Source organism: Coenobita brevimanus, chromosome 69 (assembly GCF_032717465.1).
Source record: "Coenobita brevimanus isolate Jiangsu-jjx chromosome 69, ASM3271746v2, whole genome shotgun sequence".
Lineage (NCBI taxonomy): Eukaryota > Metazoa > Arthropoda > Malacostraca > Decapoda > Coenobitidae > Coenobita > Coenobita brevimanus.
The window spans coordinates 24,724,122-24,796,210 of record NC_137022.1 but is presented as its reverse complement, the minus strand read 5'-3'; the positions used below and the strand labels follow the sequence as shown (position 1 = coordinate 24,796,210).

The 72,089-nt window shown below is 41.2% G+C and overlaps 4 protein-coding genes across 5 annotated transcripts in view; 3 read left to right on the top strand and 1 right to left on the bottom strand.

The window, feature by feature from the left end:
- The window catches only part of l(3)73Ah (polycomb group ring finger 3-like lethal (3) 73Ah), an 11,235-nt gene extending 8,711 nt beyond the window's left edge, over window positions 1-2,524 (top strand). Inside the window, exons 5-6 of the mRNA XM_080277264.1 lie at window positions 464-607; window positions 2,319-2,524. Of these exons, the coding sequence (XP_080133390.1) occupies window positions 464-607; window positions 2,319-2,444 (270 nt within the window). The 3' untranslated portion in view covers window positions 2,445-2,524. The remainder of the gene's footprint in view (window positions 1-463; window positions 608-2,318) is intronic.
- Window positions 2,525-17,260: 14,736 nt separating this feature from the next.
- Window positions 17,261-35,246, top strand: LOC145406010 (uncharacterized). The gene is made up of 8 exons (XM_080277197.1): window positions 17,261-17,381; window positions 20,569-20,696; window positions 21,535-21,587; window positions 30,674-30,816; window positions 31,890-32,037; window positions 33,937-34,058; window positions 34,515-34,592; window positions 34,933-35,246. Exons 1-8 carry the CDS (start codon window positions 17,261-17,263, stop codon window positions 35,244-35,246), a joined length of 1,107 nt encoding a protein of 368 aa, XP_080133323.1.
- A 2,558-nt stretch (window positions 35,247-37,804) lies between these two features.
- Window positions 37,805-42,562, bottom strand: LOC145406077 (uncharacterized). The gene is made up of 5 exons (XM_080277263.1): window positions 41,923-42,562; window positions 40,970-41,104; window positions 40,146-40,230; window positions 39,472-39,551; window positions 37,805-38,395 (listed from the first exon to the last, which is right to left on the bottom strand). Exons 1-5 carry the CDS (start codon window positions 42,144-42,146, stop codon window positions 38,128-38,130), a joined length of 792 nt encoding a protein of 263 aa, XP_080133389.1. The 5' UTR covers window positions 42,147-42,562; the 3' UTR covers window positions 37,805-38,127.
- Window positions 42,563-48,400: 5,838 nt separating this feature from the next.
- RpS11 (ribosomal protein S11) lies at window positions 48,401-61,815 on the top strand. Of its 2 annotated transcripts, none has more exons than XM_080277220.1 (5): window positions 48,401-48,461; window positions 53,937-54,059; window positions 57,798-57,952; window positions 60,426-60,476; window positions 61,675-61,815. In XM_080277220.1, exons 1-5 carry the CDS (start codon window positions 48,453-48,455, stop codon window positions 61,796-61,798), a joined length of 462 nt encoding a protein of 153 aa, XP_080133346.1. In that variant the 5' UTR covers window positions 48,401-48,452; the 3' UTR covers window positions 61,799-61,815. The 2 variants fall into 2 exon arrangements, with proteins under 2 accessions (XP_080133346.1, XP_080133347.1); XM_080277221.1 differs by lacking the exon at window positions 53,937-54,059 and adding an exon at window positions 54,682-54,804 and having other exon boundaries at window positions 48,416-48,461.
- The last annotated feature ends 10,274 nt before the right edge of the window (window positions 61,816-72,089 follow it).

The following is a 72,089-nucleotide window of genomic DNA, read 5'->3' as shown; positions in this document are numbered from 1 at the left end:
GTCATCTTTTCCAGATTTTCGTGACATAGCTTCAGTTTACTAAAAATTGTCCTACTTTTGTGCTAGCAAAGGGAGGGGAGTAGGTTTGTTTGTCATTTGCTGTACATAAACTGAGTATGTAATGTATTTCTACAAAGTTTGTCTGGTTTTGTGTTGAACTTTTCTTATAACTGTACTGTACTAGTTTTTACTCAGTCATTAACCCTTTGACAGAGGGTTACCCGCTTTGCATTTTATTTTGGCTAACAGACAATTTTGCTATTCTCGAGGGAAACCTAGGACACCAAAGATATTGCAAACTATCACTAAATTTAGGTTAAAAAATGCAGAACTTAATGTTTTATTCCAGTATACAGTGGATTATTTTATTTTGCTTTTAGAAACTTACAACTGCAAAGGGATAAGGATCAGAAATAGTCTCTGGATGAAACTTACATAGTACTAATTTTCTTCATGCAATCAGGTCAACATATGCCTGGAGTGCAAGTACCCAACACTGGCACCACTCAAGAGGCGCTTCATACGCTGCTCCGCACAAGCCACCATCACACACCTCAAAAAGTTTCTGGCGCTCAAGGTGCTGGAGGGACCACAAAAATACCGTGAGGTTAGTGCTGTCATCTCGCTGGGCTGTATTTTTGTGGGGTTATAGGACTCCATAGCACCTCTTTCTCACCATTTAACCCTTTTATGATTGGGATAACTGTTCCATTTCATTTTTCCACCTTTCTCAGTGTTCCTGTTACTGACTGACTCACAGATTTAACTCTTGACGGCAACTACTGTATCTCTCCCTGCAGGGTGATATTATGTGCCATGTTGATAGTGTAGAAACAACAGCCTCTCTCTTTCACTTCATTATTGCTGGCATCTTCCCTCACTTCTTACTCAGTCGCCCATCACCGAAGCTTATATATAGATATAACACTGATCAGCCATCTCTCTCCCGATACAGTTTGTGTAGTGACATAGGTAAGGACCAGCCACCTACTGGCACTCAGTACTAATAATGTACTTTTTCCCTCTGTAACTCCATTCCATATTTTCACTTTTTATTATTTTTTCTAACCTTCTGTTAGTCAGCCTTCCAGTACCTTAGCTCCTATAGTTTTAACCTAAACATCACCATTTCTCTCTCCGCAGATTGATATCATGTGCAGTGATAATACTAATGATAAGGACCATCCAGTCTCTTTGCACTTATTACACTTATTACAGCTACCATCTTCCATTACGTACTTCTCCATTCCATCTTTCCACTTTTTTTCAGCCTTTTCTCACTCATTCTTTCATCAGCTTAGCTCGAGTGTACTGTAAATTGTACTCTGACGTCAACTTCTCTCCCTTCAGGTTGATATAATGTGCAACAATGTGATCCTGGGTAAGGACCATGTTCTCATTGCAGCTACTTCCTTCCATCTGGTACTCCTCCATTCTATATTTCTGCTTCCCTCACCCTTCACTTTACATACAGAGTACATATATATATATATATATATATATATATATATATATATATATATATATATATATATATATATATATATATATATATATCACATAATGCCACTCAGGGATGAGTGAGGCTGGTCACTCTCATCTTAAATGCCAGGACCAACTTGCCTAGCCCTGGGCTCCTACGTTCCTCATGGGGTAATGTAGGATTGGATGATGGATGGATGGATATATATATATATATATATATATATATATATATATATATATATATATATATATATATATATAATATACAGTATATATATATATATATATATATATATCTATATATATATATATATATAATATACAGTGTACTATATACTATATATATATATATATATATCCCTCCAAATTGATATAATGTGAAATAATGTGATGTTTGGGAGCGGCCAAACCTCTCTTCAGTCATTTCTAAAACCTTCGTCCCTCTGCTTCATTTCCCATCACAGCTTCAGTCTACAGTACTCTAAATTAAGAGCAATGTGGTGTGGTTGAGGATGTGATAGAAAGCGATAGGAGAATTACATTGAGGTGGTTTGGCCGTGTGCGGAGGGTGGAGAGTGAGCGACTAATGAGGAGAGTGTACATGAGTGAGGTGGACGGGGGGAGAGGGAGGGGGAGGCCAAGGATGAGATGGAGGGATGGAGTGGAGAGGTATATGAGTGAGAGGGGTGTGAACTGGGAGCAGGGCAGTGAAATAGTGGTGGACTGGGCGGCATGGAGGCGATTTATTGTGGCCACCCCATACTGGATTAAGGCATCTGGTATTAAATAGATAGATAAATTAAACTACAGCTTGGATATCTCTTTCCCTCCAGATTGATATAATGTGCAATGATGAGATGCTGGGTAAGGATCACACCCTGAAGTTCGTGCAGGTGACGCGCTGGAGGTTCCGTAGCCCACCACTCAAGCTCAGTTACCGGCCAAGGATCGACATTTGAGACAGCACATTGTCCTCGCTCTGTGAACCCGTCTTCTATGGTCTGTCTTTGTAGGCAAATGCAATATCATACCATTGACCCATCAAATGACAGGATGATTTGACTGTATGAGTAATATTGTCTGCTGTTGTGGTACTTGCATGTACACATACAAACATATATACATACATACTTACATTGATGCATGCATACTTACTGATACATAATACACATACAGTTTTTAAGCACCCCACTTGATTAATGTTTTATTTTCTTTCTCAAATAATACTGGATTCAGTAGCTCTTGGGGAGACTTTTCAGTATGCATTGGTCAGATAGCTTAGAGCTTTCCTTACCTCATCACTGCTTGAAATATGTCTGATATTAAAGTATGGTTGTAGTAAGAATTAAAATACATATATATATATTTATATACATATATATATATATATATATATATATATATATATATATATATATATATATATATGGAGCCTCTGTGGTACAGTGGTAAAGTGTGTGTTTTCATACACTGAAGAACGAGGGTTCGTTCCTCACCAGGGTAATAAACTTTGGGAGCATTCTTCTGGCCACGTACTGTTTGGCAGACATAAGGGGTGTTGTGGTTGAACCAGTGTCGCATACTATAAAGTATGCTTGCACCCAGTCGGCCTGCGTGGGCCGATTACACATGGTTCACAAACTACACACATATCCAAAGCCACTCCAACACTACAATTACGTTTACAAGCACTTCTCGCCCTACATACAATCTCTACCAGACAGCCTAAGCCACTTGGTAGAGATACATTGGCTGTATCGTCCCCACTTCAGTCAGGATAGGCTGGTCCTGCAGTGGACACTCAAACGGCTGATGAGATGAGATGATATATATATATATATATATATATATATATGTATACATTTATAAAACTGAGTCTGTCTGGGTTACAGACCATTGGACTTGTCTCTGAGTGTAGAACCACTCAAAGTGGAAAGTAGAGTACAGTACAGTAGACCCATGCTATATTGAACTAATTGGGGAGAAGCCTGGTTCGATAAATCCGAGGGTCAACCCCCCTCCAGGTGGGAATGCAAGCATATGATTGAAAATAAATGACAACAATATCATATTCTTGTACCGTAAATGAAAGTTATACCCATTTTACACCAGCTTGGCCCATAATTTGACCCTTTAGCAGCTTATTTCACATCCTTTTCATAGCACTTCTTCATAACTAGTACTCCATAGTACCTATATTACTGTGATCTGTTATTACAACTCAACAGTCATGATGGATTGAGGGCATTTTCAGGCCAGGTTGGTGTAAGAAAAAAAAAAACACATGTACACTGCCACCCCATTTATCGACCTCAGTTCAGTATAGCCGAGAAAAGCTCTATGGGTTCAGAGGCATTTGATAAATTCAAAATCCATTATGTCGAGGTTTGATATAGCAAAGGTCTGCTGTAATAAAAAGTTGCAGGGAGGAAAGGGAGAAGTAGGAAGAGAGGAGGGTAGACACTGAGTTAGAATGAGAAAAGGGAAGGTAGAAGTAGGTAGCACTATAGGAGTGAGTGGATGATGGTTGCTACCATCTACAATCAAGTGTACCAGATATAAAAAGTAGTATTTTGGAATGCACTATCAGTATATAACAAGGGCTACTGTTTATCATGGAACTGAAAGGGTCCATGCATAGAAGAGCCAAGTGGGAAAGGACAGGAAGAACATTTCACCTGATATGTTGAAAAATATGGCTGATGTTTGTTCTTATTTTAGGTGAAGTTTTATACAGAGTTGATGATCCAGATACTGTACTTGTTTAGTGTCTTTGTGTAATGACACAGTGAAACTTACCAAATATAACACTGTTTAAGTTGAAATTCTGTCTCAGGTCTGGTGGGGTGTGAGCACGCAGTGTTAGCCACCGAGACAAGAGAAGTACTCCACTTGTGTAACAGGCTGCACTGGCATTTATACACCCCATAACATGTACAGATCATCATTATTGATGTAATGTGGTTTCTTCATTTTATATCCATATGCATCAGTCAGTGTACCCCTTAACAATCTTGCACATCATCATCATCGTCATCATCATCATGTCATCATCATCGTCATCAGGCCCACTGTTTCAGTGGGTCATCTGTTAATAAATATTTGCTCCATCCAACTGACTGCTGCATCCAAATGTGGCTTCATTTGCAGTTTTTGTTATTTCCTGTGCAGAAGTTTATTAATTATTTAATGCCATTTAGTGCCATCAAGGGGTATAGGCTGGATAGGGCCTCTCAAACATAATGTATAATCAGTTCCTTGTTATAGGTTTGGGTGCTGGTGAGTGATGCATTCTCACTGGAGCATAAATATAATCAGTTGGCTCCTCTGAACAGTTATACAACCATCCCTCATCTCCCTTCTTATATCCTAAAAGGAGAAGGCAAACTAAAGGAGGAGAGCTTTAGTCAACAGTTCACTGGGTTCACATTAAGGTGAACCTGGGGTTGCATGTACAGGGTATTACTACTACTCTAACTTAGATTTAATTTTGCAGGAAGATCTGATTGTATGCAGAGTTTCTGCACTCTCCTTTCTTGGCTTTACCAGCAGGAAACAGATGGCATATTAACTTATGATAATTTACATTTTTTTACTTTTTTTTTTTATTATTTTTTTAGGAGGAGCATGAAATTTTGGAAGACTGCACTTTCCTTGCTTTGTCTCTTACAAAAATACATCACAGTTTCAACAGGGAATTAATCATAAATATGTTGGAGAGTCCTGTCTCTGGTCATCTAATGTAGCGGTTCTTAAACTTTCTAATGTGTGACCCTATCTGGAATATTTCAAGACTTCGCGACCCACAGGATAAAGAGAGAGAGAGAGAGAGAAACTGGTATATAGCCTATCATAGTTATTATGAACATGCTAATACTGTAATAAAGATAATTACAATTTCAGTTAAGTTTTGAATATACACTGAAAGCATTAGGCCTGTTCAATGACCCTGTGACCCATCAAAATTCCTCTCGCGACCCACCTTTGGGTCGCGACCCATGGTTTGAGAATCACTGATCTAATGGACCACGAAAAGTTAGCCTTGATCCCCTACACCTCGAGCAAGATTAGCTCTCAGTTATCTCTCGTCGCAATATCCGGCCCAACACAATGTCTGGCACTGATGGCTCGGCTCTATTAATGCAAAATCCGATGAAGTTATGCAATATCCAGTGCCGAAATGGGACGTAACCAGCATTTCTATGCAATATCCGGCATCGAGGTAATCAACTGGCTTGTAAATGGTAGCCAACCAGCACAGTATCACTGTATTACTGTATTTTATCATTATTATATTTTATGCTCAGTTTTCATCATTTACTCATGGGAAGTTTTTAGGATAGTAAGTTGAGACAGATAATAACGCAATATCTGGTTCAATGCTGAATATTGAACTGGTGGGGAGGTACTATGCAATATCCAGCATTTTGCAGCATGTGGCGTTGGGCTTGGCTGAATTACGCCGGATAATTGAGAATATTGTTCATGGAGGTACCGTTGCCTGTGTGTTGGAAAGTGGCTTCATTGGATAAATAGTGCAATAGTGAGACTCATGTACTGTACTTTACAGTATTTGTATTTTTAATCCAAATTTAGTTTAATTTGTTACGTGTTCTTTATACCTTGTATTTTGAGCGGGTTCATGTCTTTTAGCCAGACTTTCTATTTGTTTATAATGTAGTAGATTTTGTATTGGTTTTGTGTTTTCTTTCTTGTTATTTCTGTAGTACAGTACAGCCATACCCCAATATCCGGCAGTGTTGTGTAGTGGGAGTGTTTGGTCAGCGAGTATGTCAGATAATGAAGCAGTTTTCTCCACAAGATACTGAAGAAAAGCCAGAGATGCATTCTGGACCCAAACCCAAACTCTCATATACCTCAATCAATAGAGACTGACACAGAAACACCCTAGATAATGTTATTATCCTCATAAACAAAACTACTGATAAAAAATGGCACATCAAACATCACACGCAGGAGGGTAGGGTAGTGGGACGTGAGGTGTTCAGCATCTCTTCTGAGCAACTAAACAGCCAGGCAGGCTGCTGGCAGTGCGCTGAGTGGGGGTGGGGGAGGGCGTGGGGATGGGGATGGGGAGGGAGACAAGCATGGGTGGGGGAGGGGGAGACAAGTGGAGGTGGGGGAGCATGGGGGGACAGGAAAGGAAGCAAGAAAGCCAAACAGCCCTACTATACCCCCCCTTCCTGGTCTCAGTCAGTCACTCACTCACTCACTCACTCACTCACTCACTCACTCACTCACTCACTCACTCACTCACTCACTCACTCACACACACACACACACACACACACACACACACACACACACACACACACACACACACACACACACACACACACACACACACGGGAGACAAGCGGGAGTGGGGGAGGGTGGGGGGATGGAGAAGGAGACAACCAGGGATGGGGGAAGGCAGGGGGACAGGGAGGGAGACATGCTTGGCAGTGCTGAGTATGGTGGGGGATGGAGGAGGGATGGGGGGGACAAGAGAGGGCATGGAGGGAGGACGGGAGGATCGGGAGAGCCTCATTTCAAACCCAGGGAAAGGCTGGGTGTTGGACTAGCGAGGTGACGGACATTCAAATTGTTCAGATTGCGGGAATGTTCCCTTATTTCTGGTGTTCCATCTAGCGAGGCGCCAGTTACTGCTGCACCGGATAATGGGGTATGGGTGTACATACAGTTTATACAAAGTACTCCAATTTGTGTGTTTAAAATTTTTGTAGGATATGAGAAAGGCTTTAGTAGTGGCTATAGGCCATGATATTGTATTTTGTGTTTTAATCGATTGATCTGTAGAGCCTCAATAATCTTCACTTGTCAGTGTTTGAAATTATTTTAGATTGCCTGTTTGTGTAGGTTAGGCTTCATTTATCCTGACTATTACAGAAGCTTTTATCATTTATGGTAAGCAGAGTTATAGATTTATTTCATGAGGCATGGCATCAACTTCATTTATATGAATGTAGCCTGAAAAATGGAGAGTCATGTTTGTAGTGTTGGTTTGAAAAATCTAGTTGGTTCCTCAAGAAGACCGAGCAGATGCTGATGTATTTGTTTGTTGGAATGTTACCAATCCATAGAATAATGAGACTTAAGTTAATCTTAGTCTTGACCCACATTCAGTCAGACATCAGAATTTATTTATAACCAGACTGGGCTACATGCAACGGTATTTTTAGCTCCATGTCAAAACTTCGTTTGATTGAAGAATATGTTGTGTGTGTGTAAATGGTATTGTTATTTTTTATTCAAATATTCTATGAACATATCTTTAAAATGCAGTGGGTATATGTTACCTCCATCTGTTCAATTGCATTACTGGTTATGAATTTTTGGTTGTGTTATTATTCGCCGTTTCGAGTGCTAGTGAATTGTTAAAAAAAAAAAAATACTGTTGAGACACAAGGACAGCCATTATTATTATTATTATTATTATTATTATTATTATTATTATTATCCTACAACATGCTTAATCCCAGTGTTCAGTTATGATGGGAATAACAAAAATTCTTCTAATCCACTCTTATCATACTCTTGCAGACCCAACCACAGCTACAGGGGGCATATTCTAATGGCCTTAAGAGGCTTTCTTATGCCTCTTCCTTAGTGATTTACTTTGAATACTACACCAGATTATTCTCTTGCATGGCACAGTATCTAAGTCTTGGTAATATCAAGACAGATTGCATAAGGAACATGTAAGAGAATATTAACATGTAATGTGCCGGGGCAAATCACCAACATACAATCTGAATGAGTAAATCACCAAGGAAATGGTGCTAGAAAGCCCTCTAAGCTGACAAAAATATGGATGCAAGTCATCCCTCCTCATCAACTCCTTGTATCACTTTCTTATAATAGTTTCCTCATTTTTCCCAACAGCTCCATTTATACCAGCATGTTTGCATCACCTATACACGACATCTTACACTCATGTTGGCTAGATAGATACTGTGCACAGCTCTTTGATCTCAGTAGGGATATGAATCAAAGAAATAATATCCATGTTCCAATCTCCATGTTGTCCCTCCTGTAGTGATGGAAGTGTGAGACACTTTTCATCCTTTATAAGTTCAAGGTGGTTGAGTCAAATTAACCCTGTGGAAATGCGGAAACTAGGGGGTTCCTGACCCTCTCTCACTTCCAGCTAGTTTTTGGCACTGTATTATGAAAAGCTTAGAGTATATTGCATTGTTAATATGCCTTTTTTTTTTTCATTACTAGTGATAGAAACTGTCTGTGCTGACTTCAGTTTGCTGTCTGTAGTCTGTGAGAAATGGAGAGCAATAAATTGTTCCTTCTGTATGATATATATTTTGAAGGGACCCTGCACCCTGATGTCTGCTGTTTGTGAGAAGTGGAAAGCAATAAATTGTCCCATTTGTATGACATATTTTTGGAGAGATAATCTTGCCAGTTTCATACTGATATAGTAGCAGTTGAAATAGTCATAGAAGTCATTAGGCACTATTTATGAGTGTATGTTCACCTACAGTTCATACAACAGTATGTCCAAATGATTTCTGCATTGTTTTGGTTATTTTTGCACTTGTTTTTGTAATTGCACTGTATTTCTTGTTTCTTGTGTTGTATCCTGTTAACACAGTGTAACCATGCCACCTCATACATGGTGTTTACAAGCTCACACACCAGTTGATAGATACCTTGTCAGTGGTTCAGCCTGCAGTTGCTATTGCATAACCCCAGTCAGTCTGATCAAGCTGACCCATTAATCACAAGCAAGCACTTGCCCTTGCAGGGACGTTGTGCAGCGTACCAATGTTCCCTTGTGGCAGACAGTGCCTACCACAGTGAAGCATGGGGATTAATGGAGAGGTTTGGTTCTTAGATGGATATTGCATTTGCAGCTCTCCACCCATTTAACATGCACCATTGTAGGCTCCTTGTCACCCTGTTATTTGATTATATGGTCACCACCCAGCATTGTAAATTGTTACCTGAATAACAGGAAACCATTTGACTTGCCACTTGGTGCAGGGCTGCCAGAAGTGGAAAGAAGAGTAAACAAAGATTAATAATTTAACTGACAGAAGGAATGGGAAAATAGGAGAGATGAGGGCAGGCAGAAAACTAAATGATTAATGTGAAGGAAGTATGCAGCAGTACATGAAGTGAGTGGATGATGGGCACCCCCCCCCTCCCACTACCATCAGCCTGTAGTATCTGATATTGTGCTAAATACTGGGAGTGATATTCTCTCTCAGCAGAGTATTTCTGGGCATGGCATCTGGTGGTCTAGTGGTCAGAATGCTCCTGTACAAGTTCCAGCCATATGGATATAGTGTCAGTCCCCAAGAGGTGACTGGATTGTAGCATGTAATTACAAGTTCCAGCCATATGGATATAGTGTCAGTCCCCAAGAGATGGCTGGATTGTAGCATGTAATGTCACCAAGGGGTTATCTGCCTTTAAATGTACTGATACAATAGCCTACTGTAGAACTCGATGATCTTTTAGAGGATAATACGAGGCTGGCTACTACTGGTTCTGTGTTTTGTCAAATTGAACATCCATTAAATTATGCACTGCAGAGTCAAAGAATGACCACCATTATTGCAGCATTCATTTGCCAGCTTTGTGTGGTTTTTGGACACCCTGTACTTGACACTTTGGGCTGTATTCTTGTGGACTAAGGAGACTCCCCAACATCTGTACCTGTATATATATATATATATATATATATATATATATATATATATATATATATATATATATATATATATATATATATATATATTTAATGGTACTGTATATTGATAATGTCATCTGTGTTGTCCCTGCAAAGTATACTGATATTAGAAAATGTAAATAGATATGTAATTGAATATTAATCATTTTATTATAATGGTATATTTTCATTTTAATCAGACTTCCTCCATTTTAATAAGCTTAAGGAGGATTTTTATGCCATATCTAAGTCCATCACTTCATCGTGTTCATTAAGCTATATGAAAACATTTGGTGATTGCATGAATAAACTATAAAAGACAGCTATGTAGTTAGATGGTTAGGTTTAGCAGGTGAAATAAATTTTTATGGAGGAGATGCTAGGGAGCCCTCTGGTCTTGTGAGAATATTGCCCTAGGAATAACTCAACAGCTGGACTGGATGTTGAGTGAGTGTGAATGAGGTAATCAGTGAATAAGTGGGAGTGTGAGAGACAGCATCATCATCATTTTGTATATGTCACTCATTAGGTTGTACTGTATTATTTCTCCAAATGTAATATATATAAGAATGATGAGTACAAAATGAGGAGGTTTGTGTTATTCACCTTTTGTTTTTTTAAGGTGGGAAGTTGCATAGGTAATACAGTAAGGTCCTGCAATACTACCTTGATAACCAGAACTTCATATAGAACAACTACCTGGACCCTACCAAATGACGTTCACATAAATTGAACATGAGGTCGGTTGAAGATAATGTAGTGGCTGACTGAACAACCATGAGAGGTGGTAAATGAATACTAGTTTTGAAAATATTTAATATTTACTTATACTGTATCAGGGTAGAGTATGAACCCATTGATGTTGAAGTACAGTACATATGGACATAAAACTAGTGGAACACCTCAGTGATCTACATGCACTGCTCTCTTGGCACCTTAACATATTGCGCTTTAGCAAATGGCAGGTGACAGTATCCTAAGACCAAGGACCAGGAACGAGGGATTTGGCTTGACCACACTGTCAGCACTTACAGGGCCCAATTTCAGGAGGCTGTGATGCCTTATACGACCACTAATCCTCACAAAATATAAAGAAGAGATCGTCTGCTGCATACAGAACGGTGATCCACTCTGACTGAGGCTAGGACCATGGCCATGCGGTGAGGGTTTGTCCTTGCCATGTGATCATAAGCAACCCTATACTGTTAGTAGGCACAACCATACATAAAGGAAAATGCCGTGGAATTTCTGTGAGAGCCTTCAGTAACGCCGTGAGGCTATGCAAGGATCACTTAGGAGCAATCTCTGCCCAGGATATTCATAAATTAGGGGCTGCACACTCCATACAGTTGCTGCTTCAACTTTTTTACCACAACAATATACGAGGAGCATAGGCATGAAACAAGCCTCCTTCACTGGTATCCCATGTGCTAGACAATGTGATAGAACTACCACTAGTGGGAGAAATGAGTTAGATTCTTCACAATGAAATGGGAGAATGGAGCAGCAGTTGTTATGCCATAGGTGATGTGGGGTGGTACCTTTGTGATCGTCAACTTGGGGATGGACCTTGGTGCTCAGCTCATTGCTTCAGGAACCTGAACTGAACAACAGTAATAAGGGTCAGATTACATTCATGTTACCCCCTGGGGGTAGGGGGGTTTCAAGAATACTCCCCCAGTATCCCTGCTTGTCATACGAGGCGACTAAAAGGGTTGGTGGTGGGTTAGTGCCCCACCCCGTAAAAAGAACAAACTAAAAAAGCGAATAAAGCACCTCGGACCATATGTTGACGACTAAGGAACGGACAAAGGACATTCTGAGGGTGGGAACATGGAATGTGAGAGGAGTGAATGATGAAGTGAAAGAGAGAGAGATTGTTCAGGTGCTTGAGGATGCAAGAGTGGATATATGTGGCTTGGCTGAAACTAAATGGAAAGATGAAAGGGTGAGAGAATGGGAGTATGGTTTAGATATATGTGTGAGAGTTAATGAGAGGGCAAGAGAGAGAGTATGTCTAATGATAAGCAAGAAGTGGAAGGAGAATATAAGAGAGTATGGAACAGTGGGTGCAAGGATTGTATGGGTGAGGATGAAAGTAGGTATACAAGCGTGGGCGATTGTGTGTGTGTGTATGCTCCGACAAAGGACCGAGTGGCAAGAGTGAAAGATGAGTTTTGGGCGAGAGTAGAAGTATGTATGGAAAAATTTGAGAGGAGCGAGAGAGTGCTTTTGATTGGAGACATGAATGGCAAAGTTGGGATTGTACGAGTGGATGGAGTGTTTGGTCAGTGGGGTGTGTCAGCTGACGTAGATGGGAATGGTAGTGCTTTGGTGGACATCTGTGCTGGTAAGGGGTTGGCAATAGCCAACACCTACTTTCGACATAATATGATCCACCGGTATACATGGAGAGTAATGAGGAGGATGGATGGTGAACTTGTTGAACGAAAGGCAATGATAGACTACGTGTGTGTGGATGAGCGAATGAGAAGACAAGTGTTGGATGCAAGAGTGTGGAGAGGGTGGGGGAATGGAGTCTCGGACCATCACCTAGGGGACGAAGGGGAAGACAGGAGGAAACAGCTCCTATGAGGAGAGTGGAGAATTTGTAAGATAGTGAGAAAATGGCAGAGTATAAGAGCATAGTGGAAGAAAGATTGGGAAGGTATGAGCTAGAGCAGATGGAAGGGTGGAAGACGTATGTAAGATATTTACAGAAGAGATAGGCGCAGTGTGTGAGGTGGTCTGTAGAGTGAGGAGGAGATGCAAGGGACAGCATGGTGGAATGATGAGGTGAAATGAGCTGTGGAACAAAAGAAGAAGGCATATAGGGAATGGTTAGTGAGTAGAGATAGGGGAGAAGATGAGAGAGAGAATAGAGAGGTATATGTGAGTAGGAGAAGGGAGGTGAAGAGACTGGTGAAGGAGGGTAAGAAGAAAGTAAATGAAGAGTTTGGGAGGAATCTGAGTGTGAAATGGAGGGAGAGTAAGAAATTTTGGAAGGAGGTAAAGAAAGTAAGGCAGTGTGAAAGGGAAATAATAGGGGAGTGAAAGATAGGAATAATAGATTGTTGGTGAAGAGAGAGAAATTGAGGAGATGGAAGGAGCACTTTGAGGATTTGTTGAATGAAGAGAGTGACAGCAGTGCGAGTATAAGTGGTTGGGGAATGGCTGGGAGGAGGAGAGATGAGAGGAGGGAGGAAGAGATCAGTAGGACGGAAGTAGTGGACGCAATGAAGAAGATCAAGTTGGGGAAGGCCCTAGGAATTGATGGAGTGTGTAGTGAAATGCTGAGATATGGAGGTGAGATTGTTGTGGAATGGATATGGAAGTTGTGTAGATTGGCTTGGGAAGAGGGAAGGGTTCCAGAGGACTGGAAATCAGGTATAATTGTTCCTTTATATAAAGGAAAAGGGGAGAGAGAAGTATGTGGTAACCAAAGGGGTATTTGCCTTCTTAGTGTGACTGGTAAAATATATGGTAGAATACTCATTGATAGGGTTAGGCATATGACAGAGGAGGTAGTTGGAGAAGAACAAGGGGGACGGTCATACGCATGGTGACAGCTATATCTATCTATCTATCTAGTCATTTAGGAAGGGAAAAGGGTGTGTAGATCAGATATTTGTTCTAAGATGTTTAGTGGAGAAGGTTCTAGAGAAGGGAAAGAAAGTGTATGCTGCCTTCATGGACTTAGAGAAAGCTTATGACAATAGATAGGCAAGGTATGTGGAAGGTATTAAGAATATATGGAGTGGATGGGAAATTGTTGAATGCTGTGAAGAGTATGTACGAAGGAGCTAGGGCTACGGTCAGTGGCGTCCCCAGGGGGGGGCTAAGCCCCCCCAAATCAAGGACTCAGCCCCCCCAAAATTGCAGCCCCCCAAAATAATAATAATAAAAAATCACCAGCTTACATAGGATGCTTGCAGCTCGGCATTGACCCACCTAGCTTTCCCCCAACCCCCTAAAGCCAATCCACTTTTATTCGTGCATCCATATTAGTTTAATACAATATCATTTATAGCTATATAATGTGATTCGTTATTCACAATTTACGTAAACCTATGACTCAAATCATAATAGTTATATTAGTTTCCTATATACTTTTTCCAAGCTTGGTTTTCTTTGAAATGTATTTATTGCACAAAGAATGCAAGAATGTATTACATTTATCAGATTTATTATATATTTACAATATATAATATGGTATATATTAATCACGGAGCTTTAAAATTGGATTATGCAGTCTAAAATATCTGATCTGTGCAATTTTTCACAAATTCGAATGTTCAGAGTATCGGAACTCTGAATGTTAGTTTACATTGAGAAGTGTCTGTGAACTGTGATTAAATCCTGTGTTGTTTTCGGTTTTATTTGAATGTATTGGTTTCAATGGCTGTATAGACGTTACTACGTTCCGGTATATTGCTAGCCACAGATATGAGATCTAGCCTATACTCTATACAAAGAGTCAGCAGTACTTGGTTCAGTCGACACTCGACTGTCAGAACTGAGTGTCATTTCCCTTTTATAGGCTATTCTACAATAATACATTTGCGGATATCAGCCAGCAGCCACTTAAGTGATGATAAGGTCATCTAAAAATCCTCAGAGACAGGGTGACATAAGGAAATTCTTTCGCATCCGCACCCCCAAAGATGACTCAGATGAGTGCCAAGAAAAAGTGGCTGTTACTGGGAATGAGGTGCCAGAAGCAACCCCAGATAACCCCAAAGCTGAACCCATTCAGACATGTGTAAGTAGCCCTATATCAAACTATTTCAGTAGTCATTTTATGAAGCTTAGGCCAGGATTTTTTTATATTGATTTATTTTTAAATTGGCTAGGCCTAGGCTATTTCTCACTGTTGCAAATATATTGTCCTAAACGTACAGAGTGGGAAAGTAGGCTAAAACTCTCTCTCTGCAATGAACTGCAATTTTAGTTTACATTCACTGATAAGTAATACTGTGAAATAAATGAAAAACAAAACAAAACATCCGCATTGCATTATGTCACTGTATGGGAGGATATCAGTTTTTATAGAATACAATTTTTTTTTTTGTAATTTTGTTTTATCAAAATGGTTTTATAATGTAATTGCTTTATGAATTGGAGTTACTTGTTTTAGAATAATATTTTATAATTTTTGTTTTTTTGTGAATGGCTTTGTTTTCCCATCACAGTACCGGTAATGGAAGATAAATCTTGGCAATTATATCTGTATATATACATTGAATAAAGAGCTTCTTTGAATTATCAAATTTAATATGGTAAGACTAAGAAACCGTTATGATACCACATACTACTAGCAATTGAAGAAAAACTATTATCTACAAAAAAGTTTTATACAATTACCTTGTACACGTTATAATCATAAGGCTTACTGATGCCTGGTATTAGGCCCATCAATATTCATGTGTCCTATAAGTTTCTTATTAATAGCCTGTGAGACCTTATTTTACTTTTTCTTCATCTATAGACCTCAAAAATGCCCCTAAAGCTGCTCAATTTCCGAAAAATTTTCCGCCCCCCAGCTGCATAGGCTCGCTTCGCTCACCCCCCCCCCTTCTACATACACCAGGGCTACAGCCCCCCCAAAATCTAACCCCTGGTGACGCCACTGGCTACGGTGCGAGTGGATGGTGAGCTGAGTGAATTTTTTTTTATCTCATTGTGGGACTGAAACAGGGTTGTGTGATGTCACCATGGCTGTTTAATATACAGTATACATGGATGGGGTTGTAAAGGAGATGCAGAGTAGGGCAGTGGATGTGGGGGTGGCTCTAATGAATGACGGTGAGATTTGGAAGCTTCCGGTGTTGCTGTTTGCTGATGATACAGTATTGCTGAGTGAAGATGAATGGGAGGTGCAAGGTTTGGTGAATGAATTTGGGACAGCGTGTAGGAGGAGGAATCTGAAAGTTAATGTAAACAAAAGTAAAGTTATGGTGTTTGAGAGGAATGAAGTCACAGAATGTACAGTGAGGTTGGATGGTGAGGAAATGGAGTGTGTGAGTGCATTCAAGTACTTGGGTAGTGTGATGAGTAAGGATGGAACTTTGGGGAATGAAGTGCGTGAAAAGGTACAGCAGGGAAGGAAGGTTGTTGGTTCACTGAAAGCAGTGATGAGAAATAGGGAGGTGAGTATGGAAGTTAAGAAGTCACTGCATGATAGTATTGTGATCCCTACCCTGACGCGTGGAAGCGAGGCGTGGACCTTGCAAAAGGGGAACAAGTCAAGAGTGAGAGCAGTGGAAATGAGTTACTTGAGAGGAGCGTGTGGAGTAACATGGAGAGACAGGTTGACGAATGAAGAAGTGAAGGAACGTTGTGGGGTGGATGTGGATGTGGTTGAGAAGATTAGGAGAAATACACTGAGGTGGTTTGGACATGTGGAGAGAATGGAAAATGAAAGACTGACTAAGAGGGTGTATGTAGGTGAGGTGGAGGGAGGGAGAGGGAGGGGTAGACCGAGGATGAGGTGGAGGGATGGAGTTGAGAGGTACATGAGGGAGGGGGGGGTGAGTTGGGGGGAGGGTAGTCAAATGGTGGGTGACAGAGAGACTTGGAGGCTTTTTGTCTGCGGCCACCCTTTGCGGGATTAGGGCGTCGGGCTATAGATAACTAGTGTGTATGTGTTTGAGATTCAACCACACGGCTTCTACTGTCGTACCTCCGCCACACCCCCTCCACCTCAGTCAGGCCACACGTGTGAGTGACATCACAAATTGCGGAAAGATTGTTGACTTTTAGAATCATCCTACTTTCATGATAAATTCCTCACCGCATATTTAGCTAAAGGAAAAGGTCAGAAGGTTTATAATGCTGATAATACACCATGTTAAATCCTGCAGCCTCCTTGCCACCAACAACCCACTTTTCTCAATAGTGAAACACTCATAATACAAAAGCTGCAAAAGCAGATCTTGGTCTGGAGGAGGCAACCCTGGTCAAGGTGGCTCAGCCTTGAACTGTTTAGGGACACAAATTGTCTCTCCACCCTCCACCGAGCCAGTGTTCAGTCTCACTAAAATGCTGGCTATACAAGCGGTAATGTTTGATGTGTATGGAGTTGATGCCTTTGAAGCCCCCGTCCCCATCGAGGGAACACCAGATCCTCATATGATCACCCATGCACAATCACAGGCAGTTAGAGTACTTTTATTGTGCTCATGTAAGTCGATTAAACCTTAGTCAGTACTGACTGGGGAGAGAACAATAGGCCTACTTTCCTCCTCAAAGAGGAACCATGCATTCCTTTCATATCTTAAAATGTGACCAATATGGTCAAGAGTAGGGGTCTCGAAACTAGCAGTCATTACACTGGTACAGAGATGTATGGCGACTCCAATACTCGTGTTGCAAGGAGCTACGTATTTTCTGAGACATGCGAGTAGAAAATTGTACAAGAGGCTTTTCTTTTTCCTCTTTGATTCGTCCCCCTTAGGGAGGAGAGGGGGAAGAATACTTCCCCACAATCCCTGCTTGTCGTAAGACGACTGAAAGGGGTGTTTTTGTCTCCAATTTTTCTCTCCTTTCTGTGCTCTTCTCTTCTGTCCCAACTCTCTTCTTGTTATTTCCTTGTTTCTTACGGCCTTTATTTCCCCCTGCTCCTATCAGGTTGGACATTTGGATACATGAATTGTTTAAGGACCTTCCACCAACACTGGCCTTTTCTTCCTCCCTGTGTCTTATCAAACGTTTCATCACCAAGATATTTAATTGCCAAAACCACTCCAACGCCAGCTTTAGTGCCATCTAGCAAATGTATGGTTTGGTGCTAGTTCTCCATCACTATTCCTTCCTTCCATCGATTCTTACCCTCAGTGAGATCAAAGAACTGAGATTTTTGCTCGCTGTAAGAGTGTGAGAAATGTAGGCAAGAATGATGTTGGGAAGTGGCAAAGAACTCATCACCCAACACTTATTTCTGCATGTCTTTCATTACTCATACTTTTGCCTTTTCTCATCTTTTTCTGACGGTAGTGCTGCATTACATCATGTAACTGAAATAGGAGTTAGTCAGTTATTTCTGGGGATTCCCATCAAGGACATGGATCATTATCGTAAGGCTCCAAACATCTATCGATTATTCGAAGCAAGTCTGAACAAATATGGAGGTAATGTAATTGCTGGAGAAAGAAGTGAAAGATAACCCAGTCCCAAGGCTGGGAATTAATTATTAGGGAACTCGACTACCCTTCAGCAAGGTAATAAGTATGTAGGTCACTTTAGTAGTACCCGCATATAACGTGTGTTAGTGAAGGAGGGCAGGAGGGCGGGATGATGCGGGCTGGGTAGGGAGTGAGTGAAGGCAGGCAGGTGGCGCCGTCTTACTCCACCACCGCCACTAACATGTTGCTGTGCCGCGTTGCCCTCTTCCTTTTCATCGCCATTCAGGTTAGGTTCAGAAGCTCTTGATTATTTGAAATACCACATAACCTTTTTTTTTTCTTCTTCTTTTTTTTTTTTTTATTGACACGTCACCATATCACGAGGAGCCTTTTTGTTTTGTTTTATTTTCCACGCTGTGATTCACTGCAACTTATTGTTGTGAAGTGTGTTCATGGTACGGTTTAATACAAGTGTAAACAGTCATTTTGTATGTGAATATAAGCACGAGTACATGATAAGAACCCAGGACATATGTCCATATTCTTAAAGTTGAAAATATAAAAGTGTAAACGTTAACTATAGTCTACCAATGCTTTCGGGGGTGGGGGATGGCGAGAGAGGAGGAGCAAAAAGTACTTCATAGATATACAGATTACAAAGACGTTACATTCTGTTCAAGGTGGTGTGACCATAATTGACAATACTGGGGTGCATGACAACATTATTAATAACTTTGGGGTACGTAGCACCATTTTGATAATTTTAGGATATGTGCAAACACTAGATACTGTCGGAATATGGGGCACATTTTAGATAATATCGGCTTATGTGACAGCACTAAATAATGCTGGTGTGTGTGGCAGCATTATAGACAATGTTAGGGTATGTGACACAATAGATGTTGGATATGTGACAACACTAAATAATGCTGGGGTATGTGGCACACTGTAGATAATGTTGGGATATGTGGTACACGAGATAATGTTGGATATGTGGCAACATTGTAGATAATGTTGGGGTATGTGGCACACTAGTTAATGTTGAGGTCTGTGGCACACTGTAGATAATGTTGTGGTATGTGACACACTGTAAATATTGCTGGGATATGTGGCACACCGTATATGTTGTTGGGGAATGTGGTATATACACAGGATTATGCTGAGGCATGTGACATAATTATAGATAATGTTGGGATATGTGTTAAGAAGAATGTCTGTGTCAGTGCTTCGGAATAATAAATAAAGAGTACGTGGTCGAAACTTACAAGAGTGAAGCTGAAGGTAATTTGAATGAAATTAAATCTTCACGTATGAGTAAAATTAAAAGTATTCGTGTAATTTAAAAGACAGCCGAATGAAAGTTTAATGTCATTCATACGTGTTACTCCCAACCACCCAACCACGTGCTTTTGTTTTATTTGAGACACATGGGTATTTAACTTCTTCTTGCCTCAAACCCTAACATTATTTCCATTGTTGTCACGTACCCCAACATTATTTAAAGTAGTGCCACTTACCTAATCTTTAAGCTGTCTTCAGTGTCCCAGAGTCAGAGAGAGAGAGAGAGAGAGAGAGAGACTAATTTTTGTTATCTTGCAGATAGTTGTGGCGGTGGGCTGGTTTCGTCGTGTTAGGAAGAGTGAGTATTGTGTTCTTCCTCATAATCTTACCTTCTTAGGCTGCCACTGGGAAATAGATGCTAACATGTGCTATATAAGATTCTACTGTATACTGCAGCTGTTACTACTACTAAAGGAACGATTTTTATGTAGAAGGGGTAAGTAGATCTCGAGAACATGGTTAATGAATGACAAAAATAATGAAGATAGAAAATAACGTGAACATTCATTCTGGTTATTTTTATTTTACGAGGATTTTATCTAACGCCAGACTAATAAAGTTAACTAAAAAGCTTAATTTTGATCTCTAAACTTTTTGCTATCCTGCTATAGACTGTGTTGTAGGCGACGTAGGCTTCGTAACTCGTTTTCTTTAGCAGTTTATTTGCATAGTGCTAATTATATCGTTTTATCAACATAATCTAAATCAGCCTAAACCCGAAAGAAAACGTCCAATCTGTCTACAGCAACGGGTAAGTATGTGTTCCTTATTACTTTATTCATTAATTAGGCTAGTTGTTTCTTTATTTATCTTTTTTTTGTTAGTTTTTTCATTCATTTATTTGCATATATTTTCATTTGTCTTTATGTATTTAATTGCATTTTTTTATTTACCTTGGTTTCCTAGGGCTGCCTCGTGAATGCCGTGGGAAGGGTGACGTGGTTGAGGTGGGTGGCGGGTCCTCCTTCACGCTGTCCTCCCCCCACTACCCCGCTGCCTATGACTACCACACCTCATGTCGATGGGACTTCAGCGTGAGTACCAACACACACACACACACACACACACACACACACACACACACACACACACACACACACACACACACATCCGGATGAGCCTGGGATTACTACTACTACACACATCCGGATGAGCCTGGGATTACTACTACTACTACTACTACTACTACTAGAACGACAAATATCACTTTTATACCTGCTGCCGTCTGACGATTATGTTCAGCCTAGGTTAAAGTAATTTAGAAAGTTTTAGTAATGCCATGGTCTACCAGTACTGTCGAAGTGTAGTGCTGTTATCAAGAGGCTGGTATTATAATTCTAGTGGAGTAGTGTTATAAAGAGATCCAATAGAATTATGGAGAGATATAATAAGTCTAGTAATATCGCAGAGAGGACTGGTAATATTATTGCTGACTAGTATTATGCATAGATCTAGTAGAACTATAGAGATGTCGAGTGATAAAGAGGACTAGTTATATTATAGAGAGGCTTAATAATGTACAGAGATCTAGTAGCGTTATACAGAGGTCTAGTAATATTGTACAGACGATTAGCAATATTACAGAAAGGCTTAGTAATGTTCAGAGACCTAGTAGTATTATAGAGAAATCTAATTGTATTATATAAAGTCTAGTAATACCACAGAAATGAAAAGATCCTGAGTTTGGCTCTCTGTTATCTTGTTTTTGTTTTTTCTTGGAGGGAACAATTTTGCGGGCTCCTGGCCTTTAGGTCCTTCTTTCTTGCACAAAAAAAAAAAATAATAATAATAATAATAATACAGGGAGAAATATTACAGGTGAGCAGCAGAGAGGTGGTGCTGACATTGGTGTGTGACCGATTTGACCTGCAGCCGCCCAGACCAGACGGTACTTGTCCTGATTACCTCGCAGTTCAGAAACACAGGTATGTCCTCAGTTATAGTTCATGCACCTTAAGTTGGCCTTCATTTACGTTCATTTGCAGCTTATTTCACGTAGCTCGGTGGTAGTGTCACGGGGTTTTTAAAATAGATCTGTAATTTTGATATAAATGGTTAAATATTATTTAATTTGATAATAATATTGAAGAGCAGAGACAATGGTTGTCTTGCTACATCAAGCAACGATTACTTTACGCTGGCTTAGCACGATTCTCTGAGAACGAGAATTTATAAACTTCCTCAACAGTACACAGCAGAGACTAATTACTCACAATTGCTGAATTACTGTACTGTTAGCCTCTGGAGAAAGTTACATCACCCCTGACAATAAATAACTAATACTAATAATAATAACATCAGGTTCTTGCTGATGCATTAACTCCTGGCACAACGGATTTTAAGTTAATACAACAAGACTGGTCTAAGTACCAGTTATGAAAGCAAACGTTTATGCAAGCTAGGAGCTGTATGGAAAATAAGCTTAATTATGGAGAAATGAAACAAGATTTTTACTCTACATTAAGCTCAAGAAATAGAACTGTTAAATTTATTAATCACAAAAGAATAAATTTAACGTTACATTTCAAATCAATTAAATGAGACGCACTCGCTCACTCACACAAAAGCTAAATACTTACGCCTAGGAAAAACACCTTAACTAAACTCTTAAGACTACCAAATACACAAAGGAAATACTAGTCAATGAATGCGGTGTATCACCCAAAGCTGGAGAACTAAAGGTGGGAGCTTGGAGAAACTGTAAGTGGAGTTTGGGTACTAGCTGACCTCTCGCACTGCTGCACAGGTCCTGTCTCCGTCACAGCAAACACTAAACTGAATTCAAATAATGCATAAGCAGTACGCACAGGCCACGGAAGAAGGCGTGGCTAACGGTTGAATGAAGCAGAGGCAAACGATAAAGAAATAATTGTATCGCTCAGTAGCGCACTTAGTGACGTGCATTAAATCGGTCACTTTTTGAAAACGGTGACGAATTATTTGAAAAGTATACCCCGGAATGGAGAGAGAAACGGTTAACTGAGCGATACACAGTGAGTTTTCCACTAATAGTTCGTGGCTTCTCACAAAAAGGAAATGTCGCGAATTGATTCGTGACATTACGCCCCATGAAAATTAAATCTTTCTTCCTTCAGAAGAAAGATTTCAATATATATATATATAAATCCTAACTCAGTCACACAAGATTCACACTGTGGTGTGTGTGCTATCCTGCTACAGGAGAAAATCGCAGTCGCCAGTGAGCGAAAAAACCTCGTATTTACGTTAATAGAAGCAAGCTTGAGGGAAAAACTCCGTGACGACGGTGAAAATCCTGTACTCAGGTCAAACTGAGCGAAAATTCGCTACATTTACACTGACAACTAATTGTTGTGTAGCGTGGTGTATGTAATACGCGGTGTAGGTGTGACAGTTGTAGTGTAACTGTACCTACGTGTAAAATGACACAGTAAATAATATGGCGACGTCGAAGGCAGAGGAGAAGAGGCGGCAGCGTGCGGCAGACGATCAGCTGGCCCGCACAGCAAAACTGCTACACCCATTGCTGAACCTGCAAAACCAATTAAGGTGGAGCATCAAAAGTGTCAATGAGACAAAATTCTTATTATGTTACAATTACTCTCTCTGGCTAGCAGTCAGTACATGCTATGAAAAGTACACTCGAGGTCGCCATTAATTATAGCACACGATTATGGTCGGCAAGTTGAGAATCCCTGTGCAAACTCGGGTCTTCCATAGCCTCGAACCGCACACGGGTCCTCAACCTGTGCCTTAACCTACAGTACTTATATTAATATCGGGAAGCTGAGAATCCTTGTGCAAACTTGGGTCTTCCATAGCCTCAAGTCGCCTCTGCAGAGTTCTCACTTCCCCCTTAACCTACAATACAATACTTATATTAGTACCGGAAAGCTGAGAATCCTTGTGCAAACTTGGGTCTTCCATAGCCTCAAGTCGCCTCTGCGGAGTTCTCTCTCGAACTTCCCCCTTAACCTACGATACTTATATTAGTATTGGAAAGCTGAGAATCCTGTGCAAACTTGGGTCTTCCATAGCCTCAAGTCGCCTCTCAACTTCCCCTTTAACCTACGGTACATATATTAGTACTGGGAAGCTGAGAATCCTTGTGCAAACTCGGGTCTTCCATAGCCTCGAGTCGCCTCTCAACTTCCCCCTTAACCTACAATACTATATTGTACAGGCCCTGGACATACTGTGTCCTGTGGGGCCAACAAGTGAGACGTCAGGTCTACACTTTTGACTGGGAACCAGGCTAGTCCTTGGATTACTCAAATCTCTGAGGATGCCTATCACGGAACCCAGCATACAACAACTGCCCATGTTAGTCAGCAGTTAGTAGGCGAGACATCAGGTCTGCACCTACGTTATCACTTCCCTTGATGTATCTCACAACAAGGTTAAACTGCTGTAAATACAGTGTCCAGCGTGTCAATCTTGCATTAGCCGTCTTGGTCGTGCTAAGACTAGTGAGTGGCATATGGTCAGTTTCCAGAACAAATGATGCCCCAAATAAATAATAATAATATTTTTTAACACCATCAACCACAGCCAAGAGTTCCTTCTCAACAGTACTGTAATTCCTCTCGGCAGGTTTTAGCCTACGGCTGTGGTATGCCACTGGGAAGATTCCACCTTCCGATTCCTGCATCAATACAGCACCTACTCCATCTTGTGAAGCATCAGTGCGCAGTATGAAAGGTTTACTGGAATCAGGCAACTGCAAAATGGGCTCCTTGCACAACATATTCTTGAGGGTGGCAAAAGATCTCTCTTGTGCTTCTCCCCATTCAATGGTGTTTGGAGCATATTTCCGTAGCACTTCGTACAACGGTTGGGCAATGAGAGCAAAGTTGGGAATAAACTCTATAATATCCCACTAGGCCAAGAAATGCCCTAACCTGTTTCTTGGTCACGGGTCTCGGGGCTTCTTTAACCTTCCTGATCTTGTCACCCTGACACCTGCAGTGATTGTTGCCAACAATATGACCAAGGAACTCCACCTCACTGTGAGCAATCTTGCATTTGCTAGGCTTCACAGTCATGTTGAAACTCTGGAGTCTACTGAAGACAATTTCCATGAGTCTGAGGTGCTCCTCCAATGTGGCGGAATGAACGAGGACATCGTCAACGAACATCTCTACTCCTACAATACCATGGAGCACTTGTCTCATGGCACGATTGAATACTGCTGGGGAAATTGGTAAGTCCGAATGGGAGGACTTTATACTGGTACAACCCCTAGGAGTAGCAAAGGCAGTGAACTGACGACTCTCAGGATGAAGGGGAATCTGGAAGAATCCCTTCGCTAGGTCAAGCTTCGTGAAATATCGTGACCCTGCCAGCTTGGAGAAGATGGCAATATGGTCACCCATTGGCTCAGCATCCACTTTGGTGATTGCATTGAGCCTTCTATAGTCGCCACAAATCCTGACTCCACCATCTTTCTTGCGGACTACTACCATCGGACTACAGTAAGGAGATGAGGACTTTTCGATAATGCCTGCGGTCTCCATGTCAGCAATTTCCTTATCTACTGCACCCTGTAGTCGCATGGGAATCGGATATGGCTTAACCTTTATAGGAGCATTGCTGGTCAACTCAATTTTATGACACGCAACCTTTGCAAGTCTAGGTTGGTCTGAAAAGACATCAGCATACTGACAGAGCAGTGACCATAAGGCATTCTGGTCCCCTACTGCTAAGTTAGGGTTAAGTGAAACATCTCCGACAGTCTCTTCCTGATGGGACTGAGCGGTTAAGGGCTCGTCATCATGGTCATCAGCTGGTATCACCGCAGCTGCCCCGGTTTCTTCCAGTGGCTGGTCACTATCATCAGTTACTCGTAGGCCAGTCTCCTTGGGGTCTGACTCATGATAAGCCTTCAACATGTTAATGTGGAACCTTTTACGAAGATTCCCCATCTGTATTATGTAGTTGAGGTCTGAAATGCGCTCTACTACATTGAATGGACCCTTCCACTGCGCCAACAACTTGTTCTGGGCAGTGGGGAGTAATACCAAGCATTTATCGCCTGGACTAAACTTCCGAAGCTTTGCCTTCTTATCGTAATAAGCCTTTTGAACTTCACGCGCCTTGATCAGTTCTTCCTTAGCTAACTCGCACGTCGACTGGAGGCGGTCAGCCAAATCAAGGACGTAGGTGTAGGTGGTCTTGACTTCAGGGTCGGGTTCTTCATCGTCCCATAACTCACGAAGGACTTGAAGTGGGCCCCCGGACCGACCTCCCATACACCAGTTCAAAGGGTGAGAATTTCAATGAATGCTGTGGGGCTTCTCGATAAGCAAATAGAAGAGGAGCAATGAACCGCGGCCATTCCTTTGGCTGTTCGGCAGTCATGCGCCTCAACATCTTCTTGAGAGTTCCATTGAACCTCTCACACAACCCGTTACACATGGGATGATACGGCGTAGTTCGTAAGCCTCGGATGGACAGCAACCTGAACGTTTCGTTCATCATTGCCGAAGTGAACTGCGAACCCCGGTCGCTTAAGACCTCCTTAGGGATACCTACACGACAGAACACTTCAATTAATGCCTCAGCAACAGTGACGGCCTCTATATTCTTAAGGGCCACGGCTTCAGGCCACCGTGTGCTGAAATCAACTATAGTGAGGATATACTTTGATCCATCACTAGCCCTAGGACAGATTGGCCCAACTATGTCAACTGCTACTCTCTCGAACGGTTCAGAGATTATGGGCATTGGCTTCAATGGCGCAGGACGGACACGTCCCCGGTCAGTGGTACGCTGACACACATCACAGGAACGTACGAGCCTCGTTATTTCCCGTCCCATTCCTGGCCAGAAAAAGTCAGCATGGATGCGGTCAGAGGTCTTCTTTTGACCCATGTGACCTCCCATCGCTGAACAGTGACCTAATTCAAACACTGCTCGGCGATACTTTGCAGGAACGACAAACTGCAGTCGAACCTCACCCTGGGGTGTCTGTGACTCACGGTACAGCCGTCCTCGCTTACGAAGGAACCTGGCTTGTCCTCCCCGTGAATACTTGATCACTTTACCCTCCAGCTTCTTGCGCACTGAGGCAAGTGTCGAGTCAGTCTGTTGCTCTTGGACAACATCTTGACTACGAATCAGATCTTGTGGCGTTGCGACGGTCAACGGAGTGACGCGATTTGGAGCCTTGGCCATGGCTCGTGTTATCGCAGCAGCCGAAGTCTGAGTAGCAACATCTACGGCACAACTATTTTTGATGCCAGGTATGTTGCCTAAGATGAGGTCAAATAAAGGTTCTGGCATGACAACTGCAGCTGTCAAGCCAGTGAAAAATGGAGACGCCACCTGGATACGTGCCTCAGGGAACAATCTCACTGATCCATCAATAAGTCTAACTTGGATCTGTCGACCTGTATACTCATCAGGCCGAACTAAACTCTGCTTAACAGAGCAACCTGAGGAACCATTGTCCCTCAGGACATTTACAGAAACACCTCCCACAGACCCTGGCTGAACAAGAAAGGCAGTGTTGCTGGTGGAAGGGTCTGAGGAGGTAGCAGCCAGTCATTCATGAAACTGCGGAACAACTGATGCAGCAAACGTGGCACCCTGGGAACTAGGTGTCTGAGGAGAGTTCATGGTCGGAGGGGGACTTGTAAAGTGTTGGGCAGTACCTGTACTGGTAGAGATGGCACCTCCGGGTACTTGTGGAATAAAGGCTGCATTTGCCTCCTGCCTCCGATACACTAATTGACCTGACTGAGGGTTACGTGGCTTGTCCTTGTATTGCTGCTGATGCTTGGGAAACTGCTGCTGGTTGGGGTGCTTGTTGTACCGCTTCCACTCAGGTTTCTGAGTGTTTTGCCCCTGGTCCTTCCACTGCGGTTTTGGACCTTGGCCATTATTCTGAGAACGGCCTTGGTGCTGGGATTCAGTCTGAGACGGCTTCCCAGACTTGGCAGTATCTTTTCTGCTCCAGGTGTTTTGCTTACGAGCTTGATACCCGTATGCAGTAAAGAATGCGTCAGCCTTCTCTGCCATTTGGCTGGCATCTTTCACCTGGCAGATCTTAAGCTGTGCTATGAGCTCAGCAGGCCACGACCTCTCTAGCTGTGTACGCAGCATAAGGTCAATTATCCCCTCACGCGTGGAAGGAGTTTCATCTTTCTCCATCCACTCATTTAAGTAAGCTGTGAGACGATCAAGGAACTGAACAGCTGTCTCCTTGTCTTGGAGACGAGCTCGCATGAACTGAACTTTGGCGTCGTCTACTGTGAGACCATACGCCTTAATGAGTGCAGCTTTCATCATCTCATATGTGAGATTGTCTCCACGAATTCTGTGGAGAATATCGAGGGCAGGGCCCTCAAATAGGCTAAGAAACTGAAGCCGCTTAGCTGCCTCATCCAGTTGATATAAGTCTGCCATGTCCTCAAAACGAGCTATGTACGGCTCGATTCGCTCGCTTTCCTTGTATGAAGGAAGCTTGATGCGTGGGGTCGCCAGGACATGTGCAGGGAGAACGCTCGTGGAGCTTTGACCAACTGCACCAGACGTGTCTGAAGCCAAGGAATCTCGCTTGAGCTTCAGCACTTCAAGTTCATGTTCTCGTTCTTTGTCTCGTTGTTCACGCTCGTATTCGCGCTGTTCTCGCTCTTTTTCTAACTCGAGCTCGCGTTGTTTCTGCTCGTGTTCGCGCTGTTCTCGCTCTTTTTCTAACTCGAGCTCGCGTTGTTTCTGCTCGTGTTCGCGCTGTTCTCGCTCGCATTCGCGCTGAATCCTACGCTCTTCACGAGCATCTTTCTCACGTTCTTGCTCGTAATTGAACCGTGAGAGAACGTAACTCTGTATTTTCTCTGGGTCTGTGAGACCAATATCTTTGGCTTCCTGTACATATACAGCTGTAGCCATGATGCTAGCTCAGTTTACTAAGTAACCGAAATTGAGTACTGACTGCTTAGCGACGAATACTAATAAACACAAGTAAAGAGTACAGACACAAGCTAGTGGTGACCAGTCTTATCCAGTTAACTGGCAAAGAATAAATCAAAAATGTAAATGACTGGGAAGACTCAATAATAAACACAATGGGTACGCCGACTTCCCAGAAGCGAATAAAATTGTCTGGCGTTACCAAGAATAAACTAGAGTTAAGTACTCTATTGATTAATAAAGCAAAATTCACTTGCTAAATTAAGGGTAAACACCAGTAAGCTTGTGCCTATAAACTTTAATGATAAATACCTAAATATGAATGAGTGAGCACTATCTCGTGAATAGCTTTATAGCTAGGAGTTAATATCCTGGAATGAGGTCGCCAATTGTCACGGGGTTTTTAAAATAGATCTGTAATTTTGATATAAATGGTTAAATATTATTTAATTTGATAATAATATTGAAGAGCAGAGACAATGGTTGTCTTGCTACATCAAGCAACGATTACTTTACGCTGGCTTAGCACGATTCTCTGAGAACGAGAATTTATAAACTTCCTCAACAGTACACAGCAGAGACTAATTACTCACAATTGCTGAATTACTGTACTGTTAGCCTCTGGAGAAAGTTACATCACCCCTGACAATAAATAACTAATACTAATAATAATAACATCAGGTTCTTGCTGATGCATTAACTCCTGGCACAACGGATTTTAAGTTAATACAACAAGACTGGTCTAAGTACCAGTTATGAAAGCAAACGTTTATGCAAGCTAGAGCTGTATGGAAAATAAGCTTAATTATGGAGAAATGAAACAAGATTTTTACTCTACATTAAGCTCAAGAAATAGAACTGTTAAATTTATTAATCACAAAAGAATAAATTTAACGTTACATTTCAAATCAATTAAATGAGACGCACTCGCTCACTCACACAAAAGCTAAATACTTACGCCTAGGAAAAACACCTTAACTAAACTCTTAAGACTACCAAATACACAAAGGAAATACTAGTCAATGAATGCGGTGTATCACCCAAAGCTGGAGAACTAAAGGTGGGAGCTTGGAGAAACTGTAAGTGGAGTTTGGGTACTAGCTGACCTCTCGCACTGCTGCACAGGTCCTGTCTCCGTCACAGCAAACACTAAACTGAATTCAAATAATGCATAAGCAGTACGCACAGGCCACCGGAAGAAGGCGTGGCTAACGGTTGAATGAAGCAGAGGCAAACGATAAAGAAATAATTGTATCGCTCAGTAGCGCACTTAGTGACGTGCATTAAATCGGTCACTTTTTGAAAACGGTGACGAATTATTTGAAAAGTATACCCCGGAATGGAGAGAGAAACGGTTAACTGAGCGATACACAGTGAGTTTTCCACTAATAGTTCGTGGCTTCTCACAAAAAGGAAATGTCGCGAATTGATTCGTGACAGGTAGAACAAGACATTACTGCTGCTCCACATCCTTTTCATAGTTCCTCTTCGTGGCTACCATCATGTTCTAGGGTTACCTCTTTTTACAACCCAGCATCCAACATCGAGAGATGGCAATTTAAGGTCTAGTTAGAGTAAAATCATTATTGTTAGCTGACGGAAAGCAGTTTTAAGTTCCTCCATTTAAATCGGATGTTTTATAACCTTTTGTGATCTATATAAGGTTTGCCGTTGCTGATGTTCTATATTTCTTTCCTACCCCTTCCTCTTCCAAGGTTCCTTGATAGTCTTCCTTCAGTCACCGCCCTTAAAAGACATTCACAGTGCAAAGCATGACCTAGTCATCTTTTGCGGATGGTAGTGATAGGTGATCTTTCTGCCACTCTCCTCAGTGCTTCCCCATGTGGAACTCTATCCACTCAGTTAATCCTAAACACATGCCCCCAGAGCCACATTTCATAATCCTTTAGTCTCTATATCTGCCGCCTTCATCATTTAGCTGTCTGTTCTTTATAGGAGTACGCCCAACGCTAACGTTGTCACAAGTCTGTTCTTCAAACTGCAAATGGCATTGGAACACTTAAATGTTTAACTGTCTTAGTCACTCTTATATCACTGGCTCATGATGCTCCTTTACTGTTCTTCCGTCTCGGTATATTAATACACTTATAATTTTCAGATTCTGTGGCCACAGCATCCCCAGCGCTATCACTGTTTCCAACATCTCCTGGTTCCACGTCGCCTTCCACAGTAACGGCAAGGATAACTATTTCGGCTTCCACTGCACCCTTACGGCTACCAACGCCAACACACAAAACTGCGGTAAGTTATTATTATCATTATTATTATTATTATTATTATTATTATTATTATTATTATTATTATCATTATTATTATTATTATTAACATTACAGTAGTAGTATTCAGTTTAGCGATAGCAGCAGCAGCAGCAGCAGCAGCAGTAGTAGTAGTAGTAGTTGTATTAGTAGTAGTAATTTCAGCCCCTTTCTCATCTGGGCGTGAACCCAATAGACTGTAGTTCAGATCTGTCCTTCGTTTGGAGTTCATCATCCTCATGTCGGGGGATGAGGAGGGGACTGCGAGACTTTCTTAAAACCGAGCAGCACCATTCTCCGGTTTGTGGGTGTCACCATTGAAGGATTCCCCTTTCCTGCACAAACCGTAGAAAATATTGGCCGTATTGTGAACGCTAATAGCGCAATAATGTAGTGAAGCCCCCAGTTTTTTCTATGATTTCTGAAGCATGTGATGATTTTAGAATTTGTCTGCTCTTACTGTATCGTTGCTGATTACATTTAAAACTAGAAAGCACTCAGAGTGCACATACCTCCGCCAACGCCGATGTTATGTACTGTTTATAAACCTACCTCGTCGTTGGTGGAGGTAATTAATCCTACGGTCTTCGTCTGCCCTCGTTACACAATATTGGAGAGTGAATACCTCCCCCGACACCAGTAAAATGTACTATTTACTCCTGCATCTGGATGAGGATCCACTTCCAAATCTAATTAACTCTTCCTTGACCCACTGCCTTCCTATCCCGTAGATTATATTGCAATCCAATTACAACTTTTTTTTAGATATCTTATTTACAAACAGACAGAAAGAAAGACAGACAGACAGACAGATGCAGGTGAATACATAGTTTCTTCCAACTTCGTTGGCGGACGTAATAACAGGTGTTGGTAAAAGACTGTAAAATTTAGGAGCTTGCCAACACCTTCGCGTACTCAGTTTCAATAAAATGACCCTAAGCTTTCTCGCGGTATTCTTCACCAAATACCTGTTGCTGTTATTTTATCTTCGCTCAGGTTTGTGCTTCCACCATGCTTATCATTTATTCTTTACTTTTTACTTTCTTTCCCTCCAAGCAGCGTGTGGTAAGGGTGGGGGAGGGAGGGAGGGCCCACCGGCGTGGTTGGCAGCCCTGGTTCCCACCAACAAGACCGCCACATCCGCCTTCTGTAGCGCCTCCGTCGTCAGTGAGCGCTTCTTACTAACTTCAGCTTCTTGTGCTTCCAGGTACGATTATAGTCTTAAATGAAGTACGTAGCTTATATTCTTGGCGGGGAAACGCAGATGAAGATGAATGTGAATATCCAATCCATAAGTGTTAAGAAAATCATAAATCCTATGCTAAATTATGAAATATCAAGGACTTAGTGTAAATACTCGAACTGTTGATATTGTGCCCAGTATCTAGCAGCGCCTTGCCCCTCCAATGTTATGTTAAATTCTTCGGTCTTTGCACTCCGGATTTCATTTGTAGTGACCATTTGCATTTTACGGTCAAGCAGATCACATAAGGTGTCAATAACTGAAGGAACAGAGAGATACAGCGAATATATCAAATGTACTCTTGGTCTTAGATTGAGCTGTATTCTCTTCGTTATGGGAGACATCTTAGCATCCTTTCCTTAGCGAGTTATTTTGCATTTCACATCTCAATATCCTCGTGTATGTTCTCAATGCAAGCTATGTTGATGATAAAAAGGACTAAATAACGCAGAAAAAGTGCAGTAGGCTATGCAAAAAATATAGCAAACGAAAGGGTGTTACAGATTCTCAATTAAGAACACGGAGAACATAATACAGTCTACGGTGTCTGTTACCCACATTTCACTTACTCGTAAACAGTAAGTTCTCGTGCTATTAATCAAGACTGAAATGACTCAATAACTTAAGCTTCGTTTAGATATCACGACACCATCAGATATATTTTGGATATAGACCAAGCCCGTCTCGTTGCCTTTGGGCACTTCGTAACACAATTTTTTTCAGCGATTTGCATATTACGACTGCCTATCCTCTTGTATATATATAATTTGATACAAACTGTGTCGATGAGCAGATAAAGATTAGATATGATAAAACATTAAGGTATAATATGAAAAGAAATAAACAGTGAAACAAAGAAAAGAAAAGGAAGAAAAGGAAAAAAAGTTTGCCGATGATAAGGTGCTTAGAATTCTTCTAAACCCAGTTTTTAAAAATCTACGGTCATTACTACCCACATTCTACTTACTCGTGGCTATACTTTTTTTTGTTTTCCCTTAACTTCACCAAGGCTTTGTTATTTTGTAGCCTATTTCACGTAGCTCAGTGGCAGGAAAAGACAATACAACTGCTCTACATCCTTTCCTCAGCACTCATTTCGCAACTGGTATCATATTTTACTGTTAATCCATTTTTACAACTCAGCACTGAAGGCGAAGAGATGGCAGTTTTAGGCCAAGTTAAAGTAAAATGAGTATAGTTACATAACCAGTATTGAAGTCTGAAGTGTCCAGCAGAAACTTAACCCCTTCAGTGCGACGACGCCATATTAAATTTCAGTCTTGATACGGACAGAAGATTTTGTTTCATTTTAGGGTCAGTCTTTAGATGGACTTTGAGCTAGACCTTTTGAGACATACTGGAGACTTTCTGAGACTTACTGGAGGCTGTTGGAGAGGCAATGAGACTTCCTGGGGACTCTAGAGACTTTTTGAATGAGACCATTTGAGACTTACCGATGACCGTGATCGAGATTTTTAAAGATTTACTTGAGACTTTTTGAGTGAGACTTTTTGACGAAGACTTTTTGAGCAAGACTTTATGAGACTTACTGGAAACTTTTTGAACAAGACTTTGAGCGAGACTTTGAGATACTTTTGAGACTGGAAACTTTTTGGCGAGACTTTTTACGCCGGACTGAGCAAGACATTTTGAGCAATACTTTTTTTTCTTTTTTAAACTTACTGGAAACTTTTGGGGTGAGACAGGAGAGACATTTCAGTTTCAGACTTTTACAGTTCACTCTCAGCTGAATAAAATCGTCTGGCTTTAATTAGAAGACTAGAGTTTCTCCTACCGTAAAAGAGTTAATGTATCTCCACTGTTTTCTTTATCTTTCCTTTTTTTTTTTTTTTTTTTTTTCAGGATAAAATACAATAAATACAACTACGAGGTCCTGGTGAGGAGGCGTGGTGTGGCCAACGAAAAATCCCTGAGTACGAGACTGGCCATTAGGAAGGTCTTCATACACCCTGCCTACGTCTCAGGTTACGTACTGTTCTATGTCACTGAGAGTTTTAGGGTTCTTTCTCTCTCTCTCTCTCTCTCTCTCTCTCTCTCTCTCTCTCTCTCTCTTACTGTAGCTTAGTCTAAAATTCCATCTCTCCATCTCGAGTGCTGACTTGTTACAATGGATTAGTGCTAGATTATGATGCTAGTCACGAAGAAGTGCTATAGAAAAGGACGTGGAGTATCGTCTGTTTCTGCCACTGAGTTATGTGAAGCAATCTGCAAAAGATCGTAAAATGTGAACCCAGTTAAGGTGACGAGAGTATAGATATAAGTCTTAGGCTAGGTACCGATAATAATAATAATAATAATAATAATAATAATAATGGTAGTAGTAGTAGTAGTAGCAGTAGTAATAATGGTAAGGTGAAGAGAGTACAGAAATGGGGTAGTATGCTTGGTGTTAATATAGCCTTGTCTTATTCACTCACCAGATATTTCCCATTCCGAGGCGAACTTGGCTCTCGTCCACCTCAAAGACGCTATAATATTCAGAAGGAAGAGGAGTGCTGGTGGTGGTGATGATGATGATGATGTACTCCCTGCCTGCCTACCACATACACAAGACTCCTTTCTTTCCCCCGACCTACAGACTTCCTTCAGTGGTGTCGGGCGAACAGGTATTGCTCTCTCTCTCTCTCTCTCTCTCTCTCTCTCTGCATAGGGAACCTCACACCACCTCTTCCTTATATTATTCCTGACTTCGATATATGTTCAGTATTGAAGTTATTAGGTGGTCAACTGTGTCCCGAAAGAGATCAGAGAGCCTTGCCTTGAAGCTCTTTATCTCATGTGAACGTGGGTAACAGGTAAGAATAATAATGCTACCGTAACAAATAATCTACTCGACAGACAAGGTGGAGCTGCAGACTGTATCCCAGACGGCCTGCGCAGGAGAGTACACGGGTCGAGGAGTGCACATCTCCGGTGCCTGGTTGTGTGCACGTCCTAAACCCTCCCCGTCTCACCCCAGCCCCGCCCTGCCTCACCCCGCCCAGCCTCGCACCTCCAGTTTCTGTGTGGGGGAGCTAGGGGGGCCTCTGGTGGTGCGGGAGGGGGGTAGGTGGGTGCTGGTGGGAGTGGCAGCATTTAGTGATGGCCATTGTGCGAGAGAGACCCAAGATGGCACCACTCTCCCTCTCGTCTTCACACGCATCACCAGTTAGTACCTGATTCTGTTTATTGCAATCTGTACCAGGGTCTCCAAATCTTTTTCTGTCCACGTCTCTCTTATCCATACCTGTCCTGATCCATTGTCTCACATGGCAAGTTCTTCCACAAGTCAAAGCAGGAGCATTCAGAGGCCATCAATCTGCTCTCTCTCTCTCTCTCTCTCTCTCTCTCTCTCTCTCTCTCTCTCTCCTGTACACCATGTAAAGCTTCATGCACCCTGCGGTCAAAACACCTCCTCAGAGAACATCACTCTTCACGAAACTCGGAATTTCAGCTACAGATCGCAATGGTTGCTTGTTCTAAGTTTATTTTGTGATGTATTTCACACACACACGCACACACACACACACACACACACACACACACACACACACACACACACACACACACACGTACAGTACATACATATATTAATACATACAAATACAATGTCAAATAACACCTAACAAGTGAAAATTAGCTTCCTGAGTAGAATTATTATTTTTTTTTTCATTTTATCTTGTGAAAAAACAAAACAGGTAATCTCATTAAGTTCTTTGGGTTAAAAAAGATTATATAAGTGGTAATAACGAATACAATAATGAGGATGATAATGAGTATAATAATCAGGAAAAATATAATACTACACTATATTGTAGGTTATAATCATACTACGTGTACAGTACAGGTAGTAGTAGTAGTAGTAGTAGTAGTAATAATAATAATAATAATAATAATAATAATAATAATACTTCCCTACAGGATACCTAGGCTGGGTAAGACGGACCATAGGGCAGGACAACACGTGCTCCCTCTAACCACCATTTCCTAAGTTCGCGTCCACACCAGAAGCTTTCTGGCACTGGTGAGAAATCTGCATCAGTGCAACCTTAGTAGTTTGGTATCACTGTAACCCATAGAAATCCTGTGTCTTTGTAGCCCATAGTAGTTCTGTATTGCAGTAACCCATAGTAGTTCTGTATCACTGTAATCCATAGTAGTTTTGTATCACTGTAACCCATAGAATGTCTCGTCTCCACCCTCCGGCGTCCAGTGGGTCACCAGAATGGATTATGGTGATACGAAACTTCCGCCCACACTCGCCCGCACCAGCAACCATTTTGTTTGGACCTTAGATTTCCTTTTAGGGGGAGAAACAAGAGATGTAATTTCTGAGTGCATCGGGTTTAGCATAAGGTCTTCGGTCTCTTTAGTAGGAAAAGAAATATATAATAACAAATAATACCAGTTCATCATCATTTTCAACTGGACCTCCTTTTTCATCTTTGGGGCTTTGTAGGGTTCAGAGAGCCAGAAAGAACCTGCTAGTATAAGACAGTAACTTAATATGAAAGAAAATGTGCCTGTTGAAAGATCGTGTATTAAATCAAGGACAGTGAATATAGTAGTGTCACATTATAGCTTTATTCTTTTTAAATAAGTAATAATAATAAAATAATAATAATAATAATAATAATAATAATAATAATAAAAATAATAATAATAATAACAATAATAATAATAACTGAAACAGGTATTTTGCAGATTATACTAACCTTAGGTAAGTGGGAAGCCTAAATAAGACTGATATATGTAGAAAACTGCCAAAAAATAAAGGAGATTTATAATAATTTAATTTCTGCAACCACCTCACTTAATATTTACCTCATTCTTTCCATACTTCGACGGTTTTATTCAGCTTGGGATGGATTTTTCGAACTGGAAGGGTTTAGGGACAACCTTCCTAACGCTTTCAAAACAGTGAGGCCTCCTAAGCTGAGAGAGAGAGGGAGAGAGAGAGAGAGAGAGAGAGAGAGAGAGAGAGAGAGAGAGAGAGAGAGAGAGAGAGAGAGAGAGAGAGGGAGCGAGAGAGAGAGAGAGAGAGGGAGCGAGAGAGAGAGAGAGAGAGAGAGAGTCGTCTAGAAGAAACTACGAAAAGACCCATCTGATTCAAGTTAAATAAATATTGGTAAGTCAGGGTTGATCATTGGTAGCGCATTTGTCTTACGATCTCTTGCACCATGAGTCTGGGTTTGGCATCAGGCCGCAGCATGTATTCAAAATAGGTGTGGCAGTGTGTCCTTTCATATGCAATTTATTATATATCTGCACCTGTCTATTCATACCGATTATAATTACAGACATTGACTCACCTGGGCATATAGTTTTTGGTAGGTCCTTATTTATTTACATATTTATTTATTTTCTGCACTCTCACTGTTCAGAGCAATTATATACACAGAATGACAGACGCAAGCAATCAGTAAAATTTCTTCATTGTAACATGCACTGCGCCCATTCCCGACCCTTTACTTTCCCGATTCGTACCTCGCCAGCATCAGGAAGGGATAATTCTGGCTATCACTCCCTCCAGGAGAATGTTTCATAGTGCAGCGAACTTCAAATGGACGAATACAGAATCTTTTTTCTTCACTCCCCTCCCTTCCTTTTTTAAATCATGGGCTGGTTCACGAATCACGTTACTCATGAAGCCGTGTCCTCGTTGGGTATTTCGTAGTACCTCTTCCTTAGCGGTTTATTTTGCATTTCACACTTTCATATTTTAGGTCATTTGTATCTTTTTAAAATCGATGTAGTGTTGGAAAGGGATGCCTTCATGCGGTGGCATTGATATAAGTGGGCGGTGGTGATGCCTGGTTATGTAGGCGTCCCTCTACTCCTTATCTCCCGAAAGGAGGGTAATGGTCAGCAGGAAGGAAGAATTTCAGCCTGCAGTCCACTGGGTTCACATTTAAGTGAGCCTTAGATTGCAGCTGCTACCACTAAAATCGATGTATTTTGCATTAGTGATATAGAGTTACATTAAGGTGTAATGTACAGAATGAATCGCCAAGGAAAAGGTGTTACGGTAGAATGCGACCCTTATTACTTAGTTTACATATCTGTGGTGGGTCTAGTCTGCAGTTCCCACCACACAATGGGCACATCTCGAAACCAAGCCTTTCGTGTGTATATGTTCCTGCGCACCCTCTTCTCCAGTTCCGTCACCTCCCTCCAGGGCGTGATGCTCCTGCGGTACTGCCCGTCCTCCTCCAGATCGCTGTCGAAGTAGGTGTCTGGGTCGTGCTCGCTTTCATAAGCCACAATTTCGTATCGTGCAGGGTGCCGTCCGCCTCGAGGGTCTGGCTGGGTTGGCGCGTACCTATAAACAAAACATTACTCTAGATGTAAATTAACCCCTTCAGTACGGTGATATCTTTTATTTATTTCGTTAGTTATTGCTTTTTCTGGGTAACTCCAAACGATTTTATTTAACTTAAGAAAGAACCTTGGTTTAGCAAGGGGTTAATGAAGCTTGTATGTGAGATCCAATTAACAAAATAGTTTAGTAATGACAAGAATACAGATGAAAAGGGCGTCATCATACTAAAGGGGTTAACAAACTTACAAATCAGTTCCCTGTCATAACTAAGAGTTTGCTTTGAAGAACTTTTTCAGTTGTGAAACTTCAGTCATCCACCGAATCATTATAGATTCTTAACTTTTATAAAAGAAGTGGGTGTTCTAAAAATGCTTAACATCGAAGGTCGTGCAGAGAACTAATTTAGGGCATGTACTAAAATAAATGAAGGGAGGGGGCAAGTTAATGCTGCATCAATTAAATCAACATTCATTTTAAAGGGTTGCAAATTGTTTCTGACCATGCTTTACCGACATCAAATAAACATACACAGATTGAGATCAAAGAGGGCACTTGGAACATATGGTGCAAAGGGGTCAGATGGTCTGGTACCCCCAGCATCCCTCCCTTCCCCTCTCTCTGCATGTGCCTGTTAAGATCAACCATGTCTGTCAGTCTAGGGTTGTATGAAGCTGAATAACACAGTGGTCTCCCCCACTCCGAAATTTTCAGAGACATGTAGTTAAGTAATAATTCCTAATGAAGAACTAAATCCTTTGCGTAATGATTCCGGATGAAGAACTCGCGCCTTTAAAGAAGTGCATGTGGAAGAAGTGTACGTTTCTAGATTTACGGACACGTCGTAAGCAGAGGGGACAGGGAGGGTTAACTGACATCTCGTATCCTTCCCCCCCCCCATGTCTGATAGTATGAATAACACACAAACACACAGACAAATAGATACATAAATAGATAGGTAAATAGAGAGAGAGAGAGAGAGAGAGAGAGAGAGAGAGAGAGAGAGAGAGAGAGAGAGAGAGAGAGAGAGAATCTTACAAAGCTAGTCACAATGGCAAACTAAAACAAATGGTACTAACACCGCCCCTCGCACCGTATACACCAAGCCGTACATCTGGGCCTGGCGAATCACCTGACGACGGTCCAAAATCTGGTCACCCTGGGTACGAAAATACAAAAATACACTTGTTAGTTGTTATAAAAGGTGGTCCATAAATAACGCTGCACTAGAAACTCTATTATCTTCTGTGTTGTGGGAATGCCGCAGTTTGGGCAGGTGTGGACTGAGAAGGGGTTGTGGGAAGTAGGAAGTGATTGAATGGTGCAGGATAGACACTTAACACTGACCGAGCCGTCCCCGCAACACACGACTAATCAGTGGAAGTGGAATGTTATATACGAATCACCCTGTAAAATGATGGAGGTTTATATACAAATAGAATGTAAAGGTCGCTGTCAAGTGGATAGCAGTATGCCTTTGCAATGATCTTGATTTTGATCAAGATTTCATGATTTCGTCTTGACTTCCAACGCATGCCCGAACGTTTTTTAACAGATAAAATGAAAGCAAGATCGTGAAGAAATAATGAATTATTTTCACACAGAAAACACGCTTTTGATCATCATCATCATCATCATCATCATCATCATCATCATCAACATCATCATTACCACCACCACCACCACCACCATCATCATCATCATCATCATCATCATCATCATCATCATCATCACCACCCCCACCACTACTCACCTTGCCATATCCGTGTTTAAGAAGCCACCACCACAGCCCCTGCCACACCGCCACCACCACCACCATGACCGCCAACATGGGCCCCCTGGGGATTGGTAGCAACTTTAATAACTATTTCTTATACAGGACATAGGAACTTCGCTGCCATTTTCCTTGTGTCCCTTACTTCTTCGCGACAGGAATATAAGTTTGTAGACATTTTCAAGAGCTGATCTTTCTCTGTCTCTTTCTGTGTCTGTCTGTCTGTCTGTCTGTTGACAGTTGCTCGTGTACCCATTTCAGCCATTAGTGAGTTAAATTCCTTACAAGTTTATTCATTTACATTTTCTTCTTTCCTATAAAGAGTACACAGTTTTGTTTTAGTTTTAATCTGTCAGAGATCTCTAACTTTTTTTCAGCCAAGTGTAGTTAGACTGGAGGATTCCTTATGACTAGTAACCAAAGAGACTCATTTCTACCTCATAACTAAAGCTCATCGCATTTCACACAACCACGACTTAGTACTCAAGTTGGGCGAGTGACCCAGTTCCCTCGAGTGAAATAAAAGCGACTATAATATCAATGTGGTATATTTCCCTGCCCACCTAAACGCTTTTCCCCAGTCAATTCGCATCTTCTGCCAACATGTCTTCCTTACCAACTCGCTTTCCTATGCCAACTCGTTTTCCTGGTCAATTCTTACTAATTCTTATTCTATGCCAACTCGTTTTCCTATGCCAATTCATCTCCGTATGCTAACTCGCGGCATAGATCAACCCTGGCTAATTCGTCTCCTCTGCCAACTCATTCCCTTACCAATCCGCTCTACGGTTTTGTCAACTCACGCCCAGTACAGTATCCTCGTAGCCGACTCCTCACCCTCGCTACCCACATCCCCCCTGGTACGGTAGTACACCCACAGGCCGAGCAGGGTGAACACGCCGAACACTCCCACCAGCCCGTACACCAGTAAACCCAACCTGAAATCAACATCTTTGGTCAGACGAATGGTGGTGGTTAACTGTAATGGACGCAAGTGTTATTTATTTATTTATTTATTTAGTTAGTTATTAGATTGGGTAGGCTTTCTTTTTATTGTCTCTATTCATTTATTTTTGTTTGAGGGTTTTATTTATTTTTTTATTTATATATTTATTTATTGTCGTGAGAGTGTGCTGATCATCGTTTTCAGAACTGGAGTGACTGAAATGATATTAACAACAGAAACACAACAGCAACATGAGTAATAATAAAAACAGTAGTGGTCGTAATAATAATAATAATAATAATAATAATAATAACAATAATAATAATAATAATAACAACAACAACAATAGGGGTCAGTAGTCAGATCATGAGAACTCCTTGCCTATTAGCCCTTAAACCTTGTGATGCACTTATTTAAATTACTCTAACTAACGCCAGTCTATTTTACTCTCCACTGTGAAGCCTTCCGAGGTTTCAGGGTCAAAGGAAACCTGTTACTATTACTTTGGCCCAACAGGAGTCCAGTCCTAGAACCATTCGCAAAGGAGGTACCATCACGATCACTGGATCACCTAAATAGCCGCTACAAATTGAACAATACCTTAGCTGAGTGCATGTCATCCCCTTTTGGTATCTTACAAGTATATCCCTTCGTCCTTTTGTAGTCACGGGCGTAGCATCACAAACGTTATTATAGGGTACAGTAGTAATAGCTGAAAATGATACTTATATTAGAAATGGGGAAGACAGTGTTCAAATGTAGCAAAAAAAAAAAAAAAAGGGGGGGGGGGGAGTATAGTGGCCTCCTTACATGTACTTGACGCTCTCCAGCCAGATAGCAGCACGGCGGTAAGGGGTCGCTTCTCCTCCTGGCGGCCCCTCCTCGCTGCTGAAGAAAGACATGTCGCTCTCGGAAGCACACGACGGACAGGAGCAGCCCGAATCGCACGTGGACGACATTTTGCGGCCGGGGCGGTAATGGCGGAGGGTGCGGATCAGGTCAAAGTCGCCATCTTCGTCTGAGTCGGTGGTCATGTAACCTCCATTTTCCCCTTTCCCGCCAAAGTGTCTGCGTTCTCTCAGTCCCCGTTGACGCCCGTTTCTGCTACTATTTCTGCGTTTACTATCGTTTCTGGCACTGTTTCTGCGTTTGCTATCATTTCCACTACTGTTTCTGCATTTTTCACTGTCATATCCACTACTGTTCTTGCGTTCACTGTTACTATTATTATTCCTACTCTTACTATCACTCCTACCGGCACTACTTCGTCTTCCACTACTCCTACGTCTGCCACCATCCCTGTCACTACTATTTCCACCACTGTTTACTGGTTCTGTTTGATTTCTGCTACTGTGACACCCCAAACTGCTCCATCTGTCACTATCTCTATCACGGTCACTACTGTTACTACTGTCATAACTCTCTGAAGTCGCATCGTAGTTGTCATCCGTTGTGCTGGAGCCATCTGTAAATAGTAGTAGTAGTAATAGTAGTAGTAGTAGTAGTAATAATAATAATAATAATAATAATAATAATGATGATAATAATAATAGTAATACAAATCAGTCAATAAATCAGTCATCATTATCACCACCACCACCACAACCACCATTATCATCATCATCATCATCCTACATAACTGAGGCTCAATGAATGTCCTGCAACCACAACTTAATTATCAGGTTGCAGGAGTGACCCAGTTCCGTCAGGTGAAAACAGACCGACTATAGTGAGCCAGTGAGAACGCTAATTTACCCCCTTCATTACGGTAGCCTCTCTCTCTCTCTCTCTCTCTGTTGTTGTTATTCATGTTGTAGGTCCAGGTTTGTCTGAAATGTGAACCCAGTGGACTGCAGGCTGAAACTGCCCCTTCTTGCAGCCCACCATCCTCCTTTCGGGGAATAGGGCGGGAGTTGAGGGATGTTTCTGTAACCAGGCAGTTCAGACCCCTGGTTAATTTAGTGCCACCACATGAAGGCGTTAGATGGATTAATAAAGGCTGTGTCTAACCCCTGAAAGTAGCAAGAGCTGAGAGAGAGAGAGAGAGAGAGAGAGAGAGAGAGAGAGAGAGAGAGAGAGAGAGAGAGAGATCGCCGGGCTGGAGAGATTTAATGTTGGTCAAGACATTTAGTGGATGGTGCTGGAGGGGGACGCCTTCACGTGGTGGCACTGATATAACCAGGCGGATCCACTGCCTGGTTATACAAATGCCCATCAACTACGTAACTACTTCCTTTACCCTCACGGACCACCACCACCACCACCACCACCACAACAACAACAACAACAACAACAACAACAACAACAACCTTACCTCCGTCGTCTGAGTCATCGTAATCTTCATCTTGTTTTTGTTTTTCTGCTTCTCTTTGTGTCTCTTCTTTGGCCTCTTTGCATTCCTTTTCCCGTTCTTTATGTTTCAGAATCCAGTTATTTTCACTATGTCCTTCTTTCCTCCAGTCATTTTTTCCCTCCTGTATTTCTCTCCATCTCTCCCCTTCCTCCCTTCCGCTTTCTCCATCCTCATATTTCTCCCTTTCACTGTTTACCCTCTCCTGTATTTCTCTCCATCTCTCTCCGTCTTCCCTCGCGCCTCCTTCTTCCTCATATCTCTTCTTTTCAGTGTTTTCTCTCCCCTTTATTTTCCTCCATCTCTCTCCTTCCTCCCTCCCGCTTCCTCTTTCCTCATATCTCTCACTCTTTTCCCCTTCCTGTCCTTCCCTCCCATTTATTCCTCCCTCCTGTTTTTCCCTCCAGCTCCCTTCTCCTCCTGTTTTTTCCCTCCAGCTTCCTCCCTCATTGACTTCATTCTCTGTAAACGCGACCGAGTGGAGGGACACAAGGGACCCTAAATGTAAACGAGGGATTTCCACCTCTTCCCCTAGGAGTGTCATCTCTACGTCCTCCATTTTCCTTTATTTATATCTGCAACATATTTTCATTGAGTCTGTCAGTGTTCTCTTTATCTTACTTTATTACTGTGCACCATTTCCTAAACAAATTTTAAAAGATTACTTGTGTTGCTTTTTTTCTATGTGTGTGTTACATATGACGCTGAATTCTGAGCGTTCATGTTACTTTTCCACGCCGGTTTTCTGTTTTCATACACCTTACGATAAAGAACAGCTGAAGATCTATATTCTTCGCACTACACAAATCACCGGAATAATTCTGTATAGTCAGTTAGTGTTCTGTTCCGAGTTACTGTTGACAAACTTTGAGAACGAATTTGTTGCTCACGTTCTGCATTATCACAGAATCACTGCCTTGAAACCATCAAGGGAAATAAAAGTTTCAGCAACATCTTGGGATGTTTCTTTTCATTTACGTTTATTATTTGCTCGATATCCAAGTCTATTCGTTACCTGAATGACTATGTCCTGTCGTACTGAGGGAAATATTTCAATGCTTTCCTTTTCATTGACACGCACTATTTTACGAGAGATCACGGGTTCGATTCCCAGACTGACCACGACATTTGGACAGTCTTAACCCTTGTTCGTTCCTTTCTTAGAACTAAAAAGAGGGAGCAGGATGTAAGGCGGCAACGTTTGTGTATCTTGTTCTGGGAAAATGTTTGGTTGTTTTTCATTTTTAATTACACGACACATGAAAAATAGTGAATGGGTTGTACATCTGGTGTTTCTTCTCTGTTTGTTACACATGCACGTATCTTGGGCACATGAAAAATATTGAATCTATAATGCATTTGGTGTTTTTGTTTTTTTACTTGTACGTTACGCATACACTTATTTTCGGCACATGAAAAATACTGAGTCTTTTATGCATTTGGTGTTCGTTAGGTGTTTTGCATGTACAATACACTGATCACGAACACTTGAAAAACACTGAATCTGTTTTGGAATAATTTGGGTGTTTCTTGCTTGTTCGTTTCATATGGTGGTTCTTCCACTTTCTGCTGGTTCCACTACAGTCCTTGCTTCCACCCTACTCCACCTTTCACTAACCACTTTTTCATAGTATCCTGTCGCTTTGAGTCCTTTATTCCACTGCAGTCCACTTTTTATAATGTACTCCCCCACTTAATACTGTCTCCACCGCTGTCCTTCAGTTCACCTTACTCCACTTCCCACTTAATCTTTCTGTCTGTCTCCACCCTCCTGTATACACTCTACTTAATTCTGGATCCACTTCACTTCCTCACTCCACACTACTCCACCACCCAACTTTTAAACTGGTGGAGGGCCTGGTGTGGTGTATGGAGGAGTGTGGTGTGCTGTGGTAAGGGCAGTGGGCACACGAGCTCATCCGGTGACAGACTGAGTTCTTGCTTAGATGACATTTCATACGCGTACATGATTTCCGCTTTACTGACGTACGCACATACGGGTACATACATACAATTATACATACATAAACATAAATTCCTAATACATACATACATAAATACATACATAATACATATATACATACACACAAATATATAAATACATGATACGTTCATACATGCATGCATACATACATTTATAGGGTACGATTTTTCAGTCTTCGATACACATGCACACATACATACATTTATAATGTCTTAAGTATACATACATGCATGTATACATAGATGCACTCATCTATTTTCCTATGTGCACACATACATTGTTCTCATACATGCATACATACATACATACATACATACACATACGTAAAGACACTTCCTTTCCCACCACACACACAAACACACACACACACACACACACACACACACACACACACACACACACACACACACACACACACACACACACACACATCCTGTTACATGTACACTACGTTAGTATACCTGTATATTAGTCTCATATACTATCTATCTGTCTATCTTTTCTGTAAATATGCGTACCTTACTTTGCCCTCTGTTTATCTATCGGTTCATTTGTCTATCTAGTGACTAGTCAGTGGCTACACCTCCACCTTGTAGTTCACGTTGGCGCCTCGACAAAAGATCCTTTAGTCACATCTGTCCCTACTCATTGTCAACCCCCCTATCCCACGTCGCACCACTCTCTTATTCCAGCATAACACCCTCCCTTATAATACTTTCCCACCTCGTTCTTGATCTCCCTCTCCATCCTCATACACGTACTGAAGTAGTAAGTAACCTCTCTCTCTCTCTCTCTCTCTCTCTCTCTCTCTCTCTCTCTCTCTCACTATGGAGGTGTTAATGCATGTGTATGGATTTAACCCGTTAGCGCCAGGGTTCGACTCTTAGTGCAGGCAGTTGGCACCACTTTACTCAGGTGTCCATCCATCCTCTGTGGGTTGATAGGTGCAATGAGTACCTAGGGTAACACTTAGGGGAGGTAACTGTGCTAACCTAGATGATGCAGAGGCTTTGTATCCCAGGATATTGGGTTATCCCACACAGGCTCAAAAGAGACTTATGTGACGGAAATGAGCACCGCTGCTAAGCCCTTCGTGGTGTCTGGCCCCATCTTTACCTTACGTATGTACAGTACCAATGTGAGTATGCATGTATGTATGCAGTAACTGCAACCCCAGGCTCATCTGAATGCGAACCAGCGGACTGCTGGCTTAGGTTTCCCATCACTTGAAGACTACCAAGGCAGCGGAATCACCCTGCCCCAGATTTCCGTTCTGTGCACTTTTTTTTTTTATTTTTTATTTTTTTACTACGCGCGGTTTGATTTTTTCAGAATGATCATCCTTCCACCTTTTTTTTTTTTTTTTTTTTCCGTGTCTCTCTCTAACCTAACATATCGTAACCTAACCACACCTAAGAGATTAAGCTAGCTTACTAACCAGCATATGACAGGCTGGATAGACAAGGACTGTGGAAAGTATTAAGAATATATGGAGCTGATGGGAAGTTGTTGAAGGCCGTGAAGAGTATGTATGAGGGTGCTAAGAGTATGTATGAGGCTGCGTGTGGATAGTGAACTGGGTGAAATTTTCTATTTGAAGGTTGGATTGAAACAAGGGTTTGTCATGTCTCCATGGTTGGTCAGTCTTTATTCGGATGAGGTTATAAAAGAGATACAAGGTAGGGCAGTGGATGTTGGAGCGGCCATAGTGAGAGAGGACAATGTTTGAAAACTCCCTGTACTGTTGTTTGCAGATGATACTGTGTTGTTAAGTGAAGACGAAAGGGAGCTACGAGGCTTGATGAATGAGTTTGGGAGAGTGTGTAAGAAATGGAATCTAATGGTGAATGTAGGGGAGAGTAAAGTTATGGTCTTCGAGAGATGTGAAGTCAGTGAATGTACAGTGAGGTTGGATAAGGGGGAAATGGAAAATGTGAGTGCGTTTAAGTACTTGGGTAGTGTGATGAGTAAGGATGGAAATTTAGAGGGTGAAGTGCTTGAAAGGGTGCAGCAGGGAAGAAAGGTTGCTAGTTCCTTGAGAGCAGTGATAAGAAACAGGGCAGTGAGCATGGAAATGAAAAAGTTACTACATGACAGTATTGTGATACCAACTCTAACGTATGGAAGTGAAGCATGGACCTTGTTGGAGGGACAGAAGTCAAGAGTGAGAGCAGTGGAAATGAGTTATTTGAAAGGAGCACGTGGAGTCACATGGAGAGACAGACTGACAGATGAGGACGTGAAGGAGCGTTGTGATGTGGATGTGGATGTTGATAGGAAGCGTTAGGAGAAACACACTGAAGTGCTTTGGCCATGTGGAGAGGATGGAGAGTGAGAGACTGACGTGGAGAGTGTATGTGAGTGAGGTGGAGTGGGGGAGAGGGAGGGGGAGGCCAAGGATGAGATGGAGGGATGAAGTGGAGAGATATATGAGAGAGGGGGGGGGTGAATTGGGAGCAGGACAATGAAATGGGGGGGGGACAGGGCGACATGGAGGCGATTTATTTGTGGCCACCCCTTACAGGATTAAAGCGTCTGGCAATAGATAGGTAGATAGATAGATAGATAAATAGACTAACAAAGTAACCTACCCTGATTCCAAGAAAATAAGCTAACCTAACCAAGACTTTCCTGGGCGAAAGTCAAAAGTGGTATACACAGAACGCAAATCAGCCACCCGCTCATACTGTGCCACCACATGAAGGTGTCCTTGTGTGTGTGTGTGTGTGTGTGTGTGTGTGTGTGTGTGTGTGTGTGTGGCTATGGCTTTTAGGGTTTGAGTAATTTCTCTTGCATTGTTGTACTGGAATAAATACAATGCTGAAACAAATTCCAGATTATTACTGCTCATGATACAAAGAGTTTAGAATAAATCAATCACTGTGCCCTTCACAGCAGTTTGGCCTGGCGCGTTGGTCATGACGGCGGCCATGTTTGTCTTTGCTCTAGTTTGCGCTGCGTTTCATCATCCTTTTCTGTTGATGGTGGAGCCTTCACGGAGCCAGCATGGATCAGGTTAGCACAATACCTGGTCTTTATGGTGTTTTCTAATTCATATATGCATCTGAAACTCCAACTATACGTGTAGGTGATGATTAGTGACAATCTGAGGGTAAAAGATAGTGTTATATTTATGTAATATCCTGAAATGGATTAGTGTAGCGTGCAGGCTTCGTTAGGCCGCACGTGTGATCGGTAATGATGTACTTAAATAACGCATAGCCATTTAAGGTAGGTAAGAATTTAAGGACGCATGTATGTAGAACAGTTACGTATCTCTTGCACCCCAGGATGAATTGTGGGTAAATGTTTTACAAGACATTGATCGAATTCCCAAGGTACGAAGTAACGGGAATCAACACTAGATTTCGCAAATCAAAAATAAGCCAGATGTGGGTTTTTAAATGTGGTGTTTTGGCCTTAGGTAAATGTACCCTTTCCCCGAGGCAGAAGGACCTTACCAAGTAATTTCACATTCAGTTTGTTTTCTTATTTTTCTGACCATTTTCAGGATGGTTACTTTTCCAGCTGAAAATTTTCCCATCATCACGTTCCTGAAGCTGTACCCGCAGTTGTATATTTGTGGCATAATGGAAGATCCGTACTTAAAGATGGATTTCGTTTCCCAACTGGATGCTGGGTTTCGTTGGGTTAGGTTAGATTAAACTATTAGGTACAGTTAAGCTAAGTTAGATATAAACACTTAGGACAGGCTGATGACAAACCAGTTGACAGCAAAACATAGCTAATAACAATGGGGAAACAGATTTTCAATGAAACACATACCACCCCAGAAATAATTAAAAAATATATCGGCTATACCCCAGAAATAACTTAAAAATATATCGGCTATCAGGAAGAAGAACTTAAGGTGCTTCTACTGCTTCACGTAAAGCTTAGCTATTGTTACTTGGCTTTATAAGCATTAATCCCAACTTTTTTTTTTTTTTAATGGTGTAAATGAATGTTTTTTAGCCATTTTAGACAGTCCCCAGATGCCACTTGACCTTAGATCTGTGTCTTTTGAGGCTAACTGAGACCAATTTCCAGTCTTGATCATTGTCAGTGGTGAAGTCCACCTTGACTTTGATTTTGAATTTGAAAAAAGAAACACCCATTTTCGGCCCTGTGGTTGGCTGAACTCAAGCATTATGCACCACTGCAAGAGGGGGGAATGCATTTTCATTGGACAAAATATAAACAAACCACCAGCAGAGGCACATTTTACAATCCTCACAGTGACTTTTTTATTTATGGAAAAAGACATAGAAGTTGACTGCATTGGATTGATTCCTGTTATTAGCTACTTATGAGGCTGGTGTTAGGGTATTGTAATCATTATTTGAATTGTGAACTGAAAGTATGGCAGATATGTGTAGTGTTTGATTATTGTAATAAATGGATAATGCAGATTGCAGTAAAGAACTTTGTGTGTACCAGGGGAGTATGTATCAGTAGGATGCCATAGGGGCCATATTCTACCTCATGTTTGACATTTTTCAGGAGTAAGATATACCAGTATTTAGAAAGATTAGATGAGGCATGTATATCGTCTGTTGTACGTTACACTGCTGACAGCTGTTAGTTGATTGTGGAGAAGGAAATTCACGGTATTTGTTAGATAACCAGTACAGTTATTTTTTCCCAGCATTTCCTTATTTCACTGATTATGCATTCAGTGGAATCTAGTATAGGCTAATTTTAAAAGGGAGTTTGGCTTGGGTTCTTTTAGCCAAATAGAAATGCAATTTTATTTTATGTTTTATAATTTTATGAGTACTGATATACAGCTGTTCTCCATCATAATGGGCATTAGTCTAAGGTTCAGTATTCCTCCCAGAAACCAACAAGGGTGGAACAGTAGGAGGGCACCCATCATATAATTTTTAGTTGTATTTTTTTCTTAATTAGTAGTCTATTTCAGTGATGGCTTTTTATAATTGTGGAAATATATAATTTTGAAACTTAATTATATAAATCGTCATCACTTTTACACTGTCCATGGCAAAATGCCGTGCACTGAAGGTCTGTCAATTCGATTTGGCCAAAGATCAGTCCAACACCCACTTAACTGAGGTTAATCTAACCTGTTCAAGCCTCATCAGTACAACCTTGTGACACATGAGGTTTGGGTCATAAAAGTTTTTTCTAGGGAACTTGGATGTCAAATAAATTTCGCCATTGTGAAATTTATTCCCGGTCATACAATTTTCATTGTTCACTGACAAGAGCTCCTACCTTTATTTTCAACAGATAGTGCGACATATCTCAGTAACTATTTAGCAAATGCCACAACTGGAATTCAAGTAATTTGAAGTGTTGGAATTCAAGTAATTTGAAGTGTTGTATGTTTATATCTCACCATTTGCTGACACTTCTGTGAAACTTCCATTGCAGAACAATGCTCCCCCCCCCCTCCCTTTGAAGTCATTAATAACCCTAGGGGTTATTTGCAATGAAAGTTATAGAAGAAAAGTGTTAGAAAATGATGAGATATAAGCAGAAAACACTTTAACTCTAGACGCTGGGTGTTTTATGGTGGGGTTGTCACCTCATTACAGACAATTTTCTCAAAATAGCCTGTTCTCAAGGCTTCATATCAGAGAAAGTAAAGCAGTTAGGAAAATAAGTGAAAGGCCTTATTGCTCACAAACTGTTCTTCCTGCGAATGAAACCATCCCCAGGTCTGCAGGTGGTCACGTTGATGAGTAACGACGTGAAGATGAGCAGCTATCGGCAATTGAAGTGGGATGTCTTCGTGCTTGTACACTTGACCCTGACTTCGGCTTTGCTCTCAACAAGATAACTTCTCCACTACTAGATACACTAGACACAGTGGCATCCAAGACTCGCCCTATGACACTATTTCTGAGCCCTTTCCTAGTATGTTTGGGCAAAGGCATGGCAGGGGTGAATGAGGCAAGGGATCTGCATGGTGTGGGAATGGAATCGGATAAGGTGGCTTCAGAAAACATCATTCTGCACCTGGCAAAGTCATGGGATAGACTGATGCACGCTTGTGTACACTGGCGAGAGTCTTTCCCTACCCTTTGGTGGTGAGATCAAACATAAGCCAGTTCAAACAATGGCGGGAATGCACTTGCAGCACTGTCACCTGGTGGTCTCGGTCCACCTAAATTGCAACTGCATATCACGTTCCCCCGCGGGGGAGGGGGGTAAACTACTTAAATTCCAGTTGTAGTTTGTACTAAGTATTATTCCTTGTCTCCACACTTAGCTTCGGGGTACTGATACTTAATAGACTACAGTACTGTATTTTTAAGTACCGTACAACCTCACCATAGACTAATTGGGGCCCAAGCCATTCCGAAAAAGCGACATCCGGACTTCCCTCTGCTAATCTGGACTTTTCCAATATACAGTATCAGACATTAGTCTGGCTTGCACTAACGTTTTTTAAACTGTTTTTACTATCATTGCAGTACTGTACTGTATTATACCATCACTACAATAGTCAAATGGTATAAATATACTGTATATAATAATACTGTACTGTACCGGTACACTGATAAACATGTCTTTTATTTACCTTTTTGTGGTGAACTTAGCTGAAGTGGCTTGGCAGTCCTGACTGCTGCTGTCTTTATCGAACTTTTTCTGATATATACAAGAATTTAGTCTGGTAGTTCCTCGATTCCTATAAAAATGAATTCTGGTCTATGGAAGTCTGTTATATTGACGTTTTAGTGTATGGATAAAAGTATCGTTTTCAGTACAGTACTTGGACTTTCTGTATTTTACTTTTTTTTTTTTTTTTTTTTTTTTTTAAATAATAAATCAATAAGGGCTAAGACATAGCCTCTGGGAAAGGACCTTTGGTTTTGGAACATGTATCACTTTATGACTGGATGCCCTCCGACCCTTCGGTCAGAGCTCTCTAACCCACTGAGCCACGGCTGCTACCATCAGCTAGGTGACAGGAGAGCGCTACCTCTCCTGGCAGGGCAGCTTACCCGGGCGTGGCGTGAACTCACGACTCTGCAGTCACAAGTCAGGCGCTCTGCCACTGATCCCCCATACCCCCATGAATTCTCAATATCCTTTTTTTAGCAGGAATTGGTTGAGTTACCATACAAATAGCAGTCAGATTTTGCTTCTGGGTCACCACCAGTTGAAATACATTACTTCTTGCCAGTGCAGAGGTTGCCTTGCCTTTTTTATGAGCTGTGTTTTTCTGTGTCACCTTGATCTCTAAAGATGTGCCAATATTGATACAGGAACGAAGGCACCAACGATCCTTAGCAAATTACCTCTTAGATTCTTAAAAATTGTTTAATGATTACTTTAGAATAAGGTACGGTAATGTATCAAAATTGAGAGTTACAGAAATGTATAGTGACTATATGTCCTTCCTAATGCCTGAGTAGTGTTGATATTACTTGGGTTTCGCTGAGGACTAGAGCATTCTGCCCAAAACATACAGTCTGGATGACCCTCTGGCCATGCTGGCACGTATGGGTAAAACATTACAAAGGAGTACAGAAGAAAGCATACAGCAACAGACCTCATGTTGTTCTTGGGGCTGTTTGTTGCAGAGAAGACTATGATGTATATCTGATGCTATGAGCTGAAGATAGGAATAACAAATCAAGAAGGCTCCCCACTGCCCACCAAACCCTTCACCTGAAGTGTTTTAGTATCAGTTAGTTAGGCTCTACATAACTTTAAGCTTGTGATGACAGTTGGTGAACATTACTGTTATGTATCACAGCAGTAGTAAAGAAGTACCTCCCAAAGAAACATCTAGCACATTAGAGGTAAAATCTGTTTAATCTGTAAACCATGGCTTCAATTGAAAGTGAGGAAAACAACTGCCAGGCAGGGTTTTAAATAAAGAGGGAAGGAGATTTCTGTTTAATTTTATTTAGTCGAATTAATCATTATTAGCTGAGCTGTTCATTTCCTCTTAAATTAGTTTTCTAGAACATCAGAGTTTGTATTCATATTCACTATTATTTACATTAATTTTGATAAAGTTTTAAGTTTGAGTTGTAGAGATTTGGTGAAATATGGTACTGTGTAGTTAAATTGAGTTAGAGGGAGATAATAGGACAGAGCTTGACCCCCTCATTGTCATGATGTCTTCCCATAGTCAGTTCTGGCTGCCTCTGTGAATTTACACGTATTAAAGGAAATTGAGTGCTTCTAGCTCTTTTGTTACCAGATGTCTCTGATTAAAATTGATTGTTTCTTGGTAGAGAGAGAGAGAAAAAAAAGGATGAAGGAAATCATACTGAAGGGATCAAGGTTCTTTATTTCTGTAATGTTAGGATTACATGCAGCATGTCCTCAGGGACTGCAAAAAAAAAAAAAGGGTCTTGCAGAGAATGAACATTATGTGAATTGAACCATTAGAAAAATGGAATTTTGTGTTCTCTCATTAATTTTTTCCAGTTGTCACTGAATCTTTGGCAAATGGTGTATAGTGTTAAGAGTAGTGAAAAATAATGACACAGAAGCTGCTTACAGAGTGAGCGAGCCTTCCAGAAGCAGCCTCTTGTCTTCTTGAACCGCAAGAAGGTTCTGGGTAAGAGGCCGCGTGGGCTGAGGCACACGCGGCAGGTGGGGCTGGGCTTCAAGGCACCCCGTGAGGTAAGGCACTGCGGCATCACACCTGGCCCGCATGCCCCCCAGCCCGCCTCACCACCACACACATGCTTCTCACAACCAGCCATCACTTAGAGTATGCATGCACCAGTCTGTACAGCATTTGATCCCTTTAAGATTATATTCCATAAAGTGGATCCATGCAGTACATTGCAAATTTTTTTTTTTTTGTTACCAATGCTAATGGCTAGTATGCAGAGATAAAATAGTTTTTCACTATTCAGTTCTGTATTTGTGAACTACCTGATGAGAAGAGAAAAAGTTTATATTTTTTTCAGTAATGGTGAAAATTAGCCCATGCTATTGTTGCTTGACAGTTTGTCATTGACTGGTAGCAAAATGAGTCAGGTTGTGAGAAGCTTGGTTTCACCAGTAGTACCCTGAGTCAACCCTAGCACCCACAGCCTCCTGGTACAGTTGTAGGAGCCATCTTGCACCAGACATCAGTTGAACTACTTTTAATTGGAATGGAAATGCCCATGTTTTGGCCCGGTGGTGAAGATGGTTCCTACCTCTACCGTCTGTGTGTTCCCCAACCCCTGCATGTGTTCGTGTGTATGTGTGTGCGTGACCTTAACCCTGGCACCTTGCATGGTTGTTGTTGCAGAGTGAGAAGGCTTTCCAGAAGCAGCCTACGGTCTTCCTCAACTCCAAGGCTGCCAAAGAGAAGACTGGCAAGGCCAAGCGCCATGTTCGTAAGGTTGGCCTGGGCTTCAAGACCCCCAGAGAGGTAGTCATAGATGCTTTATTGTTGGCTTTAATATCACAATAATGTGATTGTAATTATATGATAACACCCACAATGAGTGACCTAAGCTCTTCTGCTTCTCTTGCCAAAGATGGATAGATGTTAGATTTCAAAAGTACTAGATTGCATTGTGATAGGAGGGGGCGCTCACCATCCACTCACTCGATGTACTGGTAGTACTGCTCTTGGGTGTCTGCCGTGTCCTCTCCTCCATCCGTCTTTCCTTCCATCCTCCTCTGTCTTTCTTTCCTTCAGTCTTTCCTCGTCCTTCTGCCTAAGGGTGACTTTACACTCCTTCTTCTGTCTTTCTTTCCTTCATTCTTTCCTCTTCCTTCCACCTGTGAGTGACTCTACACTGAGTGACAAGCCAAATTGTTTCCTGTACACCAGGAAACCATTTACTGTGCTGTGTAGTAACTATACAGTATACTGTAACCAAATTTTGGTGCCTGGTGGTTTTTTGGTTAATTATTGTGCTCCAGTCGGATTGATCCAGCAAAGGTTTACATTTGAGGGGTGGTTGGAGTTTATTGCTCACATAATGCCACTCAGGGATGAATGAGGCTGGTCACTCTCATTTTAAATGTCAAGACCAACTGGCTAGCCCTGGGCTTCTACGCTCCTCTTGGGGCAATGTAGGATTGGATGATGGATGGATGGATGGACTAGATTGCAGATCCTAATATGAAGATCGTGGCCAAAACATGTGGGAAGTGTTCTGTTGATACAGACATGTAACATGAGGTGCATCATATTTGATGGCTACCATAAAATGGCGAGGTAACCAGTTTAGTAAAGTGTTTTAGTGGAAAGCGCTCCTGAGTGAACTTAGGTTGCTGAAACTGTATAGAGAAATTGTCTGATATTGTGAGTGTTATCTGTTTACACTTTCAGTGTTGTTGGTGTTAGTTGTGATGTATTATTTTTGTTATTATTATTTTTTTTTGTGAACCCTTTGCTTGAGTGTAGGATCAGAGCATGATTATAGCAACACTAGTTCTGCCTCCCAGTGTTTTCACCCATCCTTAGTTACTGCATTGTTGTTTGTCTTAGCTTTGATGTAAAACAGTACAGTGATAATAAAAGCTTTGTAAATAATGGTCATGACAGTTGGAGTTATTTGTCAGAGTAATATTTAAAAATAGAGTATCAGGTAGCTACTGTACAAGTATATTATTCTTGGTGAAAGGGGTGAAAAAATAGATCCTTTTTAATTTTTGTGCATAATAATGCATAATAAAAAAGACTGGAGATGGGGCTGGAACCCCCTCTTCCTCATTATGTACTAGCATGGGGCTGTGATGGTCCCATCACTAAGCACTGATGCTACAAGCAGTTTCATACTTCCTACATCTTAGAGTGGAGGAAAATAGTATGTTACCTGGAGTTGCTGTGCCGATCCATGTCCTAAGAGCTTGTTTTGGATCTAAACACTACATGTAAATTAGGGTTAGGATGGTGGTGATGCACAGTACAGTAGACCCTCATTGTACGATGAACCAGTATGTGTGAATCTTGTGCACAATTACAAAGAAGTAAGGACTTTTCAATATGTAGGAGGTGGCAACCATCATCCACTCACTCGATGTAGTGCTGCCTACTTCTTCCTTCACTTTTATAATTCTTTTTATGTGTCTGCCCTCCCCTATTCCTATTTCTCCCATTTTTCCTGTCACTCTTTATTACTCTTCTTTCCTTTTCAGGTGGCTTTACATTGAGTGACAAGCCCAATGGTTTCTGTTAGCCAGGAAACCATATACAGTGCTGGATTGTAACCATATAACCAACCCATATATGTTCCCTGTCTGTGTATAGTATTCCCCTCCTCGTAAAACAACTAACTCAGAGACAAACAGCCACCCCTTACAGGTTTATGGTGTATGGCTATAGATAGTTAGGTGGAAATTTTGCCTATACAATCATTATGATCTCTTACAAATTCTCACTGCTCAATATACAATCGCTGTTTTTGCTTATATGGTGACTCATGCATGTCTCCAGTCATTTGTTTGTTTGAAGCTGGCCATTGCCCTCCTTACTATCGTAAGAACATAAGAAGTGGATAACTGCATAGGCCAATTGGACCATGCTGTCCAACTTCTACAAGAGCGTGACTGAACTACAAGAATAAGACAAGGATGACAAAGAAGGCGTCTCTTTGCTACCCTTTTCTTATTCAAGCAGTTTAGTCACACCCTTGTAAGTTGGGTGTGTTAGTGTCAGCAGTGGTGTTGGAGTTCAAGCAGCATATTAAGTGCAGTGAAGTGAAACAACTTCTAGTTTAGCTGACTTGGAAGCTTGTTTCTAGACTTATTTTGGGTATTAAGGAGCAGTGAAGTGAAATAACTGCCAGTGTTGCAATCATCTCGATACATGAGTTAGCTATGTGATGAATTTTTTCAAACTCATCCCCATCGTAAAATGAGGGCATACTGTACAGTACTGTGCTGCACCATTTCAGTATAATATGTTTAGCTCATTGTTGCAGCCTCCAGTTGATATTTCAGCTTAGGACATTTTATTTACGGTGAAATGGTTTATGAAGTTAATATCTGCCCTCACGAATTCCATGTCTCATAAGCTAAATGGGATTGTCTGTGTTGCCAAGAATAATAAAAAAAGATGTCACACTCAAGAAATTAGTCCTTCAGACTGAGTACTTCATTCTTACTTTACTTTTGCCACAGCTGGATGATTTTACAGGGATTCAGGCTGGAGGGATTAGGTAGCCCACAGTAATCCCATCACTGCAACAAATAATTTCAAATTTGAATAAAACAGTTTTGAGTTATTAAGAATACACTTATATTCATATATAACATAGAACAACTAACTCAAGAGTCAAATGGTTACCTCTTATGGGATTATGGCATCTGGCTAAAGATTATACCATAGGACTGAGTGCTGAATGTTTAATGGTGTTTGTTTATTTTGGCTGTGACTGATGTTCTGTTTCCCTTTGCTGTGCCTCTTAGGCCATCGAGGGCACCTACATTGACAAGAAGTGCCCCTTCACTGGCAATGTGTCCATCCGTGGCCGTATCCTGACAGGTGTGGTGCAGAAGATGAAGATGACACGCACCATCACTATCCGCAGGGACTACCTCCACTATATTAGGAAGTATAACAGGTGAGTTTGCTGCTGATTAGTTCACTCTTATTTGTGTTTTCCCTGTCCTTGCATTTTGGGACCTGCCTTGCCCCATTATTAAGTTAGAAAAAGTTATTTGGATGAAGGTGGTAAGTAGAAATGAGTATGATGAGTGGCAGCTGGTGATCTGTTGGTTTGTAATGCTCAAGTCAGTAAAGACCTTGCTTAGGCTTACATTTAAGAGGTGACTAGAGTTTTCCACTGAAATAATGCCATTGGGGTGAGTAGGCGGGTCATGTACCCTTAGATCTACGAGATTACATTAGCCAACTTTTGGTTCCCAACATCTCAGATGTGGGTAGCTAAATTGGATTTGGCTATTACCTTTGAATGAACTGAGTTAGAAAAGGGATGAATGAAAGGCTGTTGGTACAGGGAGTGTTTTGGTCTTTGGGGAAAATGACCATATGTTGTTTTGAATACCATAGTTGCAAACATTAATATCAGTCCACTTCATTGTGACATGAAGGAGAGTAGTAAGCAATGACTTGAAACATGGAGTTGTAACATTCGGAGCCAAAGTAACTTTTCAGAATTCATTGTAAAATTGTCGTCACTGCTTGACTAAAAAGTGAATCAATATTACTGTCCACATTTCTTGAGTGCATTAACCCCTTCACTCCAAGGGCATGTTATTGTTAACTTTTTTGTTACCACACAGTTACTTTCAGCTTAAGAAAGCATGAGGAAGATTAGCTACATTATATCTACTGTACTTTCTGTAACCCCTCCAATTTTATAGAAAGAAAAATGCCAGTGTGAATACAGGTATTAAGATAGCAAGAAGAAAAATATAAAATGTCATAAGATTGAAGAGTTGGTGGTGTGATGCTGAGTTCTCTTGTGATTTTCATCTTGCTCTATACCGGTATATCTGAACTCTTCACACCTCTTTGAAATGGAGGAAGATTTAATGAAACTGATGCACGTCTGTTACTGCCTAAGAGGTCACTCTGAAGCTGGATTGCTTCTTTTGGTAATAGTTTGAATAAAGGAAAATGTAAGTTACTGGAGGTTTTATATAGCTGAAGCTGAATAAAATTGAATAAAAAGAATGTTACATAAACATTTGTCATTCTACTGAAAAGGATGTGCATCAGTAAGGTGAGAATATGTTCTTGGTCCTTTTCATTCATTCATCATCCAGTCTTACGCTGCCTCATGAGGAGCATAGGAACCCGGGGCCAGGCAAGTTGATCCTGACATTTAAAATGAGAGTGATCAGTCTCACTCATCCCTTAGTGGCATTACATGAGCAATAAACCTCAACCATCCTTTGGATATAAACCTGCGCTGGCTCAATCCCATTGGAGCGCCGTAATTACCCACTAAACCACCAGGTGCCAAAATTTGGTTATATGGTTACTACCCAGCATAGTAAAAGGTTTCTTGGTGTACAGAAAACCATTTGGCTTGTCACTTAGTGTAGAGTCGCCCACAGGCAGAAGGAAGAGGAAAGAATGAAGGAAAGAAAGACAGAAGAGGGAGTGTAAAGGCACTCGTAGGCAGAAGGACGAGGAAAGAGTGAAGGAAAGAAAGACAGAAGAGGATGGAAGGAAAGAAGGATGGAAGAGAGGAAAGGGCAGACACCCGAGAGCCGCACTACATCGAGCGAGTGGATGGTGAGCACCCCCACCTACCACATATGTTCCTTGTTTAAAAAAAAAAAAAAAAAAAAGTGTGTATACAGTACCCAGTACCTGTATAAAGTTACCTTCTTTTGTAGAAGTGTGACTTAATGGTAACATGGGAGAGCAAATATAATGCCTGCACAGATCCAGTGGGCACCATATGTTGGGCCCAACTTTGAAGATGTTGGCAACACTTTTCTAGGACATCCAAGCAGCAACCGTCTACCTGCCACGGCTTGTTATGATTTTACTAATTTGGAATAACAAGGGGATCTTGAACTTCAGTAGGAAAACAATGAAATTATTTATTTTGTATTTATCATGAAGATCAAATTACAGTTGCATAACTATATACACCATGTGGCACTTTGGCAGTGATTATTCAGGGCACCTTATTTACAAGATGAATTTTCTGTAGAAGTTTGGTGATTAATGCATTTTTTAAAAATCAAAAGGATAGATTATTCTAATTATCAGCTACTGAATGACCCTTTCAAGTTACTTTCATACCATGCTTGTTAGTTATTGCAGGTGATGAAAATAAAATAAAAAAGCAATCTCCTGGTCCTTTGTAGAAGGATGTAAATTAGAAATTCATCTTACCTTAATATTTATTACAATAATGTATGTGAATGGGTTTAGTATGTTAGGCTGAACCAAGATATTGTAGGCTTGAATGTGTGAGTGATTGTAGCTACAACTTATTTCACTGGATGCTCTCTTCATAGGTATCCTACTTCCCCCCCACCCCTAAGGAATTATAGTTAAGATGTAAATTGATATTGTGGAGAGAATCTCTCTTAACTTTATTGTATTTTCAGGTTTGAGAAGCGCCACAGAAATATGTCTGTTCATCTGTCTCCCTGCTTCAGGTAATGCTTACTGTATTCTGCATTATTTAATCGGTAACTGATCTATATGAGTGGTAACAGTTGGCTCATTTTATCTTGACATTTGGCAGGTATGAGTAGGGTAGTTCCCCTTTTGTGAGAGTATATGCATGGTTCGGTTTGATGTAATTTTTTCTTATGTATAAGACTTGGAAAGTAATGATTCTGGTGACTTGGGATATATATATCAGAAAAAGGTGTTGTCGTAATCTGGTAGTTTTTTATGTACTATATAATACGTTCTTTACAGTTGGCAAAATCTATGATGTTTATTCAGTTTTGTAATTAAATGAACTCAGCTTGATATTGTGGTATATATGCTAATTCAGCATGTAATGCAAAATTGTATACGGTAGGAATATTGCTGTGGTTTATGTAGGAGAATTTCAAGATTCAATGTGTGAAGTATGTAAAAGTGAATTTCTTCTGATGTCAAAATATCACCAAGAGAATTTACTAAACTTTTTTTTTTTTACCTTAACTTGGCCCAGATTCCTGTCCTTGTGCAGCTTATTTCATGTAGCTTGATGGCAGGAAACAGCTGCTATGCCTCCACATCTTTCCATAGCGTCTCTTTATGGCTAGTGCAGCATTCTAGCATTATAGCACTTCTTCATGGCTAGCACCACATTCTGTTGTTAATTTATTGTTACAGCACAGTATACAAGGTAGAGATTTGTCAATTTTAGGCCAAGCTACAGTGAAGAGAGTATAGATAAATATGGTAAGTGTTGCCAGAAATAGAACATCCGACATCTGTTTTTGTGCACTTATCTGTCTGTGTGTGGAGCAACCTGATTTTTTCCCATACTGGCTGTACTAATAGTGAGTGTGTTGTAAACGTCAGGGAGATTGATGCAGTCTTTTGGCCCTTTTTGCCTTCCATCCTTCTTGGAAGGAGGGTTTTGTTTGAAGACTCAACATATAATCAATCCTCACTTAAAGTCAATGATGTGTACAGCTGTGATGACCTGCTTTTGGTTCATGGGGGAGGGATGTGAATAAGTCAACATTGAAACAACTTTATAATGAGTCACCGGAAAGAAAGTATGTTAATCATCACCGTAATGACACAGCTTTAAATGAGGATTGTTACTAAACCCAAATGTTTAACCTGACTGTGATGTACATCCCCCCCTTCCCCCATCCTGACTAATATATATATATATTTTTTTAATAGGGACGTAAGGACTGGCGACATTGTGACTGTTGGCGAGTGCCGACCACTGTCCAAGACTGTCCGCTTCAACGTCCTCAAAGTTAGCAAAGCTCCAGGCACCAAAAAGCAATTCCAGAAGTTCTAAAATAAATATGAAATAGAGCCATGTCTTTTGATCATCCGGAATTATAATGTAAGTTTTAAATTATATTGGGTGGGGAGTTTGGGTTGGAATGGTTATGATGTAGTGCAGGTGACAGTTTGTTTGTAATATACTGTAAGTATTTATTAGAAGTCAGTACAGTAGTTTCTTTGGCTAAACATATTATACAGTATGTTTGAAATGAAATTTGTACATTAGATGTGCAAAGTTTGCAGCAAACTGTGGGAAATAAATGCTAAAAAGCTAGGATGAGTTGAGTTGTACAGGATGGTATTCCTAAAAGGTCTTGGCCATTTCTTATACCCAAGTTTTCATAGAAGTGAATTATCATCAGAAGTCTGTATGGTCTTAATTTTCACTTAAACATTTATGTTGATTTGGTTGTGAAGTAGTTTGACAGTTGCACAAGTGAAGATAAGCAAAAATGTTCTCTAGTTTGACTATACCATATAACTACCAAACAACTAAGCCATTTACTAGTCACAAAATTGGCAGTACATTTACTAGTCACAAAATTGGCAGTACAGTAAATACTGGATCAACAATGCTAAAATAAATTATCGACAGCTTAGGGTTAATTATTTTCATGGTGTTGCTTACAATATCAAGTTCTGCTATTAAAGGGGTCATTACACGGCCAAAAGTGGCTAATGTGAGCCAGTTTTGTGAGCCGCTAGCCAAACTGACCAGCGGTGAGCGAGATTTTGCCTGTGAGGCGAAATGGAAAACAATTGTCTCGAGCTTGTTGTTGTGGTTAGAACTGAGCCTATATGAATTTTTTTAAGTGGTGAGAAAATATTCTGTTATAACAAGGAAACTTTTAACTAAAATTGTTAAGTAAATACATTTCAGTTTTTTTGGTTCTTATTCATTTGTATTTTCGTGATGTGTAATCAGTATTCGGACACTCTGGTGACCAACCGCATAGGCTGTCTGTTTTGTTTCCAAACAACAAGTGGAAAGTAGATTGTGACCAGTATTCGATATTGATCCTGCTGCAAGGAAAACTCTAGTAGACTGCCTTGTGGCTCTGGGGTTGCAGGAATATCTAAGGCAGTTGCAGAAACTGGAAAAGGGGGTGGGTACACCATGGTGGTTTGTTTACAAACGACTGCGAGGCGCCAAGGCAGATGACACTGCTAGCTGTTTTGGCTCGCAAAAACGCGTGTGATGGCAACTCGACTTTGCTACACAAAACCTGCTTGCATGTTAGCCATTTTTGGCCCAGTGTGATGCCGACTTAAGAAGAGCAACTCTTGCAATTTAATTTGGCTGAACTAATTTTGGTAGCTGCTGCTTGTGTCATTACTATGTACAGTACTTTTAGTAGCTAAAAATCATCCTGAAGATGTTATATTTGTTTTGCTTGTATGCATGGAATGAGGAACATGAAGTCACAGAGCATATCTCATTTGTAATTTTCACCACCCTGTGCTGGCTAGGACCAGCATGGCTACTTCAAGTCTGCCTAAGACCACCTCAAACATTTTAACAGCAGGTCCCAGGGCTGTGGTTATATTTTTACACCATTTGAGATATGCTGATTATGTACATGAATTAACTCCTATGATGTGCTACTGTGGCTGTATTAGAATGTCACAAGGTTCATACGAGGTGATGCTGGTGGTCTCTCTGACTGCAGGCACAAGGCTGCATAAGGACGGCATTTAACTTCGACAGGAAATATTTGGGCTATTTGCATTTTTTAACACTAAAGGGCTGTATTTGTTGTTAATATGGCAAATGAAATGACCATCCTTCAGTGCTGATTTTCTTGTGTGGGTGAATATCAGTCAGCTAGAAGAGTGTAGTTCAGGATAAGTGATCATGGTGGTTGACTGCAGCCTGCAGGAGAGGGATGCTCCCTTCAAGGTTTTAAAGTTTTATGAATATTGCAGCATGACGGCAACTTACACCACATGTAAGGAAGTCTGGCATTTATATGCTAGGACATAGCTTTTTGTCAGGTGAAGAAATTGTGAGCAAGGAAAGAAGAGTCTATCTGTTTATCTATTACCAGATGCCTCAATCCTGTAAGGGGTGGCCACAAGCATATCTCCGTGTTTCCCTGTCCCCTGCCATTTCACAGCCCAACCCCCTCAATCGTATACCTCTCCGCTCCATCCCTCCATCTCATCCTCGGCCTCCCCCTCCCTCTCTGCCCCTCCCCCCCCTTCCTCGTTCACATACACTATCCTCATTAGTCTCACTCTCCATCCTTTCCCCATGGCTAAGCAGTAGCGTGCCTGACGGGGGGGCGCTGTTTGAAACTGCCCCCTGGGCCCCCAGTTGAGGGGGGGCCCCCAAAAGCCTTAAAAATTTATAAGCTTTTTTTTTAATATTTAAAAATATATACATTTACCATCCCAACAATCCTGGCTGAGATATTAGATAAGTTTTGAGGATTAGGGGGCCTGGGTTTTTTGCGGGGCCACCCTCCTGGAGGGGGGGCCCCGCAAAGAACCCAGCCCACCGGGCCCCCAAATCTCTAGGTACACCCCTGTGGCCAAGCAACCTCAATGTGTTTCTCCTAATGCTCTCTATCATGTCCACATCCACACCAAAACGCTCCTTAACATCCCTATTTGTCAATCTCTCTCTCCATGTAACTCCACATGCCCCTCTCAAATAACTCATTTCTGCTGCTGTCACTTTTGACATTGTGTTCATCCAACAAGGTCCAAGCTTCGCTTCCACATGTTAGAGTTCATAGCACAATACTATCATGCAGCAATTTTTGTGCTTCCTTGCTCACTTCCCTATTTCTTATCACTGCTTAAGAACCAGCAACCTCTCTTCCCTGTTGTACCCTTTCAAGCACCTCATCCTCCAAACTTCCATCCTTACTCATCACTACCCAAATACTTAAATGCGCTCATTTTCCATTTCCTCATCATCCAACCTTACTGTACATTCAGTGACTTCATTTCTCTTGGGGCCGGTTTCTTACACTCTCCCAAACTCATTCACCAAACCTTGCAGTTCCCCTTTGTCTTCACTTAACAGTAGAGTATCAACTGCAAACAACAGTACAAGAAGTTTCCAAATGCTGCCTGTAAATTAAAGGCTTGAGTGGCACAACTCCCTGTTCCTGTTAATGTAATGGCCAGACATCACATTCATGACAGGTAGGAAAAATTGGTGTGTACTTACTAGACTATTATTTTATGACCAAAGAAAGGAACAGTGTGGGAGGACGCAAGAAAATGGAAGATAATGTAGATGTGCACAGTGCATAAGTGGACATCTCTCCAGCAGGGGACCATAACACCAACAAATCTGTTACTTCCAGCCTGTTGGAATTAATTACAGGTACTGTATAATGAATTCTTCCAGTCAGTTGTAAGAATGAGCCAGTTTAAGTATCATTGGTGGGTAATAACAACTTACATAACATGGGTACTGGTAACTCATTATGTTTTACTTAGCAATTCACATTACATACCTTTTGGATTAGATGTGTTAGTACAATATATATAATTAGGTGTGATGGGTATTTTTTGGTAGTTTGATTAAAACATTCAGTAGAGAGAGTTCTGTAGTGAAGTATTTGGTTATGATGCCAGCTTTTGTCATGTTCTATCTGAAGTTTATGCTGTATGGTATATTAATGCAGTGTCATTATATATTGTATTCTGATGTTGAGTGATATGATAATTTTTAGGGTATAGATTATGGTACGTTTAGCAGAACAAATCAAATAATTTCCAGGTTACTGGTTATGTTTGTCTTCACCAAAAAAAAGTTATCATTCAAAATAAAGTACAGTACCTACATATGCTTCCCTAGTCTGTCTGATCAAGTGGACATATCAACTGCAAACAAGCAACCACCCCTGCAGAGCTTTTTCATGCCGCGAACTGATGTTCCCATGTGGGACAGTACAGGTTTGGTTTCTGGGTGGATGCCACATTTGCGTCTACCCAGTTATCAGGGGCACCATAGTAGGCTCCATGTCATCCCATTATTTGACTGTATGGTTACTACCCAGTGTTGTAAATTATTTCCTGAGTTACAGGAAACCATTTGGCCTGTTAATTAGTGTAGAGCCATCTGAAGTGGAAGGAAGTAATAATCAGTGACAGGACGGATGTGAGAAAAAGGAAGATAATACAGACACAAAAAAGGAGTGACAGACATGAAGGAAAAAGTAGAAAGCACAACAAGTGAGTGGATGATGGGTGCCCTGACTTACCACCAAGTTTGTAATAAGACAATATGAAGTGAGTAGATATGGAATGGAGCATTTATAAGCCTGTGTTCTCTCTGTACAGTGGAGGTAAAAACATGGAAAATTATAATGGTAATTGTTTAGTTGTAAAGCCTTCTTTATGGATATTGCATAAACTTAAATAAAGCCAAAATTGACTATGGGAACAATTTTTTTTCCCCCCAAGGTTAAGACTAAAAGATGTCATGGTTGGGACCAAAGGATGCCAAGGCTGGGATTAAAGGATACCAGGATAGGGATTGTAGAATGCCTAGGTTGGGACCAAAGGATGCCAGGGTTCAGACCGAAGGATACCAAGGCTGGGAACAAAGGATGGAACATGATGAGGAGGTTGGGACTGAAGAATTCCAAGGGTGGGACTGAAGGCTGAGGCTCTCATGGCTAGGTAAGGTCTTTCCAGGTTTGGCTTGTACAGTATCAAGAAATAAGTCATGGCAACATGGCATAAGATTTGCTGTTTTTATATGCTTTATGTACAGCAATGTAAGCATTATGTATAGACAAATATACAGTACTGTATTGTATTAGTGTTGATGTTAAACCTAGTTTATCCAGTTACATACATCTTTTTCTGATCTTGCTGTCTCCAAATGATTTTATTCAGCGTTAACATTTTGAATTGGGGGGTTAGATATTTATCCTCCATTAACCCCTTCGCTGCAAGATGTCTTCCTTGAACAGAACAGAATTGAATAGTGGTATCAAGAATAATAACATCCTCAGAGTGAAGTGATGAATATCAGAAGGTAGATAGCATTTTTTTTTTATTCCACCTATGACCAGACTACCTATTTCTGTTCAGCCTTGGAGAACCACCTTAGGCCATTTAACTGGTGAACTGATTAAGAAGAATCACCATTAATTCCCCACATATGAGAGTTAAGGATTGAGATATGTGTGACTGATATACAAGGGGCCTAGCTTACTCTAGTGTAATTTACCATTGTGTTGATGAATTCTCTTTAAGGTGTCTTCTGATTTGCTGGCCAACATCCTAGAATGATATACTGTTGTGTTGAACTGATTATATGTTCTCAGTGATTCTTTTGTCCACAGGAGATGGTGGATGCCTTCATGTGGTAACACTGACAAGTCTGGTGAGTAGAAATTGACTGGATATACATGGGCCTCTCCATCCCATGGAAAGTGGTGGAGACTGGTGTATTGTTATTGTCCAGAGGTTATGATAATTCGTTTCTTCATCTATCCTGAAAGTGGAAAGAAGCAAGATGTGCATACACTTCCAACTCCATCCCTTTGCCAGAGAGTGAATGGCTGCAGTGATGATGCAAAGTTGTGCTTGTGGCGACAGTGGAGTAAGTACAAGTTACAACAACCAAACAGGTGGAATGGTTTTGTGTGTGTGTGTGTGTGTGTGTGTGTATGTCACTGTATTCTTTGTTTTTTTTTACTTAGTATGATAATGATAGTGGTAGGTGGTGGCGACCATCATCCACTCACTTGATGTAGTGCTGCCTACTTCTTCCTTAGCCTTTATCATTCTTTTTCTGTGCCTGCCCTCCTCTCTTCCTATTTCTCCCATCTTTCCTGCCACTACTTATTGCTTTTCTTTCCGTTACAGGTGGCTTTACATTGAGTGACAAGCCAAATGGTTTCCTGTAAGCCAAGAAACCATTTACAACGCTGGGTGGTAACCATATAACCAAACCATACGTGCTCCCTACGTGTCATGTGGGTTGGTGGAGGGTTAGTGCCCCTCCTTGTAAAACAAATAACTCAGAGTCAAATGGCCACCCCGTACGGGATTATGGCGTCTGGAAATAGATAGATAGATAGATGATAATGAGTGATATTTATACACTGACATATAACCTTTCTTTTTATTCCATGAATCAGTGCTTATAGCTAACATTCAGTCCATGTGGCTACTCAGTATATGAAGTTATTTGACTGTGAAGTTAATACGTCAGTACGTCCGTCCATCCGCAATTTCATGTCTGCTCTGTAACTTCCACATGTGTGGACAGGTTTTGATATAACTTCACAAAATTGTGCCCCATACCATGACGGTGTGTTGTGTGCAACAACCATCCATCTGCTCCCAAGGTCAAAGTCTTTACATACCCATATTGTGTACACAGTACAGTACACATGTATTCCTATCATACCCACATTGCTTACACAGTACACATGTATGGTTATCATCCAGTAGGGGACTTTATATTGGATGGCAATACTTCATTCACTTGTTTATAATTACCATACAGTGATCCTGATGATGAGTTTTATAAAGCAGAACTTAAAATTGTACCAGCCATAGCAAAAGGGTTAAACCTCCATTTTTTCCCTGTGAAACTGATTTGCCAGTTTCCCAGAATTACAGTAATGGTTGTTTGGAAAAACAATACAGTATTCTGGAATACATCCCTGACTGTATTGTCCACCTCAACTCTGCCTCTTCATATAATGAGTGGCATACATCTAAACTGTCCCTTGTTGTTTTTCAGGTGTAAGTGTTTAGATGATAACCATAGGGGCTGTGGGCTCATTACTCTGCATATGTCAGATGATGATGACCAGAGGAAAATGAAGGTGTTAGGAACTGGGAGATTTGCAGTGCATCAGTGTCATCTTATATCAGCACTTCACTTCTGCAGAGGTAAGCTGTCCTTCAAATTTTCAGATTAATATGTCTCCCCTGATTAAATCTTTTGAGTATAAGCAAAAGTACACTAAAAAAGGCCTTCATCATAATGAATTGGTTGAGTGGAAATCTCACATCATTTTACAAATTTTGATTTTTGCTGAGAGATATGGTACCATAGTATTATTATGGTATCAGACAGCCAGTGCTGGAATGTGTAATTTGTTCTTATGGTACTCAACTCCTTCAGTATCATGTTGAGGCACTGACAAGGAGCCTAAAAGGTGGTGCTGTGCACCTTGGGTGAAGTGACTGTGGGATCCACCCAGGAGTTAAACCTCTTCATATTTCTTTACATCTTGCAATGGACCTTAGTCCAACCTAGGTGAGGCTCTGTTTACTACAAGGGGTGACAGATCTGTCCACAGTGTATATAATGTACTGTACCTGAAGGATGATAACTCCTTAGAAGCACTTGCTTACCTGTGGTTGATGGGTTTGCGTGTTCAGGCAGCCTGGGGTTAGGCAACCACAACCACCATGTTGATTTTATATTCATGCTAGACTGCTCAGGAGAGGTTAAATAAAGCATTCATTATCTCCTTCAGTGTGAAAGGCTCGCCTAACCCTTTCAGATCCTATTTAGCCATTTTTAAATTTACTGCTTATTCCTTTGAACTCAAGACAATTTTGCTTGGCTTAGGGGAGACCTCTTGTTACAGGGCAAATGAAGGCTATGTCTGAGCTCTCCAGTTCAGAGTCTGTCTTAAGCTGAATAAAGTGATCTATCTATCTATCTATCTATTGCCAGACGCCTCAATCCCGTTTGGGGTGGCCACAAACAAATCGCCTCCAAGTCGCCCTGTCCCCCGCCATTTCACTCCCCTGCTCCCAGCTCACACACCCCTCTCTCATATACCTCTCCACCCCATCCCTCCATCTCATCCTCAGCCTCCCCCTCCCTCTTTCCCCCTCCACCTCACTCACATACACTCTCTTCATCAGTCTTTCACCCTCCATCCTCTCCACATGGCCAAACCACCTCAGTGTGTTCCTCATAACGCTTCCTATCACATCCACATCAACACCACAATGCTCCTTTATATCCTCATTCGTCAACCTGTCTCTCCATGTGACTCCACAGGCTCCTCTTAAATAACTCATTTCCACTGCTCTCACTCTTGACTTGTGTCCTTCCAACAACGTCCAAGCTTCACTTCCGTACGTTAGAGTTGGTATCACAATACTGTCATGTAGTAACTTTTTCACTTCCATGCTCACTTCCCTGTTTATTATCACTGCTTTCAAGGAACCAGCAACCTTTCTTCTCTGCTGTACCCTTTCAAGCACTTCACCCTCCAAACCTCCATCCTTACTCATCACACTACCAAAGTACTTAAACGTACTCACACTTTCCAATTCCTCACCATCCAACCTCGCTGTACATTCACTGACTTCACCTCTCTCAAAGACCATCACTTTACTCTTCCCTACATTCACCTTTAGATTCCGTTTTTTACACACTCTCCCAAACTCATCCACCAAGCCTTGCAGCTCTCCTTCGTCTTCACTCAACAACACAGTATCATCTGCAAACAACAGTACAGGGAGTTTCCAAACACTATCCTCTCTCACCAGGGACACTCCAACATCCACTACCCTACCTTGTACCTCTTTTATTACCCCATCCATGTACAGATTGAACAACCATGGAGACATGACACATCCCTGTTTCAACCCAACCTTCAAAGAGAAAAATTCACTTAGATCACCATCCACACGCACTGCAGCCTTCGCACAATCGTACATACTCTTCACAGCATTCAACAACTTTCCATCTACTCCATATATTCTTAACACTTTCCAAAATCCTTGTCTATCCACCCTGTCATATGCTTTCTCCAAATCCATGAATGCCGCATACAACTTCTTTCCCTTCTCTAGAAACTTTTCCACTAAAGATCTGAGAATGAATATCTGATCTACACAACCTCTTCCCTTCCTAAAGCCTCCCTGTTCTTCTCCAACTAATTTCTCTGTTCTTTCTCTAACTCTGTCAATAAGTATCCTACCATACACTTTTCCTATTATACTAAGAAGACAAATGCCCTATGGTTACCACACACTTCTTTTTCCCCTTTTCCTTTGTACAAGGGAATAATTATACCTGACTTCCAATCCTCCGGGACTCTGCCTTCCTCCCAGGCCAATCTGCACATCTTCCACATCCATTCTACTACTATCTCTCCCCCATGCTTCAGCATTTCACCACACACCTCCATCAATTCCTGGGGCTTTCCCGATTTAACTTTCTTCATTGCTTCCACAACTTCTATCCTACTGATTTCTTCCTGTCTTCTCACCTCCCTCCTTCTCCCAGCCATTCCCCAGCCACTTATACTCGCATTACTTCCATCCTCTACGTTCAACAATTCCTTAAAGTGTTCTCTCCATCTGCTCACTTTTTCTCCCTTCTCCACTAGTAATCTACCATTTTTATCTTTCACTCCCCTGCTAACTTCACTTCCACCCTGTCTTACTCTTTTCACCTCTCTCCAGAACATTTTCTTACAGTCCCTCCACTTTACACTCAAATTTCTTCCAAATTCCTCATCCACTCTCTTCTTACTCTCTCTTACTAATCTTTTCACCTCTCTTCCTTTCTACATATAACTCTCTCTTCCGCCTCTCAACCTCTTCCACGCCCCTATTTCTCATCCATTCATTGTATGCTTTCTTCTTTTGTGCCACAGCCTGTTTCACCTCTTCAGTCCACCACGCTGTTCCTTGCATAATAGGAAGAATAAATTTTAAAAGAATATTTAGTACAGGTGTCCAGCTGAATATATTACTGTAATCTGGTGGGTGCAGTAGTAAAAATAAGATGGACATCAATGTAGTGAGAAAGTTTAGTTACAAATATATAGAATAACTTGTTTAGATCAAATAATGTCATCTAATGATGCCATGCTTCTCATAAGGAATCCATATATTCAGGTTGGTCTTGGTACAACTGATGTTTTCTATGGACTGGGAGCAAAACCAGACACCAAAACCAGTTGACTACTTCCCAACAGTTGCTGGAAACTGTTGGGAGTAAAGAAATCTGAGTTGTTTAATGAGATTTGTAACAGTTTGTAGAAGAACTAGTTAAATACTTGAAATAGTTTTGATACTGATACATTGCTGTGGCCCACAGCAGGTAGGATTTTACTTCACTAATCTATTACAGTTAAGCATATCATCCAGTTAAGATAAGGGTTGTAGTTGAATCAAGATAGCGTAAAAAAGATATTCTTCTTCATTTGTGTTTTCTTTTTCCTACACAGGTGGTATAGAGGAGTGACAGAGAGTGGTGCCAGTGCAGAACAAGATGAAGAAAGTTTCAAGAGATGAACCAGTACAGAAGAATATGGAGAAAAAGATGTGGTACAGTA

Coding starts and splice junctions, on each gene's coding strand:
- LOC145406077 (XM_080277263.1), bottom strand. CDS start 42,146: ATGACCACCGACTCAGACGAAGATGGCGACTTTGACCTGATCCGCACC. Junction 41,105..41,922: donor CTGGAGAGCGTCAAGTACAT/GTAAGGAGGCCA, acceptor TGTTGATTTCAG/GTTGGGTTTACTGGTGTACG. Junction 38,396..39,471: donor TATACGGTGCGAGGGGCGGT/GTTAGTACCATT, acceptor TTTTGTTTATAG/GTACGCGCCAACCCAGCCAG.
- RpS11 (XM_080277220.1), top strand. Junction 54,060..57,797: donor GCTTCAAGGCACCCCGTGAG/GTAAGGCACTGC, acceptor TGTGCCTCTTAG/GCCATCGAGGGCACCTACAT. Junction 60,477..61,674: donor CATCTGTCTCCCTGCTTCAG/GTAATGCTTACT, acceptor TTTTTTTAATAG/GGACGTAAGGACTGGCGACA.
- LOC145406010 (XM_080277197.1), top strand. CDS start 17,261: ATGTTTGATGTGTATGGAGTTGATGCCTTTGAAGCCCCCGTCCCCATC. Junction 17,382..20,568: donor AGTACTTTTATTGTGCTCAT/GTAAGTCGATTA, acceptor TTGGTTTCCTAG/GGCTGCCTCGTGAATGCCGT. Junction 34,059..34,514: donor ACACCCTGCCTACGTCTCAG/GTTACGTACTGT, acceptor TTCACTCACCAG/ATATTTCCCATTCCGAGGCG.